The sequence below is a fragment of the Leptodactylus fuscus genome, chromosome 7, assembly GCF_031893055.1.
Source record: "Leptodactylus fuscus isolate aLepFus1 chromosome 7, aLepFus1.hap2, whole genome shotgun sequence".
Lineage (NCBI taxonomy): Eukaryota > Metazoa > Chordata > Amphibia > Anura > Leptodactylidae > Leptodactylus > Leptodactylus fuscus.
In genome coordinates this window covers 143,533,733-143,591,383 of record NC_134271.1, presented here as the reverse complement: position 1 = coordinate 143,591,383, position 57,651 = coordinate 143,533,733, and the positions used below count along the sequence as shown (strand labels likewise).

The window sequence follows — 57,651 nt, the reverse complement described above, 5'->3', positions numbered from 1 at the left end:
GTCATTATACTGTATGGAGACCAGTAAAGGGGGCATTATACTGTATGGAGACCAGTAAAGGGGCATTATACTGTATGGAGACCAGTAAAGGGGGCATTATACTGTATGGAGACCAGTAAAGGGGGCATTATACTGTATGGAGACCAGTAAAGGGGGCAATATATTGTGTAGGGGGCATTATACTGTATGGAGACCAGTAAAGGGGGCAATATATTGTGTAGGGGGCATTATACTGTATGGAGACCAGTAAAGGGGGCAATATATTGTGTGTGGGGCATTATACTGTATGGAGACCAGTAAAGGGGCAATATATTGTGTAGGGGGCATTATACTGTATGGAGACCAGTAAAGGGGGCAATATATTGTGTGTGGGGCATTATACTGTATGGAGACCAGTAAAGGGGGCAATATATCGTGTGGGGTCCATTAAAGGGGGCATTATACTGTATGGAGACTAGTAAAGGGGGCAATATATTGTGTAGGGGGCATTATACTGTATGGAGACCAGTGAAGGGGGCAATATATTGTGTAGGGGGCATTATACTGTATGGAGACCAGTAAAGGGGGCAATATATTGTGTGTGGGGCATTATACTGTATGGAGACCAGTAAAGGGGCAATATATTGTGTAGGGGGCATTGTACTGTATGGAGACCAGTAAAGGGGGCAATATATTGTGTGTGGGGCATTATACTGTATGGAGACCAGTAAAGGGGGCAATATATTGTGTGGGGTCCAGTAAAGGGGTCATTATACTGTATGGAGACCAGTAAAGGGGCATTATACTGTATGGAGACCAGTAAAGGGGGCATTATACTGTATGGAGACCAGTAAAGGGGGCATTATACTGTATGGAGACCAGTAAAGGGGGCAATATATTGTGTAGGGGGCATTATACTGTATGGAGACCAGTAAAGGGGGCAATATATTGTGTGTGGGGCATTATACTGTATGGAGACCAGTAAAGGGGCAATATATTGTGTAGGGGGCATTATACTGTATGGAGACCAGTAAAGGGGGCAATATATTGTGTGTGGGGCATTATACTGTATGGAGACCAGTAAAGGGGGCAATATATTGTGTGGGGGGGCATTATACTGTATGGAGACCAGTGAAGGGGGCAATATATTGTGTAGGGGGCATTATACTGTATGGAGACCAGTAAAGGGGGCAATATATTGTGTGTGGGGCATTATACTGTATGGAGACCAGTAAAGGGGGCAATATATTGTGTGGGGGGGCATTATACTGTATGGAGACCAGTGAAGGGGGCAATATATTGTGTGTGGGGCATTATACTGTATGGAGACCAGTAAAGGGGGCAATATATTGTGTGGGGTCCATTAAAGGGGGCATTATACTGTATGGAGACCAGTAAAGGGGGGCAATATATTGTGTGGGGGGCATTATACTGTATGGAGACCAGTAAAGGGGGCAATTTATTGTGTGTGGGGGGTATTATACTGTATGGAGACCAGTGAAGGGGGCAATATATTGTGTAGGGGGCATTATACTGTATGGAGACCAGTAAAGGGGGCAATATACTGTGTGGGGTCCATTAAAGGGGGCATTATACTGTATGGAGACCAGTAAAGGGGGCAATATACTGTGTGGGGTCCATTAAAGGGGGAATTATACTGTATGGAGACCAGTAAAGGGGGCAATATACTGATATAGGTTGCCGGTATTGTTGGTGGGGGTCTGACACCCGACCCCTTTGCTGATCAGCTGTATGAAGTAGCAACGGTTCCGCTCATGATGTGTGATGAATATTTGACAACTCCCGAATTTGCCGGGACTGTCCCTTATTTACAGAGACAGTCCTGACAAATATTAGTACCGGGTACGGTTTTAGTAATTTAGAAGGGCTAAGAGCAATTCCTTTACTGTGTCAGAGGCGCTCCTTACAAAGGCCCGGTACTCGCGGCTTCTTCTCCGCAACACATCAAATAGCGGCGCCCAATGCAGAGAACTGGGGAGTAGAGCTAGGAGTAAGGAACCAATTCCACAGGAGTGTTGGGGCTCTGAGGGGAACATTATCTTGTATGGGGACCCTGAGGGGGACATTATCCTGTGTGGGGCCACTGAGGGGGACATTATCCTGTGTCATGTGAATGAGTGGGGCATTGTCTTGTGTGGTGACACTGACGGGAACAATGTCCTGTGTGAGGGCACTAAGGTGGACATTATTTTGTGTGGGGGTAACTGAGGGGTCATTATCCTGTGTGAGGGCACTGAGGAGGTAATTATTTTGTGTGAAGGCACTGACGGGGGACATTATCCTGTGTGTGCACAAATATGAGAACATTATCCTGTGTCGGGGCAAAGGGGAGAACATTATCCTGTGTGGGGGCAAAGGGGAGGACATTATCATGTGTGGGGGCACTGAGGAGGTAATTATCTTGTGTGGAGTCACTGAGGGGCGCATTATCCTGTGTGGGGATACTGACGGCAACAATGTCCTGTGTGAGGGCACTAAGGTGGACATTACCCTGTGTGCGGGACACTGAGGGGGACATTATTTTGTGTGGGAGCACCGAGGGGGGAACATTAGCCTTTGTGGGAGCACTGAGGGAACATTATCTTGTGTGGATCACTGAGAGGGGCGGTATGGGAACAATGTCCTCTGTGGACATTATTCTGAGTAGGAGACACTATTTTGTGTGGAGACAGTGAGGGGGCATTATCCTGTGTGGCAGCCCTGAGGAGGGCATTATACTGTGTGGGTTCACTGAGGGGGGCATTATCCTGTGTGGGTTCACTGAGGAGGACATTATTCTGTGAGGGGGCACTGAGGGGAGGTCATTATCCTCTGTGGGGATTTTTAGGGGGACGTTATCCTGTGTGGGGCACTAAGAAGGACATTATTGTGTGTCAGGACACTAAGAGGGGCGTTGTCCTGTGTGGGGATACTGAGGGGACATTATCCAGTGTGGGGCACTGAAGAGTCTTAGATACACAGCACAGCAGACTGTATCATGTGTGGTACTGCCTGCTTAGATACACCAGCCAAGCAGGCAGTACTGTGTCATGTGTGGTACTGCCTGCTTAGATACACCAGCCAAGCAGGCAATACCACACACGATAGGCTTAGATACACCAGCTCAGCGGACAGTACCACACATGATAGGCTTAGATATACCAGCTCAGAAGACAAGATCACACCTGATAGACTTAGATACACCAGGTCAGCAGACAGTATCACACCTGATAGGCTTAGATACACAGCACAGAAGGCAGTATCACACCTGATAGGCTTAGATACACAGCACAGCAGGCAGTATCACATCTGATAGGCTTAGATACGCAGCACACTGATAATGTTACATCAGATGTACAGACAATAGCTGCTGTCTTCTTTCATCCATTTTCGTACATACGGCCGTCATTGCGGCAGGGTTTTCGCCGTCTCCCCTTTGTAATGAATGAAGCGTCTCTATTATGTAAGATTGGTGAATTTGCAGATTTTCACATCACGTGTCTCATGTTCCCCACTGAATTGACGTGACAGTAAGTTGGCGGTGGGGCGGATGGAGAGGATACATTTGGGCTGTAGTATAGATGAGTCACTAGGAGATGTGCCAGGACGCCTGTGTCCTTCATGCATCAGCACTGAATGGAGTCTTCTTACCGACGACCAGATGGCTTATTAAAGAGACCTTACCCACAAATCAGCCACCTACTAATATTGTCAAATTCTGATTTCCCAGCATGCTCTGGTGTCATCTGAGAAGGATGGAGAAGCCTCGTGAGCGCAACGTCAACATCACATCTGAAGATGATGTCAACTCCCCGACCGACTTGCTGATGCCATACCTATATTAATGTCATAGTGCTGCCAAGTGTGCCAGTAATATCTTGTGGGGCGCAGGCATCCTCAGGGGTAAGGGGCATTTCACAAAATACCACATTCGGGCAAACTTGTCAAAGCTGGGCATTTCGGCTTGACTTATCTGATATTTTCTTCTCTGTTCACATCTAAAGCTAAATTTAGGATTATACTGGTTATTGCTGGCAGAGAACAGAGCATTGTGGGAGATCAGTTTCCGTTCACAGAACAGTATCGGGGCTTACTTTTTGCGGGACAGATTGTACTTTGTAATGGTACCATTTAATATTCCTTACGATGTACTGGGAAACTGAAAACAAAATTAGAATGGTGTGGAATTGGAGAAAAACTTCATTTGTGCGACTTTCTTACGTGCTTTGCTTTTATGGCGTTCACTGTGCGGCCAAAGTGACATGTCACCTGTATTCTATGAGTCTGTATGATTATGGAGATAACACATTCATAATCTTTTCAAAAAATTCTAAACTTTGCACACACACACACACACACACACACACACACACACACACACACACACACACACACACACACACACACACACACAAAATTCTAGGAAATGTGATATTCTGACACCAGTAACCTTTTTTTTATATTACTGTGTACAGGGATGCATAGGGTGTATTTTTTTGCAGGACCAGATGTACTTTTTATCCCATTTTGGGGAATATCTGTTGCTTTGAGCACTTTTTATCCAAATTTGCAAATTGCCGGCACTTGTGTTACAGGCTGCATAGTGTAGGCTGTAATACAAATGTATGCCAGCCTTCAATAGACTCCCGGCTGTCATAGTAATGGATCGCCTGTCCGGATCTCATTCTGGGGGGCAGTGATCCACCTCAAAATGGCATCGCCAGAAAATGGAGCCTCGGTCAGCTTTGACTGAAGCTCGAGGAGGGTTAACGTCTGCAATTAGCTACTGCGGCCTCTCAGCTCCTGAACAGCTGTCATATTAAGTACCGGACATCCACAGTACTATCACGGCATATATCGGGAAAGGGTTAAAGCCTTTTTCCATCCGGCATCTATCACCTGTCTGTCTGCACTCTCTACCCTCATATACCTACAATTCAGCTTCTCCTCATATTCTGGTCAGACATCATCTTGGACTTCTATGTTCTACGCTTCTGTTTGCTCTGTCTATATTCCTCTATCTGTATGGGGTAACTGAGCTCTGAGCTCCTGGAACCAATATCCGAAATGGAAGAAACTAGTTCACAACAATCCATAAAACAAAGTCTGTTCTTCACAGTCTGAAATCAAACCAGAATTCACAAAAAACTTACAAGGCAGATTAAGACCAAGAGGATGAATCAGAAGAGTGAACGTTTCCAAACCAAAAGTCAATCCAAGAGGTAACGTCAGAGCCAAAATCAGGAGAAGAGCAGATTCTCAGTAACAAACCAAAGGTCAGTCTGAGAGGTCACGTCAGAGCCAAAACCAAAAGACAAGCGGATTTCCAGTAACATGCCAAAGGTCAATATAGAGCAGTCCAGTATACACAATCAGGATATAGAAGCCATGCTAAGTACAAACAAATAGCAGACACTTGGATGAGGAGGAAGAGGGTTTAAATATATATTCTCAGCTGCTAATCGACCTGAAGACTGTAGACGCTTCACAAGTCGGCAAGGAAACCTTAAAGGCAGCTAAAATGAGATTCCTGACAGCTCCTTCCTTCTCACTGTATGTCAGGAACTGGCTGTTGTTCAGTAGTTAGTGACACACGTCTTATATTTGCTCAATGGAAAATAAAGTAAATAAAAATGCCCCACAGGAGATCGATTGGATTAAGATCTGAGAATTTGGATCCAAATCACCATCTTGATGTCCTGGTGATATCACAGCAACATTCACACAATGCCAGGACACAAGGTTTCCCGGCAAAGCATTGATCAGACCGTCCCACTACCATGCCTGGTGCATGTATATATCATATCTTCCCCAGGTAACTGGATGTCCACATAATGTAAAACATAATCCATCAGACCGGGTTGTCTTCATGCCCCACGAGAGTGGCAGCGTTGGAGATGCTCTAACCCAGCAGTCGCCATCCCTTGTCCTTACCCTTGCCTATTTTTCCTGCTTCCGACAAGAACTGACTGTCCACTTGCTGCTTAATATATCCCACCCCTTTGACAGACCGCATTGTCACCAGATAATGTATATTATTCACTTCAGATCTCAGTGGTTTTATTGTTATGGCTGATCGGTGTAGTAATTAGAAGTGAGTGAACGTAGTCGTACCGAGCCGGGCTCCACACGTATATTCCAAATTGTTCAATTTTTTTACAAATCCAAACAAATGGAGATTTGTCTCGAGTGAGGTAAAATGGCTCTTCGGATCCCAGAATATAATACGTGGAGGGAGGTGGGAGGTGGAAAAAGTAAAAAAAAAAACATTAATACTCAACTTCCCTCTCCGTTTTTAGGCCTCCTTGTGGTGTCCAGTGCTCTTCTTGTGATGTCATGACGCTTGGCATGCCCGTACCCTTGGTACATGACGTCCAAGAGAATGTGGAGGTGGAGACAGAGTGCTGCAGGCCCGAAAGAGATAACAGAAGGTGAATAGGAATTTTTATTTTTTTACATCTCCCCTGGGCCTCCACCTATTATGCTCTGGGGTCTGAAGAGACTCCAGAGTACAATAATATCAATTTCACTTTGACATATCTTTGGCTGTGTTTGCCTTCGAGAACTAAAAATTGGATAGATAAGTTCTAAGAGCCCTAAGAGTATTCTACACTATGTTTTATAGATAGGTTCCTAGGAGTCCTGACAGTATTATACACTATGTTTTATAGATAGGTTCCTAGGAGCCCTGACAGTATTCTACACTATGTTTTATAGATAGGTTCCTAGGAGCCCTGACAGTGTTCTACACTATGTTTTATAGATAGGTTCCTAGGAGCCCTGACAGTGTTCTACACTATGTTTTATAGATAGGTTCCTAGGAGTCCTGACAGTGTTCTACACTATGTTTTATAGATAGGTTCCTAGGAGCCCTGACAGTATTCTACACTATGGTTTATAGATAGATTCCTATGAGCCCTAAGAGTATTCTACACTATGTTTTATAGATAGTTTCCTAGGAGCCCTGACAGTGTTCTACACTATGTTTTATAGATAGGTTCCTAGGAGCCCTGACAGTATTCTACACTATGTTTTATAGATAGGTTCCTAGGAGCCCTGACAGTGTTCTACACTATGTTTTATAGATAGGTTCCTAGGAGTCCTGACAGTGTTCTATACTATGTTTTATAGATAGGTTCCTAGGAGGCCTAAGAGTGTTCTACACTATGTTTTATAGATAGGTTCCTAGGAGCCCTGACAGTGTTCTACACTATGTTTTATAGATAGGTTCCTAGGAGGCCTAAGAGTGTTCTACACTATGTTTTATAGATAGGTTCCTAGGAGTCCTGACAGTATTATACACTATATTTTATAGATAGGTTCCTAGGAGTCCTGACAGTGTTCTACACTATGTTTTATAGATAGGTTCCTAGGAGCCCTGACAGTGTTCTACACTATGTTTTATAGATAGGTTCCTAGGATCCCTGACAGTATTCTACACTATGTATTATAGATAGGTTCCTAGGAGCTCTGACAGTATTCTACACTATGTTTTACTCCAATTTAAGGTGTTCTTTGAACTGAACTTGTTCGACCCAAAACAAATCTTGATCCCGAACCACCCAAACCCGAAACTAAAATATTCCTGAGAGGTCCGCTCGTCTCTAGTAGTAATCTGTCGATGTCCATCCGATAATCCAGACTATCTGATAATCCATCCTCTCTTCTACCATATCAGTGTATCTCCGTAACACAAGTACGCCATCTCTCGCTGATACGTATACTCTCATAGGAAATAATCCCTCAGGCAAACACATGTCCAAACACAGGAGAAACAGATGAATGAGAGGAAGCAGCCGCCCCCTCCTACCACTCCTGCCAATGACACCCACAGCTCGGGCACTTCACCCTGCCCACCTTGTCTGATGCCTACCAATGGATGGAGTGTATGCAGATCCCTGGCTGGTGCGCAGTGTCGGTTATATAATGGTGTGTGAGAGTGTGTGTATAATAGTCCCATGGCTCGTACACACACACACCGCTCGAGAGCTCATAAACTCCAGCTCAGATGTGCTGATGTGACTGCCGATAGCTCCGGACCATGACAGACAATATGAAGGTTACATAACACAGGGCATATTCCATTCCACAAGCTCATAACATTTGGAGATCCCCTATCTGTATACCTTCATACAATTAGATAATGGATACACATGTAGGGGTCGTGGCAGGAAACGGGGCAGGATTACCCGACAGGATACACTGGCACATTGCGGATACACTGTAGCCCTGGGCATAGTAGACACATTGGCCACCATGGCTCTAAACTCATATAGACTCCAGTCTAGACCCCAATAATGAATCAAACTCCTGACCAGACCCCAATCTAAACCCCTAAAATTAATAAGAGCAGACCCTTAATATTTATCAGAGAATATATCAGACCCATAAAATTATACAGACCCCAAACCCAATCTCTGTAAGATGCCAAGACCAGGCCCATTAAATGAATCGGACCCCAGATCAGGCCGCTAAAATTCATTCCGACCCCTGTTAATATGGTGTGCTAACCATCGCTCCCGCTGCTATAGGACTGGTACTATTAACCCCTTCACCATATCATTATGGACTGTTATACCATCTCAGATCTCCAGGGATAGTCAATATTAACCAACAGAAGCCAGAAATTAAAACCCAGTACCTACCTACTCTGTCCTACATAATATCAGGCCCATTGACCTCCTCCCACTAGACACCAGGGCTATGTAACCTTCCATCTAAAACTCCAACACCTGCTTACTGCCCCCTACAGGGTATCAGAGCCACCTACTCTAGCCTATATAATATCACTCAGACTCAGATACCTTCTCCAACTGTACACCAGGGGTAACTAACCTTTCATGTGGAACCCCCGGTACCTGCCTAACCTCCTGCCCACTGGGTACTAGCGGTAACATTACAATAAATACAATGCAGTAATATTATGTGCAGTAATACTCACAGGAGACGTCTTCTCATATTTCCCATCTCTTCCCTTTGGACCGCCATGACCACTTCTTGTAGGTGTGACTTGACTCTGTAAAGTTTGAAACACAGACATTTTTGACTCCTCACTTCTCAACGCACCCAACCCTATATATGTATATATATATATATATATATATATATATATATATATACAGTATATAGTATAATAATCGAAGCCCCAGTGGAGGTGAGGGAACATAATAAACGCTGTTACTCACCTGTCCGGGATACGATGTTAATCCTAGCAGGCTTCAGGCCTATATAATGTCCCAGATGTCACCTGGTCTGGAATATTACCATATAGGCCCAAAGCCTGTGCTAGCAGTAACAGCCTGTTGCCATGCAGGCCCAAAGCCTGTGCTAGCAGTTACAGGCTGTTACTACTAGCACAGGTTTCGGGCCTATATGGTACTGCTAGCCTAGGCTTTGGGCCTATATGATAATATCCCAGATCACGTGACGTCTGGGACATTATCATATAGCATACCTCCCAACCGTCCCGATTTCCGCGGGACAGTCCCGATTTGGGTGACAGGTCCCGCGGTCCCGGTTGGAGGGAGGTATGTCCCGATTTCCAGAGGACGCAGATCTGAGTTGAACACATATGCGGCTGAAGCAAGGAGCTGACACAGGTCAGCTCCTCGCTTCGCCGCTGCCTGCCTCTCTCCCTGACACATGCGGCTGAAGCTGCTCGCGTGCTCGCTTCGCCGCTGCGTCTCTCTCTCGCTGACACATGCGGCTGAAGCGAGGAGCTGACCTGTGTCAGCTCCTCGCTTCGCTGCTGCCGCCGGTTCCTGGCTTGTAGACACGATGTACAAATGCGCGCCGCACATTTTGTCCCTCTTTCAGTTCTTCAAAAGTTGGGAGGTATGTCATATAGGCCCGAAGCCTGCTAGGATTAACATTGTATCCCGGAGAGGTGAGTAGCAGTGTTTATTATGTTCCCTCACCTCACCTGGGGCTCCGATTAGTATACTCAGGGGTCGGGGGCATCCTGGCCCGGGCCTATTCACTACCGCCCGCCGTGGCCTATAGTACAAGGGGAAGCGGGGGTGGAGATACTCCAGCAGGTAGCGGCCTATTATAAAACATAACAAAAATTATTATACATACCGACATGAGTGCTACTCCTGCTGCCGCCTCCTCCTCTCCCAGCAGTACACTGCGTCTCAGCGTAGGGGGTGTGATGACGCCGCCTACGCTGATACGTAGATGTCTGAACGTCTGGTTCAGAGAAAAAAAAGTAAATATATATATATATATATATATATATATATATATATTTCGCCTGGGCTGCCGCCCCCCTCCGGTCCGCCACCCAAGGCGGGCATCTCACCTCGCCACATTAGAGGTGCGGCGCTGAATACCTGTTACCTACTTATTCTCCCCTATAGGACATCAAGGCCTGGTTACCTCCTCCCACTGGACAGCAGGACTAATTTCATAGGATGGCACAGTGGAGTTTCTCTCCAGCACACCCTAAAATCTGCACTGAACATATTTCACTATGTGTAGACTGGGTTTTAATTCACTTACAACCACTAGGTGACTCTGATGAATTATTTCCTAAATGTAAAGCACCATGGAATTAATGGTGCTATATAAATAAATAAATAAATAAAATAATAATAATAATAATAATAATAATAATAATAATAATAATAATTTCTTACTACCACTAGGTGGCTCTGCTGTGTTATTACTTCCTATCACTAGATGGCGTTGTTGCATTATCACCTGCTGCTAGTAGGTAGCTTTGCTGTAGCATCACTTGCTACCACTAGGTGGCTCTAAAGTGTTACCACTTACTGCCACTGTGTGGCTTTGCTGCATTATCATGTACTACCACAAAGTGGCACTGCTGCATTACCACTTACTGCCAATAGATGGCTCGATTTTTATTACTGCTCCTAGATGGCTGTGCTCTTTATTTCTTACTACCACTAGGGGGCACTATTGCATTATAACTTACTGCCAGTAGGTGGCTCTGCTGTATAATCACATACTACCACTGGGTGGCTCTGCTGTATTGTTTTTACTTCTATGCTGTGCTGTATAGACTGCATGGGACTAATTCATCTGTATATAGGGAATCTGATGGCGCGCGCCACAATTTACTTCTGTGGGATACGTCTTGGAGATGCATAATAATGACACTGACACTTGGGGTACAGGATAATGACACTGACACTTAGAGTACAGGACAATAACAGGCGGGCACTTGGGGTACAGGACAATCCTGTATATACATTTTCCAGCATAATACGGTCACTGGATTTTTCCTCAGGTTACTGGGATGTGCTGACTGTCGGTGCTGACGTTACGAGCTCATCTAATTTTAGGGCATTGACCTCTATGTAATTTGCTCTTTTAAACTCATTGCTTGAATAGAATAAAGTTGTCACCTCATCAGTCCTGACACTTGTGATATATACATTGTACCCGACCATAGGAAACGTCAGTTTAGGTTACTCTCCATGGGATTATTTCTCGAACCATGTAATATATACTGTAGTCACTCACATTATGTACAGTATATTACAACTACCTGAAACCCATCAACAAGTAGGTTTTTGCTTGTCACTGTGTACATACATTACATTACTTATCCTGTATTATACTCCAGAGCTGCCCTCACTATTCTACTGGTACAGTCACTGTGTACATACATTACATTACTTATCCTGTATTATACTCCAGAGCTGCGCTCACTATACTGCTGGTCCAGTCACTGTGTACATACATTACATTACTTATCCTGTATTATACTGCAGAGCTGCGCTCACTATTCTGCTGCTGCAGTCACTATGTACATACATTACATTACTTATCCTGTACTATACTCCAGAGCTGCGCTCACTATTCTGCTGGTGCAGTCACTGTGTACATACATTACATTACTTATCCTGTATTATACTCCAGAGCTGCGCTCACTATTCTGCTGGTACAGTCACTGTGCACATACATTACATTACTTATCCTGTATTATACTCCAGAGCTGCACTCACTATTCTGCTGGTGCAGTCACTGTGTCCACACATTACATTACTTATCCTGTACTGATCCTGAGTTACATCCTGTATTATACTCCAGAGCTGCGCTCACTATTCTGCTGGTACAGTCACTGTGTACATACATTACATTACTTATCCTATATTATACTCCAGAGCTGCACTCACTATTCTGCTGGTACAGTCACTGTGTACATACATTACATTACTTATCCTATATTATACTCCAGAGCTGCGCTCACTATTCTGCTGGTACAGTCACTGTGCACATACATTACATTACTTATCCTATATTATACTCCAGAGCTGCGCTCACTATTCTGCTGGTGCAGTCACTGTGTACATACATTACATTACTTATCCTGTACTGATCCTGAGTTACATCCTGTATTATACTCCAGAGCTGCGCTCACTATTCTGCTGGTACAGTCACTGTGTACATACATTACATTACTTATCCTGTATTATACTCCAGAGCTGCACTCACTATTCTGCTGGTGCAGTCACTGTGTACATACATTACATTACTTATCCTGTATTATACTCCAGAGCTGCGCTCACTATTCTGCTGGTGCAGTCACTGTGTACATACATTACATTACTTATCCTGTATTATACTCCAGAGCTGCGCTCACTATTCTGCTGGTACAGTCACTGTGTACATACATTACATTACTTATCCTGTATTATACTCCAGAGCTGCGCTCACTATTCTGCTGGTGCAGTCACTGTGTACATACATTACATTACTTATCCTGTATTATACTCCAGAGCTGCGCTCACTATTCTGCTGGTGCAGTCACTGTGTACATACATTACTTATCCTGTATTATACTCCAGAGCTGCGCTCACTATTCTGCTGGTGCAGTCACTGTGTACATACATTACATTACTTATCCTGTATTATACTCCAGAGCTGCGCTCACTATTCTGCTGGTGCAGTCACTGTGTACATACATTACATTACTTATCCTGTATTATACTCCAGAGCAGCGCTCACTATTCTGCTGGTGCAGTCACTGTGTACATACATTTAATTACTTATCCTGTATTATACTCCAGAGCTGCGCTCACTATTCTGCTGGTGCAGTCACTGTGTACATACATTACATTACTTATCCTGTATTATACTCCAGAGCTGCGCTCACTATTCTGCTGGTGCAGTCACTGTGTACATACATTTCATTACTTATCCTGTATTATACTCCAGAGCTGCACTCACTATTCTGCTGGTACAGTCACTGTGTACATACATTACATTACTTATCCTGTATTATACTCCAGAGCTGCGCTCACTATTCTGCTGGTGCAGTCACTGTGTACATACATTTCATTACTTATCCTGTATTATACTCCAGAGCTGCACTCACTATTCTGCTGGTACAGTCACTGTGTACATACATTACATTACTTATCCTGTATTATACTCCAGAGCTGCGCTCACTATTCTGCTGGTACAGTCACTGTGTACATATATTACATTACTTATCCTGTATTATACTCCAGAGCTGCGCTCACTATTCTGCTGGTACAATCACTGTGTACATACATTACATTACTTATCCTGTATTATACTCCAGAGCTGCGCTCACTATTCTGCTGGTACAATCACTGTGTACATACATTACATTACTTATCCTGTATTATACTCCTGAGCTGCGCTCACTATTCTGCTGGTGCAGTCACTGTATACATACATTACATTACTTATCCTGTATTATACTCCAGAGCTGCGCTCACTATTCTGCTGGTACAGTCACTGTATACATACATTACATTACTTATCCTGTATTATACTCCAGAGCTGCGTTCACTATTCTGCTGGTACAGTCACTGTATACATACATTACTTATCCTGTATTATACTCCAGAGCTGCACTCACTATTCTGCTGGTGCAGTCACTGTGTACATACATTACATTACTTATCCTGTATTATACTACAGAGCTGCGCTCACTATTCTGCTGGTGCAGTCACTGTGTACATACATTACATTACTTATCCTGTATTATACTCCAGAGCTGCGCTCACTATTCTGCTGGTGCAGTCACTGTGTACATACATTACTTATCCTGTATTATACTCCAGAGCTGCGCTCACTATTCTGCTGGTACAGTCACTGTGTACATACATTACATTACTTATCCTGTATTATACTCCAGAGCTGCGCTCACTATTCTACAAGCTTAGTGCTGAAGTCTTACCACCTCCCCAGTGCTCAGTGTCTCCCAGTGACTGTCTGTGAATTACTGTATATTCTGGTGTCATCCTTACACTGCCCAGTAATCTGATGCAGGGACTATCTGTTCCCTTCTATCTGAGGTCTATACTATTAGGGGGATGTCTGTCCACAGGACTGTTGTCTTTTTCCATGACAACCAATTTTAAGTGTATGAATGATGATGGAGACCTGTGTGTTGTCCAGTGCACATTCTGTTACTCCTGGTACAAGGACTCAGTTACAATACAGGTCTGCACAACTGCCATAGTTACCCCGGGAGGTTCTGTGCTTTATAAATGCCCCAGTGAACTATAATTGCACCTCCATCGGGTAGAAGTTAAAAACTTCACTTCGAGAACTTCACCTAATACGAGTTCTATCCATGTCGTCAGTTCTATTATATCGCTCCAAATCTTCTGCGTGTTCCTATCCTGTAATGTAAATACTGTCACATTTCGTCTGCTGAGGGTGAGTGTCAGGATCACGGCTGAGCGGGCAGACATGTTTACATGTCCTATCTGTAACAGAAGTCAGTGTAAGCAGCTCTGTCCTTACAATGTACACAGCCCGGGCCTACTCCTCTGCCGCCATCCTGACAACCACCCTCCGCTGCCAAATCCTGACAGTGTTTATGTTACAAGAGTATTCGGAGCGGCCGACTAAACGTGGCGAATCCCTTTAAAGGAGATCGACCAAAAGGGACTTACAATAGACCAAGTGGTGAACGTTAAACATATGAAATCCGTTTTTTAATATCTTACTCTTATGCTAAGATATGATCATTGGAAGTTGCAGGCCCAAAGCCTGAGGCTGCACTATGGAGAGATTCTGATATTAACACGTCCCTTTTGTTATCTATCAGGTGCACCATACCTCCCAACCGTCCCGATTTCCGCGGGACATTCACGATTTCGGTGACGTGTCCCGCGGTCCCGATTGGAGGGAGGTATGTCCCGATTTCAACTCAGATCTGCATCCGGAGGCAGAGATGGTGGGGACATGAATCTGCGGGAAGAGATGGAGGGGACATGAATCTGGGGGCGGAGATGGGGGGGACATGAATCTGGGGGCAGAGATGGAGGGACATGAATCTGGGGGCAGAGATGGAGGGGACATGAATATGGGGGCAGAGATGGAGGGGACATGAATCTGGGGGCAGAGATGGAGGGGACATGAAGCTGGGGGTGGAGTTGGGGGGACATGAATCTGGGGGCAGAGATGGAGGGGACATGAATCTGGGGGCAGAGATGGAGGGGACATGAATCTGGGGGCAGAGATGGAGGGGACATGAAGCTGGGGGCAGAGATGGAGGGACATGAATCTGGGGGTAGAGATGTGGGGACATGAATCTGGGGGCAGAGATGTGGGGACATGAATCTGGGGGCAGAGATGGGGGAGCATTAATCTGGGGGCAGAGATGGGGGGACATGATTCTGGGGGCAGAGATGGGGGAGCATTAATCTGGGGGTAGAGATGGAGGGGACATGAAACTGGGGGCAGATGAAGGGTGTATATGAAGCTCGGGGAGAGATAGAGGGGGGACATATAATTTACGGGTGACTGTAGGAGGATTATACTGTGTGCGGGCACATGAAAAATTAATGGGAATGGGCGGAGTCAACACAAAAGTGGGTGGGGCTAACTTTGCGCGTGCCGCACATTTTGTCCCTCTTTCAGTTTTTCAAAAGTTGGGAGGTATGCATATACAGATGTGATGGTGAATGGCAATTTGCCTGTGTTGTTGAGTGATTTAGTAAAAATACTCTGCTATACGTGCAGTCGGGGTCTATGTTTTTGTGAGGTTACCAAAACGTAGGGGACGGATGGACAGTAATGTGATTGCAGGATCAGACTACATAGGGTATATATCCTTGTCGAAAATTTGAAGTCAGCTCACCTTCTTGTTCCAATATCCAACACTGGGTGTATAAATTCTTACGTGTATTGAAGAACTTCACCTGAAAGCTTGAGTTGGATGCACGGAGATTTTGTTGCCCTTCAGCCCAGGGTGTGGTTCAACTAGTAGAAGTAAACATCCAGCACGCATCTCCTTAGTTTGAATAAAACTTAGCTTTTATTTATCCATATTCAAAAATTGGAAAACATTCAATTTTAGATATAAAAAACGCTCAGTGTGGCCAGCATGGAGGGAAAGCGGGCAGCGTCCGGCTGACGCGTTTCGGAGCCTCTAGGTCAGCTCCTTACTCATAGCTATGAGTAAGGAGCTGACCTAGAGGCTCCGAAACGCGTCAGCCGGACGCTGCCCGCTTTCCCTCCATGCTGGCCACACTGAGCGTTTTTTATATCTAAAATTGAATGTTTTCCAATTTTTGAATATGGATAAATAAAAGCTAAGTTTTATTCAAACTAAGGAGATGCGTGCTACATAGGGTATGTTTGTAGTCTGTTACCATGAAGACACATCGGTTTACAGAGGAGCTGCAGATTTTATATTCAGATTTTTTGCAAAGTTTCTTCCTTTTTAATTGTAGATGTTATGAAGCAATGATATAATATTCAGGCAATATTTATATCCTCATATATCCTCGTCTACTTGGTAATAGATCTCAGATGTCCGTGCGATACACATTACACAAGTCTGGAATGGTGGCCGCCCCAAAAAAGCATTGAATTCAATATCGTTATAAGAAGCGTCGGCTCGAGTTTGCAAAAAAGTGGTCAGTAGAAGATTGGAAGTGGGTGACTTGGAGCGATGAGATGAAGGACAATAGACTGGACGGGTGCAAATGAGTCTTGGAGAAACAAGGGACAAAGGAGATAACGGATTGAAAAATTGATGGATTTGTCATGTTTGGTGATATGGGGATGTATCACAGCTAGGGTTGAGCCGATCTTGAAATTTTTTAAAATCCGATTTCCGATCATTTTCCATTCGAACCCGATCCCGATCCAAATTCCGATCCCAATGCAAGTCAATGGGATTTTTTTAATAATCGAAGATCGAGTTTTAAAAATGATCCTATTCACTACACAGCATGTAGTCCAAAAATTGTTTCAATTTTTGGACTTCATGCTGTGTAGTGATTAAAAAAAAATCCCCCCTGGTGTCCGCTTACCTGCACAGATCCGCTGCCGCTCCCAGTTCTTCTTGGTCCGGTCTGGTCTTGGTCTCTCCTTTACAGGCCTTCAGAGCGCCGCCACCTCCCTAGACTAGTGTTAGAGATGATGGGAGTAGGCGGGGCTTATTGTGGCTTAGGAGAGTGTGGGCGGAGAGACGTGAGTGCATCACTCACGTCTCCCTTCCCAGTTCCTGCCCACACTCTCCTAAGCCACAAGCCCTGCCTTCTCCCAGCATCTTATAATACTAGTCTAGGGAGGCGGGGGCGCGCAGGGAACTTCTTTGCAGGTAAGTTGAGCAAAGTTCACGAGTAGATAGATATTACTGTACATTGACTGATAGGAATTCCGATCGCGATCGTGAAAGTTACTCGATCGCCGATCGGAATCCGAACATTTCCGATCCCGATCGCTCAACCCTAATCACAGCCAAAGGTAATGGATACATGACCAGGAATGAGTATAAGATGAGTTACTTTGTACACTCAAGTACTATGGGAATGAAAAGGACGACATAGTGTTCCAGCAGGACAATGACCCAAAGCATACATCGAGATTGGCGAAGAAATGGGTCAATGACAATAACGTAGAGGTGCTGGATTGTCCTCCACAGTCCCCAGACCTCAACCCAATCCAACACTTGTGGGCAGAGCTGTACTCGTACCAAAGTCAGTCAACCAACATGGAAAACGTGTAGAAGAGACCTAGGATCAGATTTCAGTGGAGACTTGCGATAAAGGGGCTCAATCATCAAAATTGAGCCCTATGAGCACCATATATGCCTGAATAGCCTTTAAAAAGTCTACTCAGGCACCGCTAATGGTATTTTAAAAGCCCCCCCCCCCCCGTTTTAAACTAAGACCGTATAAACATATATGCAAATCATACTTACCGTGCATGGTGGGCGGTTCGTGCACTGGTGGACGACATCTTCGGTCCCGCCTTCCTCTGGTGTCTTCTTCACCAGACTCCAGAATCTGGTTATATACTCCCATGCCTCAAACAGCCATATATCTAGCCAGGTATGCCATTCAGAAGCATGAGAAAGTAGGATGACTTATAATAAGGCGGGTTTTACTACTACTACACCATAATAACCACATAACTCGGCAGATTTACCATTCAGGAGGCAGGAAAAGCTGGATGACTACTAACATAGCCGCTACTACTTCTACACTGGTTATCTTATTGTGTTCCCACAGTCCATAATGGCGTGATTAGGCAGATTTACCATTCAGGAGTCTGGGAAAGTTAGATGACTACTAATATGGCCACTACTTTCTTTCACATTGGTTATCGTATTACGTTGCCACAGCCCATAATGAAGTGATTACCACATAACTAAGCAGATTTACCATTCAGGAGTCTGGGAAAGCTGTATGGCTGGTGATATGGCCACTACTACGTCTATACTAGTTAGCATATGGCATTTCCACAGTCCATCTTGGGGCGATCACCACATAACTTGGATGACTTACCTTTCAGAAGCCTGGGAAAGCTGGATGATGCACCCCTATAATAGCAGCCATACGGTTGTCACTCAGCTTTCCCACCAAATGACATACTGAAGATTCAGCCGAGTAGACTATTGTACAACCTAACAGAAAAAGACAACATATTTATTGGCAGGCGTGCCATTCAGGAGCCCGGGAAAGCAGTGTGACGATTCACACGGTGGCTATTTCTATTCTTACACCAGTTATCACAAAGCTTTCCCAGAATCTGAAATTTCGGAAGTGCATCCCTCTGCCTCGTAGTACTACATCGCTAGGCAGATGTGCCTTTCAGGGGTGCGTGAAAGCAGGATCTTTACAGGGATTATGGATTTTAGGTGGAAATGTTCTGTAAGAAATCTTACAATCCTCCATGGAGGTGTAGCCTTCAGCCCTGTAGTGTAGTGCGAGTCTGACAATGTCACAAGCAATGGCACGCTGCGTGCGGGGCTCCTACAGCTGATTGGCCCCTAGCCCTGCCCCTCAGACTCTGCCCATCCAGGACCACCTTAAAAAGAGCCGTGTGGTGCTGAAAAGGCTACTTCCAGTCTCAATGAGGTTGGAGTCTACAAGCTGCTGGACCAGAAAACTCAGTGCATTGTCACAGTGTCAGCAGCAGAGGAGCAGCCCCGTCCCCTACCAGCCCGGAGCCCCGCCGCCGACATGCGTACCCACAGCACCTATGGGATCTACGGGATGCTGACGTACTATGTATTCCTCCTGAGGATTGCCCAGTCAGCGGTAGCAGGTAGGCATGGAGAGCGTGCCAATGTCAGATTGACTCTTGTCCTTCAAGACGATTTCTCCTTCAAGGCCAAGAAATGCAGCTGTAGCAGAGCTGAGTTTGTCATGTGGCGCCATACGCCGCCGCTATATCAGGTAGGTGAACCTACAAACGTGACAAATCCAGCTCTGCTGCATCTGGATCTATTCACCCCCCCATTCTCTAAAAGTGGCATTCGCACGATGCCATATTTACAAGGGTGGCTTTCATAGTCCTCATATAGGGGGACACATTTTCGAAAAACAAAGTTGACTCTGATCTGAATTTAAAATAAAAAAAAAAATTCATTAGAATTTTTTAAAAATTGTATCTGCTTCTGGGAAAGCTGGGTGGCGATCAAGCCTACACTGTGTGCTGTGTACACCCGACCTTATATTATCATGGGTGTATATATGTGTGTGTGTGTGTGTGGGGGGGGGGGATGGGGTATGAGAAGCAAAATTAAGGAGGGTCCTATTCCTGTCCGAGCTCATTAATGGGATATATGGGCACGGATAACGTCGTATATCATGGCGCCATACCATGCACACTCCAGAGTCTCGTGACGTGTCCCCCTACCTTATATATATGCCATTCAGTAGTCTAGGAAAGTGGGATTATTATAGATCTGCTCTCATCCAGCTTTCCCAGATACTGATATTGCCATGTTTAGACCCTGATTGTATAGGTTATTGAGGTCATATACTATGGGCGCCCTGCTCATGGTGTGTCCTTCGCCCGTCACCGTTTAATCTTCCAGGAGTCTTAATTAACGTCGTCAGGGAGATTAAACTTCCAGGGGGGAGACGGATTAAACTTTGAAACTTCTCGGCGCTCGCTTAAAGGGGCTCTCCGAGGCCAAGGAGTTTATTCAGCGAACATAATACGGCTCAATTATAATAGTCACCTTTACCCATGAACAAAAAATGGCGCAGTTATTACCGTAAATATTCGCACAAACGGGGCATCTGCTGAATAATGGAGACATCGTATAGTACCCTGCTGTCAGCTCACTGTAGTAATACTAGTCCTGGAGTTCTCCTTTAAGGGTTAAGATTATATATATATCTGCGTTCGCATGTTGCAGTATTGTGCTGCACCCTACCTATTGTGCCGTATCGCCAAGTTTTTACAGATGGAACACGTTACCCTATAGGCATTACCTGGATCACGAAACCATAGCGGTAAAGTTAGCGGCGTTTGGCTGAGCGGTAACGTGTGAAACGAGGACAGAAAGTCCATCTAAAACTGATTATATTAATCCGAAGTGGCTGATAACAGGGAACAATAGGTTGTATTGTCCTCTGTATATGCCTCCGTTCACATGTTGTATTAGTTTGCTGTGCCAAACCGGACACGTTTTACTGTATATTGCGCCATTTTCTAATGTTGGCATATATGTATTTACCTCTAAAAATCACGTGGCAAAATAACCGTAATACAAAACCCATACCAATGGGCGGTAAAATTTGCGCTATTTGGCCGAGCGTCACGCTGCCGCAAAGTATAAACTAAGGAGAGACTGTTATAGTGATCAAAAGTGGCTGATGACAGGGAACAATAGATTCCACACCTCCCAACCGTCCCGATTTCCGCGGGACACTCACGATTTCGTTGTCCTGTCCCGCGGTCCCGGTCGGCAGAAGGTATGCCTCCAATAGGTAAAGTAAAGCAGATGAAGGGGGGAGGAGAACAGCATGACACTGGGGCAGATGGAGGGGGGGGGAGGGGGGAGAACGGCATGACACTGGGGCAGATGTAGGGGGGGGGGAGAACGGCACGACACTGGGGCAGATGAAGGGGGGGGAGAACAGCATGACACTGGGGCAGATGAAGGGGGGAGAACAGCATGACACTGGGGCAGATGAAGGGGGGGAAGGGCATGACACTGGGGCAGAAGGAGGGGGGGAGGGGGGAGAACGGCATGACACTAGGGCAGATGAAAGGGGGGGAGAACAGCACGACACTGGGGAAGATGAAGGGGGGGGAGAACAGCATGACACTGGGGCAGATGAAGGGGGGGAGGGGGAGAACAGCATGACACTGGGGCAGATGAAGGGGGGGAGAACAGCATGACATTGGGGCAGACACGGGGGAAATGAAACTGGGCAGATAAAGGGGGAGACCGGCATGAAACTGGGCAGAGACGGGGGGGGGACGGGACATGAAACTGGGGAGATATGAAACTGGGGACAGAGATGGAGGGGGGGACATGAAACTGGGGACAGAGATGGGGGGGCATGAAACTAGGGGCAGATGAAGGGTGTGTATGAAACTGGGGGAGAGATAGAGGGGAGGACATAATTTATGGGTGACTGTAGGAGGATTATACTGTGTGGGAGCACGTGAAAAATGAATGAGAATGGGCGGAGTCAACATAAAAGTGGGCTAAGCCAAATTTGCCGCGGCGCGCACATTTTGTCCCTCTTTCTACTTTTCAAAAGTTGGGAGGTATGAGATTCCTCTATACTGGTAACAGAGGTGAGACGGATACATTGTGGCGAACACATTAGCTGCGTAAGACGAATTTCACATCTGATAGCGGCAGACGAAAAAGTCCTACGCGCACAGCTGTTTCGTCTCAGGCTCAGTATATATCCGCTATTTTAGCGGTCTGCCTTTCCGTTGTTCTGGTCCTCCGATAGAACAGAACAATGGACACCCCAGTGCAGGTGTGAACGTAGCCTAAGAACAGTCAGTTCGTCGGTTTGTGGGTGTAAACAAGAGTCTGTCCAGTCACTGACAGCAAGCAGAGGCTTTGAAGCACAGTAGGCCTCAGTTATCAATCAACCAATCAAAGCGCAGCTTTCATTTTTCCAGAGCACTATTTGAATTGTAAGCTGAGCTCTGATTGGTTGCTTTGGGCAACAGTTGCGATAAATGAGGCCTGTATAGAAAACTGTAGTTTTATGGGGTTTAACCGTTTCCTGGCAAGGCCTACCTTCATAAGAAGGAGGGTTAATGAGCTGTAGAGTATCCCCTTAGGGGGTACACTTGAGTTTTTAGGAAAATAACGGTGACCCTTCTCAGGTTATAGGGGATGAGGAGGGATCTGCCACCGCCAGCGCTCCTGGTGCCCGGCCAAATGGTCTCTGTCCATTCATAATGATGCCACCTCTTTGTTTTGTGTGGGAAAGTGCGCAGTGTGCCAGGGAGGCACATAGGGTGAGGGTGGGGGGGATCCTGAAATTCTCCGATAGGTCTCTCTTTGCTGTATGAGGAGAGACTGAGACCCCCAAAACTACGAAAATATTCATTACTATCCTGACATTGTCATTGTACTGCGTCGGTCTCTATGTACAGATGTAGCAGAGCTGTACAGGTATTATCGTGCGCTATAACACGCAGGTATATACTGGCAGGACGACCAATGATAAGGTGCCAAATGACAAATCCAGCTCCTTTGTGTTACTGTTTCCGGTATCTAATCCTATGATGGGTGATACAGTCAGTTGATCAAATGTACCTAAGGCTAAGTCGACTCTGCCGCAGAAACCGCCAGAAATTGGCGAAGAGAAAAGTCCTGCACGGAGAGTGAATTATCCACTGAGACATCTATCACTTATAATATATATATATATATATATATATCGATCGGATTAGCCGCTGTATCTAAGCCTATCATGTGTAATACCGTCGGCTGAGCTGGTGTATCTAAGCATATCGTATGTAAATTATACATTGAGTCACTGTATCTAAGTTTGTCATGTGTGACTTATCCATTGAGCCAGATGGCTAACATTAGGTTCGGATACTCCATCGGCAGTAAAATCGGCAGACAGGAAAGTCCTGCTTGCAGGATAAAATCATTGAAAATCCGCCGCACTCCATTATAGTCTATGGGGTCTGCGGGTTTCTGCGTGTAACGCTTTTTAAGCGGGTAGGATTTCCATCTTTCAGGTCCCCATGTGTACCCGCAGGACGGAAACCTGAACACTAGTGTGAACCTATCATGTGTACTACTAACTACTTGGCCAGTATATCTAAGCCAGGGGTCCTCTAACTACGGCCCGCGGGTCACATGCGGCCCGCTGAGGACATTTATCCGGCCCGCCGCATGTGGCCCGTTCATCGTCAAGGAATCCTATTCCTTGTTAGTGAGTGGATCGCTGCTTTCAGTTGTATGTGCCCCCGACCTCTAACCCCGACACAGGTGCGATGACGTCATCGTTCCTGCAGTCTGAAGGAGGAGAAAGCGCCGCGGCGACTCTTCATGGGTAAGTATGATAGAGTGTGTGTGATTGTACTGAGGAGTATATAATACAGTGTGTGTGTGTGTGTGGGGGGGGTTCTGATGAGTATATAATACAGTGTGGGGGGGGGGTACTGATGAGTATATAATACAGCAGGGGGGGGTACTGAGGAGTATATAATACAGTGTGTGTGTGTGTGTGGGGGGGTTCTGATGAGTATATAATACAGTGTGGGGGGGGGTACTGATGAGTATATAATACAGCAGGGGGGGGTACTGAGGAGTATATAATACAGTGTGTGTGTGTGTGTGTGGGGGGGTTCTGATGAGTATATAATACAGTGTGGGGGGGGGGGGTACTGATGAGTATATAATACAGCAGGGGGGGGTACTGAGGAGTATATAATACAGTGTGTGTGTGTGTGTGTGGGGGGGTTCTGATGAGTATATAATACAGCAGGGGGGGTACTGAGGAGTATATAATACAGTGGGGGAGGTGCTGAGGAGCATATACTACTGTGGGGTTGGGGGGGGCATACTGAGGAGCATATAATACAGTGGGCTGGGGGGTATACTGAAGAGCATATGATACAGTGGGGTGGGGGGTGTACTGAGGAGTATATAATACAGTGGGGGAGGTACTGAGGAGCATATACTACTGTGGGGTTGGGGGGGGCATACTGAGGAGCATATAATACAGTGGGCTGGGGGGTATACTGAAGAGCATATGATACAGTGGGGTGGGGGGTGTACTGAGGAGTATATAATACAGTGGGGGGTACTGAGGAGCATATAATACTGTGGGGTGGGGGGGTACTGAGGAGCATATAATACTGTGTGTGTGTGGGCATACTGAGGAGCATATAATACAGTGGGGTGGGGGGTGTACTGAGGAGTATATAATACAGTGGGGGGGGGGTTACTGAGGAGCATATGATACAGTGGGGGGGGGGTTACTGAGGAGCATATGATACAGTGGGGGGGGGGGTACTGAGGCACAGATAATACTGTGTGTGTGTGGGCGTACTGAGGAGCATATAATACTGGTAGGGGGGCGCTACTGTGGAGCATATAATCTTAATTTTTTTTTATACTATATTTCGGCCCTCCAGTGTTTTGAGGGACAGTGAACTAGCCCCTTGTTTGAAAAGTTTGAGGACCCCTGATCTCAGCCCATCATGTGTAACACTGTCTGCTGAGCTGGTATATATATGGCGACGTTCACATCTGCACCGAGTCCATGTTTGCCCCATTATAGTAAATAGGGACCCTTCGACTCCATTTGTATCTGTCATAGATTGGTTTTAGTAACATTGCCACCCTAGAGTAGTTTACAAACAATGGTATTTGGGTTTGGCACGGTATTACAATCCCGCACTGGCACCTTACCTAATAGGCGTCATGGCGGACTCTCTTACATATACTACCTGCTCTGGGTTGGTCAGTAACTTCCCTGGTTATCCTTTGTCCAGTCATTAGTGCCTGTTAGCTGAGCGTCCCCTTACAAAGATGGGGGAGGAGGCGAAAACAACATGACCTCTTCTTGTATGCAGATTACCGAGTGGAATATTTTCAGGTCGCCCGTACCCTGGATGTTTTTGGCAAAGCCCAGTAAATCATTAGATGCGATCACTACCTTAGAAGGAAGATTTGGTCGGTTTCCCCTCGTGAATCGGAGCCCCCATTACTGTTTTTGTCAATGTACAAAGGAACTTTTTGGAGCAACGATGGAGTTCTCATTGCTCCGAGTAGCTTGTGCGCATTTTGACAAAAATGACAATCTCCGGATTATAATTGGAGTGTCCAAGTACACGCGCACAATAGCTGACTTATTCTAGGTAATGTGTGACCTGAATGATTATTTACTAGACAGGATGACCAAGCGGGAAACCTTTTGTTCTCCAAAAAGTTAAAAATTTCTTAGGGCAATTTACGTTTCAAGAGACGTATAGGGATTTTATGGCGGGGGAGGTCTATGAGTGTGTTAGGATGGGGCAGGATGTCGAAATAGACGTTTTCCGTTCGGTTATTGGAGCAACACAGTGATGGCGTGCTGGATCCATCACATGGGATCTATTGTAGCGATCCATGCTGCACGATGAGGTGACCCCGGCTTCATCCACTATAGTGGAAGGGCCATACAATAAAAGAGGATCTCCATGCTAAGTGTCTAAAAGGACACTGTGTTGGGGGCAAGGAAGCCTCTTGTTGTGGCCTCCCAGCTCAGGGTCCCTCATATAGCCAAACTATTGTCACTGATGTAGGGACGTAGCGTTCGAGATTTCTCACAAGGACCGCCCCTGCTTAAATCGGAAGTCTCCAGATGATGAGCTACTTCATCCCAACTGGTTCATCCCTCATGAATGGGGTAGTATACAGCTCACATTGACATCAATGGGAATCTACTGGCTTCAGTGGGTACCAGCACTCCTCAAATGTGGGGGCTGAGCTTGGTGCCCACTCCCAAATTTTTCCCTCCATAAGAATTGGGTTACATACACTAGATAACGTCCTTAAAGGGAGTAGGTCAGAACCCAACATTTCAACCCAGCCCTGCAGATAGATAGGTTAGGGTCACCTGGATCATACAGTGTTATGGTATCAATATGCAAATGAGCTCCTTGGAACAATGGTGACGCCCTCATTGCTCCAAAGAGCCCAATACATATTGATTAAAAAGGTGATAACTCGGAAATGGAGGTAGCGATTCACAAGGGGTGACCCTAATCTATCTATCTGCGGGGCTGATGTGCTGGGTTCTGGTGACCCTTTAACAGCATATATAGGGTAGTTCTTTCGGTTTCTCTGGACTTCGTGGTATCATCTGTGGTGACACCAAGACATTTATTATATGAGAAGATATTTACCACCTGAAGCTAACCATAATTTTTTATTGTTTTTCCCCACAGGTGGAGCCTCGTGGACATACACAGGTAAGAAGTGATATCTTATACACCACATCTACCATCATATCCTATCCTACTAATATTATAAATGTGAAAGTTTGTGTATTTGGATATTTGTTTCTCAATCACGCAAAAATGGCTGCAGGGATTTGGCTCAAATTTGGAACATGCATACCTTGGAACCTGGAAAGATACATAGGCTACATATTAAGCTGGCCTGTTGCTGAATTCATTCCTCGCTCTGTGCCCGTGATTGTTACGGCATCTCAGCAGCTCGCTGGTACGCCATATAATGAGCGTGTTGTTGGCGTTGATGATCCACATGCTCCAGCGTTTTGGCAACTCTCAAGCTGGCCTGTCACTGAATTCATTCCTCGCGCTGTGCCCGTGATTGTTACGGCATCTCAGCAGCTCGCTGCGACGCCATATAATGATCATGTTGTTGGTGTCGATGATCCCGCTCAGCTCCGATTGAGGAGAACTCTGTTAACTTCTGGCTACCTTCATAGCTCTCATTGTTTGCGACAAATTAGATTCTCTTTTTCCAGGCATGTTTAAAATTGACAAACTTCCAATTTGGATTAAAGGTGTTTGCCCATGTCAGTTTGTGTGCACTGCCTGGAGCAGATCAGATAGTATACAAAGGTGTCTACACACTGAGGGTTAGTGTGTGTTTACATAGAGAGATAACAGCCCTGGGTGAGATAAGTCTGCTGCAGGAGCAGTGTAATATAGTACGTGAACATAAATTCATAACAGTCGCGAAGCCATGTCATTTACCAGCCTATGTGTTAATCGAGGTTACAATGCCGAATTACATCCAAATCCGTACAGCCATTTTTGCGTGATTGGGGAACAAACATCCAAACGCACACATTTTTAGACATTTTCCTAATAAAAGATTGTTCCTAATAAAAATCATTAAAAATTGAAAAAGTTTGTTAAACAGGCAGCAAATAAGGAGTTAAATTACTGTGAAGGGTCCCGTATTGTGCGCTATCTATATACACAGGAGGGTACGTTCAGTATATACGTGACAATTACTGGACCGTTTCCCCGCTTTCCATCTGATAGGGGGTTAAAGGTGAAACCCGGCTAAAAATGATCTTGTGAAATGTCATAGATACACGTTAGAAGGTCACGGAGCTGCAGGCCATCAGCTTGGACCACCACCAGTTCCCAGAATGATCCCTCTGGGCTACAAGCCCCTTTGGCACGACACGGAAACCTCTGGGAAAACCTTCTAAACAATATAGAAGCCTCGTCAAAGGGACTAGCTTTATAGAGGAGGTCCACGATCCTGAAACAACATGGCTTCCTGTTCCTTCTCTATGTGTGCATAGATGTGTTCCCCGAGGCTTGCTGGAACATGTAGTCCCACAAGGTGTAGAGCCACAAGCCCGGGCCCGGAGCCTAAACACTTCCTTTGTTATCCCTGCAGTCTAGACCAGGATGCTACTGAGTATCTGCCCTAAGATGTGATAAGCCCCGGGCGCTATTTTTGGGTGCTGTCTATATTTAGGCCACCCTTGTGAAGGTGAATGGGCTAATGATATAATGGGTGTGGGGGCTGCTGTGCAGGGTCAGGAGGGGAGAGGCCACATTTCGGGGGCTTTACAACTCAGGGATTGTTTCCGGAATGCAGATGAGAGCCGAGATAAAGGGGCCGATTGAGATGTAAATGGACCACCCTCCCTAAAACACAAGCCCCCTCCTCCATCAGTGAGATAGCAGGGCCCCATCAAACCTTGGATGGGGACACGGAGAGGGGCAAGGGACCCCTTTTGGTGTTAGATTTTCCCAGGATAATCCCATTGTGTGTATTTAGGGTGGGATTCACACAGAGGGACAAGGCGGTTTTGGCTTTGAGGTCGGAGACAATTATGTGTGTGAACAGGTTTCTATTGTGAAGGGGTTTATGTGGTGTCAATTAGGTATAACATCCCCCTCCTCACATCGTACACCGTCCTCGCTGACCTCACACATTCACAACACTCTTCTCCTGAAATACTCTGTGCTGCCATCTGACTACAAATCACCCACATGTCCCTGACCTACGTTTCACATCATGGCACTGCCCGGTCACATGCAGCCATTGTCTTGCATTGTCTTGTGGGTGGACAGGTCACTACCGGCTTGAGATCGTCCTCCTGAAATTCTCTGTGCTGCTGGGAAGCCTTGTTCTTCCTCAACACATCTCTGTTGTCCTCCATGACATGATGACACAGCCCCAGCCTTACAAATATCATCACATCAGTGGACAGCGGTCCCAAGCCCCTCAAGAGCTTCTCCTGAAATACTCCTTGCTGCTGGTCAAAGACTCCTACCTTCTACTATCTATCTATAATCTCCCATGTCTCCATTCTGCTCCTCCAATGTCCACACCAACCCTGTGATGTGTAGCGGCATCCTTACAGAGAGAATCTCCTGAAGTTCTCTGTGCTGCTGTGCCCCCTGTCCTTTTACTATATATATATATATATATATATATATATATATATATATATATATATGTAATCTCCCATGTCTCCATTGCTGTCCTCCCATCATAACACTGTTACATGCAGCCCTCTCCTACGACCTCAAGATGCTCTCCTGAAGTCCTCTGCGCTGCTGTTGGACCTCTGTTCACGAACTATGTCTTTGTCATTTCCCTTGTCTCCATTGCCCTCCTCTCCATCACGGCACTGCCCTTGTTTCATGAAGCCCTATCATAAGTGAACATGTCATTACCCCCTCAAAATCCTCTCCTGAAATACTCTGTGCTGAGGGAAGCCATGCTATATCCCCTATATATCTGTGACCCCCATGCCCTGTCTTATGTAGCCCTGTCCTTACTGACATCATCACATGATCACAAGATCAGGACAGTCATCTCCTGAAATACTCTGTGCTGCTGAGTAGCCTGCTCTTTCCTCTATAAATTTGTGACCCCCTACTCATTTGCATTCTCCATGTCTCCTCATCCTCACAGCTGGAGCTTCGTGTCTCGGTCACATTCTAGTGAATAGACTAAATGATGGCCCTATGGGCCTGACGTGTGTGGGGGTGGCCGACATCTACAAGGAGGTTCCTGTCCTATCTGAGCCCCTAATTTTATGTTCCTTTTCTACGAAATTGTAGATTTGCCTGACTAGTTTCTGTGATGTCTTTGCAGCCGCCTGATCCACTTAATAATAGTCTTGTCTGTATATAAGAGCAGTACAAGGAGTCGTGCCGAGGGGACTTATCTCCTACTGAAATAGGAGGATATATCTACCTCCCTCTGAACCTATATAGCTAGTGAGCGGGGGTGGTCAGGGACGTGGACACTGCCCCCTCTAGGGCAGGAAATACAGATGGATGACAGAGCTAATGGCAGTATACCTGGTGGTCTAGAGCAGTGAGGGGGCTAATGTCATTAATCCTAATGGTTTAAGGTAGTGATGGGGTTAATGTCAAATTCTGTGAAGGTCAGTGGGTAATGGCTGTCCTATTGGCATTCATGGCCAGTGACGAGATTAATGTCAGTATACCTGGTGGTGTAGGACAGTGATGGGGTAATGTCAGTATACCTGGTGGTGTAGGACAGTGATGGGGTAATGTCAGTATACCTGGTGGTGTAGGGCAATGATGGGGTAATGTCAGTATACCTGGTGGTGTAGGACAGTGATGGGGTAATGTCAGTATACCTGGTGGTGTAGAGCAGTGATGGGGTAATGTCAGTATACCTGGTGGTGTAGGACAGTGATGGGGTAATGTCAGTATACCTGGTGGTGTAGGGCAGTGATGGGGTAATGTCAGTATACCTGGTGGTGTAGAGCAGTGATGGGGTAATGTCAGTATACCTGGTGGTGTAGAGCAGTGATGGAGTAATGTCAGTATATCTAGTGGTGTAGGACAGTGATGGGGTAATGTCAGTATACCTGGTGGTGTAGGGCAGTGATGGGGTAATGTCAGTATACCTGGTGGTGTAGGGCAGTGATGGGGTAATGTCAGTATACCTGGTGGTGTAGAGCAGTGATGGGGGTAATGTCAGTATACCTGGTGGTGTAGGGCAGTGATGGAGTAATGTCAGTGTACCTGGTGGTGTAGAGCAGTGATGGGGTAATGTCAGTATAGCTGGTGGTGTGGGGGCAGTGATGGGGTAATGTCAGTATACCTGGTGGTGTAGAGCAGTGATGGGGTAATGTCAGTATACCTGGTGGTGTAGAGCAGTGATGGAGTAATGTCAGTGTACCTGATGGTGTAGAGCAGTGATGGGGTAATGTCAGTATAGCTGGTGGTGTAGAGCAGTGATGGGGTAATGTCAGTATACCTGGTAGTGTAGAGCAGTGATGGAGTAATGTCAGTGTACCTGGTGGTGTAGAGCAGTGATGGGGTAATGTCAGTGTACCTGATGGTGTAGGGCAGTGATGGGGTAATGTCAGTATACCTGGTGGTGTAGAGCAGTGATGGGGTAATGTCAGTATACCTGGTGGTGTAGAGCAGTGATGGGGTAATGTCAGTATACCTGGTGGTGTAGAGCAGTGATGGGGGTAATGTCAGTATACCTGGTGGTGTAGGGCAGTGATGGAGTAATGTCAGTGTACCTGGTGGTGTAGAGCAGTGATGGGGTAATGTCAGTATACCTGGTGGTGTAGAGCAGTGATGGAGTAATGTCAGTGTACCTGATGGTGTAGAGCAGTGATGGGGTAATGTCAGTATAGCTGGTGGTGTAGAGCAGTGATGGGGTAATGTCAGTATACCTGGTAGTGTAGAGCAGTGATGGAGTAATGTCAGTGTACCTGATGGTGTAGGGCAGTGATGGGGTAATGTCAATATATCTAGTGGTGTAGGACAGTGATGGGGTAATGTCAGTATACCTGGTGGTGTAGGGCAGTGATGGGGTAATGTCAGTATACCTGGTGGTGTAGGGCAGTGATGGGGTAATGTCAGTATACCTGGTGGTGTAGAGCAGTGATGGGGGTAATGTCAGTATACCTGGTGGTGTAGGGCAGTGATGGAGTAATGTCAGTGTACCTGGTGGTGTAGAGCAGTGATGGGGTAATGTCAGTATAGCTGGTGGTGTAGAGCAGTGATGGGGTAATGTCAGTATACCTGGTGGTGTAGAGCAGTGATGGGGTAATGTCAGTATACCTGGTAGTGTAGAGCAGTGATGGAGTAATGTCAGTGTACCTGGTGGTGTAGAGCAGTGATGGGGTAATGTCAGTGTACCTGATGGTGTAGGGCAGTGATGGGGTAATGTCAGTATACCTGGTGGTGTAGAGCAGTGATGGAGTAATGTCAGTATATCTAGTGGTGTAGGACAGTGATGGGGTAATGTCAGTATACCTGGTGGTGTAGAGCAGTGATGGAGTAATGTCAGTATATCTAGTGGTGTAGGACAGTGATGGGGTAATGTCAGTATACCTGGTGGTGTAGGGCAGTGATGGGGTAATGTCAGTATACCTGGTGGTGTAGGGCAGTGATGGGGTAATGTCAGTGTACCTGGTGGTGTAGGACAGTGATGGGGTAATGTCAGTGTACCTGGTGGTGTAGAGCAGTGATGGGTTAATGTCAGTGTACCTGATGGTGTAGGGCAGTGATGGGGTAATGTCAGTATACCTGGTGGTGTAGGGCAGTGATGGGTTAATGTCAGTATACCTGGTGGTGTAGAGCGGTGATGGAGTAATGGCAGTATACCTTGTGGTGTAGAGCAGTGATGGGGTAATGTCAGTGTACCTGATGGTGTAGGGCAGTGATGGGGTAATGTCAGTATACCTGGTGGTGTAGAGCAGTGATGGGGTAATGTCAGTATACCTGGCGGTGTAGAGCAGTGATGGGGTAATGTCAGTATACCTGGTGGTGTAGAGCAGTGATGGGGTAATGTCAGTATACCTGGTGGTGTAGAGCAGTGATGGGGTAATGTCAGTATACCTGGTGGTGTAGAGCAGTGATGGGGTAATATCAGTGTACCTGATGGTGTGGGGGCAGTGATGGGGTAATGTCAGTATACCTGGTGGTGTAGAGCAGTGAGGGGGTAATATCAGTGTACCTGATGGTGTGGGGGCAGTGATGGGGTAATGTCAGTATACCTGGTGGTGTAGAGCAGTGAGGGGGTCAATTCCAGCATTACTGGTGGTTGGCTGGTAAACTTGCCTCAGTCTGCAGTGGTCTCTGACATAACTAGCCCTTCACATAAATCATATGTCTATAGTGACAGCTCTGCTCCCAGTCCAACTGAAAGAGGGGCAAGTGCCCACCCCAACCCCTCCCATCTATAATATCTGTTATAGGGTCATATTTACCTAAAATGTTATTTTCCAGTTTTAGGTGTAGTTGTCCTTTAAGGATATTCTGTATTCTGACTATGTGTAGTTACACTGTAGTGTGTCACCTCATGAATGGCTTTCCCTGAGTGAGCGGAATATTCTATATAGTCACTGACTCAGCGAATGTTACCTACAGATACAAATAGACCTATATATAGTACAGGGCAGAGGTATATCATAGAGGTCAGCTACCACAGCCTTGTAGAGAAGTGTGCCCTGCATGACCCCTTTCCTAAAGTGCCGTATCTATCTATCTATCTATCTATCTATCTATCTATCTATCTATCTATCTATCTATCTTTCTATCTCCTATCTATCTATCTATCTATCTATCTATCTATCTATCTATCTATCTATCTATCTATCTATCTCCTATCTATCTATCATCTATCTATCTCCTATCTACCTATCTATCTATCTATCTATCTATCTATCTATCTATCTATCTCCTATCTATCTATCTATCTATCTATCTATCTATCTATCTATCTATCTATCAATCATCTATCTATCTATCTATCTATCTATCTAATATCTTTCTTTCTTTCTTTCTTTCTTTCTTTCTATAAAGCAATATCTTGGCTGGACAATAAATACATGTTCATTATATAGATGTTTTATTTTTATTTTTTTTTATTAAGTCTTATTTTATTAAATTTTTACAATTTTTTTTACAAGTACAATTAGATTATATAGATGTTTTATGTTATAGGTGACCATGGCCAGGAGCATTGGGCCGAGACTTACCCAGACTGCGGTGGAAATGCCCAATCTCCCATCAACATTAGGACGACAGATGTGTCCTACGATGGTACCTTACCTCCTATACGTCCTGTGGGGTACAGCGCTCCCGGAGGTGCCCCATTTACTCTCAGTAACAATGGCCACACAGGTAACCAAGTCATGATATGTTTCCTCTGTATGGTGGTGTAATGTAGGAACTTCATGGCAGCATTATGTAGGACTTCTAATGTGATCTTATTATTAACTAGGATCTCTATTGCAGTATTATGCGGGATCATTATTGTGGTATTATTTAGTATCTCTATGTTGGTATAGTTTAGGATGTCTATAGTGGTAATATGCAGGATGTCTTCATCGGTATAAGAAAAAATATATATCCTTGTACCGTGTTAGCCAGTGGATATGAAATGAAAGAAATTTTCTGAGAGAAGTCCTCAGTAGTTGATACCTTTTTTAATGGCTAACTCAAAAAGTTTTTTGATGACATATTTCGAGCTTTCGGGACTACTATAAAGGTCCCTTCATCAGGATGATACCATCCTGATGAAGGGACCTTTATAGTAGTCCCGAAAGCTCGAAATATGTCATCAAAAAACTTTTTGAGTTAGCCATTAAAAAAGGTATCAACTACTGAGGACTTCATCGGTATAATAAAGGATCTCTGTGGTGGTATTATGTAGAATCTACGGTATTATGGAGAGTCTCATTCATAAGAACGTTATGGCAGTGTTATATGGAATCTTTATGGTAATATTAGGTATCTCCATTGTGGTATTTTGTAGCATCATTATGGCAGTATTGTATAAAATCTCTATGGCAGTATTATATAAGTTCTCTATGACAGTATTATGTAGGATCTTTATGACAGTATTATGTAGCATCTCTATGGCAGTAATATTTAAGATACTTATGGGGATATTATATAAAATCTGTATGGCAGTATAATGTAAGATCTCTATGGCAGTATTATGTAGGTTTTCTATGGCAGTAATATGTAGAATCCTTATGGTGGTATTATGTAGGCTATCTGGTGGAATTATGTAGGATCTCTATGGTGGTATTAGGTAAAATCTCTGGCAGTATTATGTAAGATCTCTATGGCAGTATTATGTAGTATCTCTATGGCAGTATAATGTAAGAGCTCTATGGCAGTATTATGTAGGATCTCTATCGCGGTATTATGTAGGAGCTGTATGGCAGTATTATGTAGAATCTCTGTAGCAGCATTATATAAGATGTCTAATGCAGTATTATGTAAAATCTATATGGTGGTATTATGTAGGATCTCTATGGCAGTATTATGCAAGATCTCTATGACAGTATTATGTAGGATCTCTATGGCAGTATTATGCAAGATCTCTATGACAGTATTATGTAGGATCTCTATGGCAGTGTTACATAAGATCTCTATGGCAAATGTTATATAGGATCCTTATGGCGGTATTATGTAGGATCTCTATGTCAGTATTATGTAAGATCTCTATGACAGTATTATATAGGATCTCTATGGCAGTATTACGTATGATCTCTATGGCAGTATTATGTCATATCTCTTCGGCAGTATTATGTAGGATCTGTATGGCAGTATAATGTAAGAGCTCTATGGTAGTATTATGTAGTATCTCTATCGCGGTATTATGTAGGAACTCTATGGCAGTATTATGTAGAATCTCTGTAGCAGTACTATGTAAGATCTCTAATGCAGTATTATGTAGGATCTCTATGGCAGTATTACGTAAGATCTCTATGGCAATGTTATATAGGATCCTTATGGAGGTATTACGTGGGATCTCTGGTGAAATTTTGTCGGATTTCTATGGTTGGTATTATGTAGGATCTTGATGGCAGTAATATGTAAGATCTCTATGGAGGCATTATGTAGGATCCTTATTGCAGCCTTATGTAAGATCTCTTTGGTAGTATTACGTGGAATCCCTGTGGCAGCATTATGTAAAGTCTCTATTGGCGGCATTATACAGGATCTCTATGGCAGTATTATATATAATTTATATAGTCAGTAATATTCCATGTTCTTATCAGTATTGTACGTGTTCTGGCTAGCGCTGGATAATATTACATAACATTCGGATGGCTGCCGCAGTCAGATATCTGGCCAATTGTTATAATTTCAGTTGTTTTTCCCAAAATTCAGATTAATATCTCTTTTTCCATAGGAAACTGAAAGATACATTATTTTTTTCCAGATAAAGATGCTTTGTCATCTCTCAGATTTTGCACTCCTGTGAAGCCACGGAGACTTTAGTAATACGTTACACCCACAGCAGGGCTCCCATCCAGCTCTCTAATGGATATGACTTACTTCTGAACTGTGAAAACGGAATTTATTTTGATTTATTTGACACAAACTTGGCTGCCTTCTTTTTGACACAGCGCCACACCTGTGCACAGGTTATGCCTGGTACTGTAGCTCCGTGTCATTAAATGAATGGGACTGAGCTGCAATGCCCTTCCCAGCCTTTGAACTGGCATGGCACTGTTTTTGAAAGAAATTCCTATTTTTCCTAATCCAGTACTTTGCCCTACCATTGGTGTGAAATGAGCGACTCTGAGCTGGGAGTTGTAGTCCCACAACACTTTGGGCAGCCGCCATTTCGGCATGCATGAAGCTCTGAAGGCTTGTGTCAGCTGCCATCTCCACGTTCCAGCTGTGTCTCACAAGCAGTAATTACTCCTTCCATGTCTCAAGAGAGGAAACTAAAGGTCAACTTGGTGGCTCCTCAGGTTACAGGTCATGTTTTGAGGTGCCCCATGACAGCTGATCATTTAGGCTGACCCCTTACATCTGTTCATAGTTATTCTTGTCAGGAATAAATAATGGCCATAGATCAGTATGGCTCAGAGTAGATGCCATCTGGAGATCAGATAGGACCCATAGGCGGTCATTTTGAAAATCATCTGTGCCTGGCTAGAAAGACCAGCCACTGCATGGTGGCCATTAAGATAAAGAGTGGCTCACAGACGTGAGGTCCCAAGGTGAGGACTCCACTTTTCCTTAAAAAAATAAAAAAATAGGATAAAGAGGGCATTCCACCAACTCTAACTGCCTGCATCCTTTAATCGGCGCCGCTCCGCTGATTGCGGCGCAGTTGGAATTTTTTCTCTAGTCCCCACCATTCCCGAGCAATCACTGTTGTTAGTTTCAGCATCCAATATGCTAATTAGGCTCTCTACTGTCAGGTGGGCGGTTCTGAGTCGAAACAGGAATAATTCCTCAGGAATGGTAGGGGCTAGAAAAAAAATTCCAACTTTGTTGGACTCAGTGGAGCAGCGCCTTTTAAAAGAGGTAAAGAGGTTGAGGTGGTGAAAGTGCCCTTTAAATTTAAATAGACAACTACCTTAAGTGTTAGAAATAAGAACTTTTTTTTTTAAATATCTTGTCTTCAGTTTGAGGAATGAGGTTACAGGCCCAAAGCTTGAGGCTGCACTACTGAGGGAGTCTAATGACAACATGGCATCTTCTTACGTCCATCATGTAGATGCAAGCTCACCATCAATGTTTACATCGAAATAGCTCTAATATTGGTAGATGAATGAGCAGTGATGCGGATGGTTAATAAGAAAAAATATAAAATAATAAAATTACATCATATTATATTTTTTTTCTGCCCCTAAAATTTATACCATTGAATTTAAAGGTTTCCTCTGTTATAGTTCACAAAGATCAGGACGTACCATCTGTTTAGAGCGGGTTCCTTTATAGATGAGGTAACCTAGCCATGTGAAGTGTTTGATTACCCTGCAGCACCCCCGCAGGGGAAATGAAGCATTACACCGTCTAATGAATAGATTTCCTGTGTAATGCAGGACAGATGGGGCCTATGACAATGGGTTTCTATACTTTACACCCTGGACACAGGTAAATACCCTTGTCTTTAACTATCCTGTACTAATTGTCTATTGTGATTGTTTGCCAATTTATTGCAAATGTCTATACACAATACACACTATGCAGTATTGTAACCATCCTCCTAAAGTAGAGTCATTGCGGTCTATTTGTCCAGTCTGCTGTCTAGAGTGGCTCCATTTTTTATGGCTGTTTCCTTCCCTTTTAAAAGTTTATACGGTGTACCTACCTAATTAAAGGGATCCTGTCTCATCATATATCTGGCGACAGCATGTTATAGAGCAGGAGGAGCTGAGCAGATTGATATATAGGTTTGTAGGAAAAGATTCAGTATATCCTGTCATTTATTCATATATACCACTGCTCATTAAGGGTCCAGTGGGCGGTCCTATAGACTGTGTATACAGACAGCAGCCAATCACTGATTAGGACCGCCCACTGGATTCCAGAATAAGCAGATAAATGGATAAATGACAGGTTATAGTGAGTCTTCTCCCATAAAACTATATATCAATCCGCTCAGCTCCTCCTGCTCTATAACATGCCACCTGCCGGTCACTATCCCTCTCCTGCCCTCTCAGGTCACGCTTACGGGAAGCTTAGATGGGTGCTGCTGTATACAACATGTACCTATGCAGGTAGTCACAAGGAAAGTGTCACCAGAAAATGACCAAATTTTTATGTTAAACATATTTTTAACTGCAATCTAAAGAGACATACTATATTCTGCAATTTTCACTCTACCACTAAGCCTAATAATAGAGTGACACTTCCTAATTCTATAGAGGTTTTTCTTGCAGCAGCCACCTCATTTATATTACAGACAGTATTGCTATAGAGGATAACACCTCTATAGATAACACCACTAGTAAAATTGGTGAAGCCTTCCCTTTAAGCAGCCCATTGTTGGCTGAAACACTGATTACGGAAACCACCTAATGTGTATGGGGCATATATTGGAGCAGATAAGGAGCGGGAAGATGGATTTCAAGTGCCTGATCCTTTTGTTCTGAGGATGACAACAGAGCGTGAGGGCAGCTTCCTCCCGTGTCTCATGTAGACTGGGCCGAGCATGCATGTGCATGGTATTATCAGGTGATATAGCCGTCTGTTAGTCTTAGTGAGTCACTGGTTACAATGTATTTCCATTACATCCATGAGAACTGACGATTTGCAGTCCTGCTGATTCTCCCAGCAAGGATGAGCCGAGGAATGTCAGCCATCTGCAAGGTCACGTTCCTGTATGGTCAGCAAAGAAGGATACAGACGGCCTTAAAGGGGTATTCCCATCCCAAAAAGTGATACTACATCACTCGGATATGCTTTATGATCGGTAACCTCTGGCACTCTACCGATCCTGGATATGCAGTGAACTGTAGTCAACCCCATTCACGTGAATGAGACCAGCTGCAGTTCCCTGCTGGGTGGATGGGAGCGCCACTGAGCATGAGGGGTGAAAGGGCCCACCGATCACAAAATGGAGGCCTGTCTTAGTGATATAGCATCTCATATAAAATGGGAAATCCTCCTTAAAGGAGACATTTTCCTTTGGACGGGTCATCAATATCAGATTTCTGGGAGTCTAACTCCCTGCACCCTCACCGATCAGCCTCTGCAGTCTGTGATGTCACCTTAATGGGTCACATGCAGTTCAGGAAGGAGGACCAGATCCCAAACCATATGGTTAGGCCAAAGTAAAGGAACCTCGCTTCCCCCAGATGAGTAGTATCCAGTGATTTTTATTAAACTCAAAGAACACAACGCGTTTCAGGGATAAGTTCTCCTTTTCCAAGTCCAGTAAGGAATAGAAGTGTCACATGGACTATTTTGCAGGTCAGTAGTTGCAATACCAAGTACAGCCACTATATAATGTACGGCGCTGTGCTTGGTAGCCAATGAAGAGCTGGTGGGTGAGGGTCTTGGGAGTCAGACCCCACCAATTTGATGACCGATCCTAAGGATAAGATGTACTTTAGGGTTGCTGTCCCTTTATTTCTATGTTATCAGCACAGTCCATTGGGACTTCTCTAACCCTTGACGCCACTAAAGTATCTAGTGAGACTTGTAGTCCATCACCCCAGGAATGCGTCCGGCTGCCCATAGCCTAATGCCTGGTATTGTCTCCAGCCCCGATACTGCTTTATAAATAGCACCTTGTTTGGACAGACGAGGGATATGGAGGCGCTGACGGACGCCTGTGTCAGGTGCGGGGGTCAGGCGCAGTGCATGAGGTGGACCCTGTTGTCCATCGCTCTGATGACAGGATAGGGCGGGTGAAGGTCACCCTTAAAGTCACCAGAAATATGTGCGGATGAGCCGCAGCGGTGACATATAGCTCGCTGGTTGATCTTGGCACAGGCGGGTGAGCACAAAGGCATTGCTGGCCTAGATCCTGGAGGAGGGAGCCCAGGCGGGGGGCTCTGTCAGGAGATGCCGCTACGGGGACAATCGTCACTTTGTAAGAAGACAGAATAGTGTGTGGCAGGGGAACTGGAAGAAGTGCGGGCGATAAAAAGGGGCATTGAAAGTGGGTGTAAAGGGTGAGAATAAAGCGAGGGGGAGAAGCTTTCATACGGGGGTGGGGGATGGGTAAATATACGGTAAAGAGCAATGACAACATAGACGGGTCAAACAAACAGGAGCCAAAGTCTATGGGAGGCATAATAAACCATATATATATATATATATATATATATATATATATATATATATATATATATATATATATCTCCATCCCTAGGGGGCATATGTATATATGGTGAGATATAGAGGACAGAAATAAAGACAACACACATTGGTATAGCTGGCCTGAAGACAGTGAGACTCTCCTCATAGACAATAGTCAGAATGTATAGTCAGCTTAATGTAATGAATTAATGAACTCCTTTATTCTTATTTCCTGCAGTGAAGCTCTCCCTGCCCCCATCCATGCACCTCCATGGGCTCCCAAATAACTTCACAGCCGTCCAGCTGCATCTACATTGGGGAAGTGTAATCAAACCAGAAGGCTCTGAGCACAAAATAGATGGAAAGATTTCTCCTGCAGAGGTAAATACTGCCCCCTGTGGACACTGTTATAACTACTATAATGTTCACCACAGATATAATTCTGCCTCCCATGAATATAATAAATATTACAGCACCTCCAATGTATAAGAATAGACCAATCATACTATCACTTGTGTAAAGGAATGTACAAGAATATAACTACTATAATACTGCCCGCTATGTACAAGAATATAACTACTATAATACTACTCCTATGTACAAGAATATAACTACTATAATACTGCTCCTATGTACAAGAATATAACTACTATAATACTGCCCCCTATGTACAAGAATATAACTACTATAATACTACCCTATGTACAAGAATATAACTACTATAATACTGCTCCTATGTACAAGATTATAACTACTATAATACTGCCCCCTATGTACAAAAATATAACTACTATAATACTGCTCCTATGTACAAGAATATAACTACTATAATACTACTCCTATGTACAAGAATATAACTACTATAATACTGCCCCTATGTACAAGAATATAACTACTATAATACTGCCCGCTATGTACAAGAAAAAAACTACTATAATACTGCTATTATGTACAAGAATATAACTACTATAATACTGCTCCTATGTACAAGAATATAACTACTATAATACTGCTCCTATGTACAAGAATATAACTACTATAATACTACTCCTATGTACAAGAATATAACTACTATAATACTGCTCCTATGTACAAGAATATAACTACTATAATACTGCCCGCTATGTACAAGAAAAAAACTACTATAATACTGCTCCTATGTACAAGAATATAACTACTATAATACTGCTCCTATGTACAAGAATATAACTACTATAATACTACCTCCTATGTACAAGAATATAACTACTATAATACTACTCCTGTGTACAAGAATATAACTACTATAATACTGCTCCTATGTACAAGAATATAACTACTATAATACTACCTCCTATGTACAAGAATATAACTACTATAATACTACTCCTATGTACAAGAATATAACTACTATAATACTGCTCCTATGTACAAGAATATAACTACTATAATACTACTCCTATGTACAAGAATATAACTACTATAATACTACCTCCTATGTACAAGAATATAACTACTATAATACTGCCCGCTATGTACAAGAAAAAAACTACTATAATACTGCTATTATGTACAAGAATATAACTACTATAATACTGCTCCTATGTACAAGAATATAACTACTATAATACTGCCCGCTATGTACAAGAAAAAAACTACTATAATACTGCTATTATGTACAAGAATATAACTACTATAATACTACCTCCTATGTACAAGAATATAACTACTATAATACTGCTCCTATGTACAAGAATATAACTACTATAATACTACCTCCTATGTACAAGAATATAACTACTATAATACTGCTCCTATGTACAAGAATATAACTACTATAATACTACTCCTATGTACAAGAATATAACTACTATAATACTGCTCCTATGTACAAGAATATAACTACTATAATACTACTCCTATGTACAAGAATATAACTACTATAATACTACCTCCTATGTACAAGAATATAACTACTATAATACTGCCTGCTATGTACAAGAAAAAAACTACTATAATACTGCTATTATGTACAAGAATATAACTACTGTAATACTGCCTCCTATGTACAAGAATATAACTACTATAATACTACCTCCTACTGTATGTACAAGAATATAACTACTATAATACTGATCCTATGTACAAGAATATAACTACTATAATACTACCTCCTATGTACAAGAATATAACTACTATAATACTGCTCATACAGTCCTATGAAAAAGTTTGGGCACCCCTATTAATCTTAATCATTTTTAGTTCTAAATATTTTGGTGTTTGCAGCAGCCATTTCAGTTTGATATATCTAATAACTGATGGACACAGTAATATTTCAGGATTGAAATGAGGTTTATTGTACTAACAGAAAATGCGCAATATGCATTAAACCAAAATTTGACCGGTGCAAAAGTATGGACACCCTTATCATTTTATTGATTTGAATACTCCTAACTACTTTTTACTGACTTACTGAAGCACAAAATTGGTTTTGTAAGCTCACTGAGCTTTGAACTTCATAACCAGGAGTATCCAATCATGAGAAAAGATATTTAAGGTGGCCAATTGCAAGTTGTTCTCCTATTTGAATCTCCTCTGAAGAGTGGCATCATGGGCTACTCAAAACAACTCTCAAATGATCTGAAAACAAAGATTGTTCAACATAGTTGTTCAGGGGAAGGATACAAAACGTTGTCTCAGAGATTTAACCTGTCAGTTTCCACTGTGAGGAACATAGTAAGGAAATGGAAGACCACAGGGACAGTTCTTGTTAAGCCCAGAAGTGGCAGGCCAAGAAAAATATCAGAAAGGCAGAGAAGAAGAATGGTGAGAACAGTCAAGGACAATCCACAGACCACCTCCAAAGAGCTGCAGCATCATCTTGCTGCAGATGGTGTCACTGTGCATCGGTCAACAATAGAGCGCACTTTGCACAATCAGAAGCTGTATTAGAGAGTGATGAGAAAGAAGCTGTTTCTGCAAGCACGCCACAAATAGAGTCACCTGAGGTATGCAGAAGCACATTTTGACAAGGCAGCTTCATTTTGGAAGAAGGTCCTGTGGACTGATGAAACAAAGATTGAGTTTTTTGGTCATACAAAAAGGCGTTATGCATGGCATCCAAAAAAAAACAGCATTACACGAAAAACACTTGCTACCCACTGTAAAATTTGGTGGAGGTTCCATCATGCTTTGGGGCTGTGTGGCCAATGCCGGCACCGGGAATCTTGTTAAAGTTGAGAGTCGCATGGATTCCACTCAGTATCAGCAGATTCTTGAGAATAATGTTCAAGAATCAGTGACGAAGTTGAAGTTACGCCGGGGATGGATATTTCAGCAAGACAATGATCCAAAACACCGCTCCAAATCGACTCTGCATTCATGCAGAGGAACAAATACAATGTTCTGGAATGGCCATCCCAGTCCCCAGACCTGAATATCATTGAACACCTGTGGGATGATTTGAAGCGGGCTGTCCATGCTCAGCCACCATCTAACTTAACTGAACTTGAATTGTTTTGTAAAGAGGAATGGTCCAAAATCCCTTCATCCAGGATCCAGGAACTGATTAAAAGCTACAGGAAGCGACTAGAGACTGTTATCTTTGCAAAAGGAGGATCTACTAAATATTAATGTCACTTTTCTGTTGAGGTGCCCATACTTTTGCACCAGTCAAATTTTGGTTTAATGCATATTGCACATTTTCTGTTAGTACAATAAACCTCATTTCAATCCTGAAATATTACTGTGTCCATCAGTTATTAGATATATCAAACTGAAATGGCTGCTGCAAATACCAAAATATTTAGAACTAAAAATGATTAAGATTAATAGGGGGGCACAAACTTTTTCATAGGACTGTATGTACAAGAATATAACTACTATAATACTACTCCTATGTACAAGAATATAACTACTATAATACTGCTCCTATGTACAAGAATATAACTACTATAATACTACCTCCTATTTACAAGAATATAACTACTATAATACTACTCCTATGTACAAGAATATAACTACTATAATACTACTCCTATGTACAAGAATATAACTACTATAATACTGCTCATATGTACAAGAATATAACTTCTATAATACTGCCCCTATGTACAAGAATATAACTACTATAATACTACCTCCTATTTACAAGAATATAACTACTATAATACTGCTCCTATGTACAAGAATATAACTACTATAATACTGCTCCTATGTACAAGAATATAACTACTATAATACTACTCCTATGTACAAGTATATAACTACTATAATACTACTCCTATGTACAAGAATATAACTACTATAATACTACTCCTATGTACAAGAATATAACTACTATAATACTGCTCCTATGTACAAGAATATAACTACTATAATACTGCTCCTATGTACAAGAATATAACTACTATAATACTGCTCCTATGTACAAGAATATAACTACTATAATACTACTCCTATGTACAAGAATATAACTACTATAATACTGCTCCTATATACAAGAATATAACTACTATAATACTACTCCTATGTACAAGTATATAACTACTATAATACTGCTCCTATGTACAAGAATATAACTACTATAATACTGCTCCTATGTACAAGAATATAACTACTATAATACTACTCCTATGTACAAGAATATAACTACTATAATACTGCTCCTATGTACAAGAATATAACTACTATAATACTACCTCCTATGTACAAGAATATGACTACTATAATACTACCTCCTATGTATAAGAATATAACTACTATAATACTACTCCTATGTACAAGAATATAACTACTATAATACTGCTCCTATGTACAAGAATATAACTACTATAATACTGCTCCTATGTACAAGAATATAACTACTATAATACTGCCCGCTATGTACAAGAAAAAAACTACTATAATACTGCTATTATGTACAAGAATATAACTACTATAATACTACCTCCTATGTACAAGAATATAACTACTATAATACTGCTCCTATGTACAAGAATATAACTACTATAATACTACCTCCTATGTACAAGAATATAACTACTATAATACTACTCCTATGTACAAGAATATAACTACTATAATACTACTCATATGTACAAGAATATAACTACTATAATACTGCCTTCTATGTACAAGAATATAACTACTATAATACTGCCCCCTATGTACAAGAATATAACTACTATAATACTGCTCCTATGTACAAGAATATAACTACTATAATACTACCTCCTATGTACAAGAATATAACTACTATAATACTACCTCCTATGTACAAGAATATAACTACTATAATACTGCCCCCTATGTACAAGAATATAACTACTATAATACTGCTCCTATGTACAAGAATATAACTACTATAATACTACCTCCTATGTACAAGAATATAACTACTATAATACTACCTCCTATGTACAAGAATATAACTACTATAATACTGCTCCTATGTACAAGAATATAACTACTATAATACTACTCCTATGTACAAGAATATAACTACTATAATACTGCTCCTATGTACAAGAATATAACTACTATAATACTACTCCTATGTACAAGAATATAACTACTATAATACTACCTCCTATGTACAAGAATATAACTACTATAATACTGCCCGCTATGTACAAGAAAAAAACTACTATAATACTGCTATTATGTACAAGAATATAACTACTGTAATACTGCCTCCTGTGTACAAGAATATAACTACTATAATAATGATCCTATATACAAGAATATAACTACTATAATACTACCTCTTATGTACAAGAATATAACTACTATAATACTGCTCATATGTACAAGAATATAACTACTATAATACTACTCCTATGTACAAGAATATAACTACTATAATACTGCTCCTATGTACAAGAATATCACTACTATAACACTGTCCCTATGTACTGGAATATAACTACTATAATACTACTCCTATGTACAAGAATATAACTGCTATAATACTACTCCTATGTACAAGAAAAAAACTACTATAATACTGCTATTATGTACAAGAATATAACTACTATAATACTACCTCCTATGTACAAGAATATAACTACTATAATACTGCCCACTATGTACAAGAAAAAAACTACTATAATACTGTTCCTATGTACATGAATATAACTACTATAATACTGCTCCTATGTACAAGAATATAACTACTATAATACTACCTCCTATGTACAAGAATATAACTACTATAATACTACTCCTATGTACAAGAATATAACTACTATAATACTACCTCCTATGTACAAGAATATAACTACTATAATACTGCTCCTATGTACAAGAATATAACTACTATAATACTACTCCTATGTACAAGAATATAACTACTATAATACTACTCCTATGTACAAGAATATAACTACTATAATACTACTCCTATGTACAAGAATATAACTACTATAATACTACTCCTATGTACAAGAATATAACTACTATAATACTGCTCCTATGTACAAGAATATAACTACTATAATACTACCTCCTATGTACAAGAATATAACTACTATAATACTACTCCTATGTACAAGAATATAACTACTATAATACTGCTCCTATGTACAAGAATATAACTACTATAATACTACCTCCTATGTACAAGAATATAACTACTATAATACTGCCCCCTATGAGTCTCTGCCGGTTTAATAGTGTTATTTGCCTCTCCTAGCTTTGTACATAGGTGAGGGATGAATCTTCCCATGAGCATTCTGGGTAGAGATATGTAAATGTCAGGATGACCAGGGCTGTGCTGAAGCTGATAATTTTATCTCACAGTTTGAATCATAACATTTGGCTCAGCTCAGTCTCCGTGGGAAATGTTTGTCCCTTCATCAATGCTAGAAGCTCCTTTCAGCCAGGATTCAGGATATGTAATATTGACATGAAGTATAATAGTATCAACATTGCTTAGAGGACATCAGAAAAATGTTTCCATCATAAATTAGATGGAAGAAAGCTGCCTTTCGAGCACCACCTATAGGTAGCTGCCCAATAAATCTACTAAGCCAGTGTCTAATAAGCCGGACTTACTGTGTTACTGAGAGGGATCAGCAGCTTTGGCTAGCTGAAACAGGGAGTGCAGCTCTGGAGTATAATACAGGATGTAACTCAGGATCAGTACAGGGTAAGTAATGTAATGTATATACACAGTGACTGCACCAGCAGAATAGTGAGCGCAGCTCTGGAGTATAATACAGGATAAGTAATGTAATGTATGTACACAGTGATTGTACCAGCAGAATAGTGAGCACAGCTTTGGAGTATAATACAGGATAAGTAATTTAATGTATGTACACAGTGATTGTACCAGCAGAATAGTGAGTGCAGCTCTGGAGTATAATAATGTAATGTATGTACACAGTGACTGGACCAGCAGTATAGTGAGCGCAGCTCTGGAGTATAATACAGGATAAGTAATGTAATGTATGTACACAGTGATTGTACCAGCAGAATAGTGAGCGCAGCTCTGGAGTATAATACAGGATAAGTAATGTAATGTATGTACACAGTGACTGTACCAGCAGAATAGTGAGCGCAGCTCTGGAGTATAATACAGGATAAGTAATTTAATGTATGTACACAGTGATTGTACCAGCAGAATAGTGAGCGCAGCTCTGGAGTATAATACAGGATAAGTAATGTAATGTATGTACACAGTGACTGTACCAGCAGAATAGTGAGCGCAGCTCTGGAGTATAATACAGGATAAGTAATGTATGTACACAGTGACTGCACCAGCAGAATAGTGAGTGCAGCTCTGGAGTATAATACAGGATAAGTAATGTAATGTATGTACACAGTGACTGTACCAGCAGAATAGTGAGTGCAGCTCTGGAGTATAATAATGTAATGTATGTACACAGTGTCTGGACCAGCAGTATAGTGAGCGCAGCACTGGAGTATAATACAGGATGTAACTCAGGGTCATTATTATATGTATTTATGACTGTGCCCTTCTATGTTATTATAGGGTACAGGATATAATGTCCTGTCTGACTCATATGGAAAAGGTTAACCTACTATAGTTCACAGTCGGTCAATTTTCTAGTTCAGTAACCCTATGAGGATTATGGAGCTGCAGGGTCTCTGGTTCCAGGAATGTGCTCAGTGCCTGCGGCCAAACACCGCTCCGAGCTCTCACAGCAAACAATACCTAGCCACTCAGACAGTGGAGTCAGCAACGCCTCACGTCCACATCCCGTAATCCAGGATTATGCTATCGTATCAATATGACGTATGGAAATATCCGCCATTTATCTCAACCTCCTTCTTTCTGCGCCCAACGCTTCCAGGACTAATTAGTCGTTAACCCTTAGATTGCAAGCTCCCTGCTCCTGATCTGTATGCAGTGAGCTCCCTCTAGTGGCAGCGACAGGTAATTTAACTTATATTCCTTATCTCTAGCTATAGCAGGGATGAGAACCCCTATAGGATATTGTAATATTATTAGGGTTTGTGTGCCATTGTATTACAGGAGAGGGGCTTGTCCTGCTGACGTGTGTAGCTCACTGACACATTGCAACAAATGCTCAGATCGCCTGGATCTAGAAACTTCAATCATGATATCCCATAACCATTATCTGTTCTTCTTCACCCTCCAGCTACACATCGTCCATTACAACTCGGACAAGTACTCAGATATCAATGAAGCCAAAGACAAACCGAGCGGACTGGCGGTGCTGGGGATCCTAATAGAGGTGAGAGCGGCGCAATGATCTGCAGGTATAGGCTAGAAACCAGTGCATTGTGGGAGCTCGGTCATAGCTCAGCTACGGGGCCACATGTCCGACAACGGAATGGATGTCAATTGTTACCAGCAGAATTTTGAAACAACTTTGGATGTGAAAAGAAAAAATAATATATAATATAATAATATATAAATACATGTAATAATATAATAAAAAATGAATAATAAAATAATATTTTCAGTAAATTTTAACGTTTTAATATCTTTTTTAATTTCACTTTTTAAAACAAGTACTATATCCTGTAATTTTCACTCTGACCACTAAACCTAATCATAGACTTGCACTTTCCGCAGGGGTTTTCTTTGCAGCAGTTGTCTCATTTACATCACTTACAGGATTACAATAGAAGATAACACCTGAACCATCATTACACCACTACTGACATTAGATGATGTCAGAGCTTATCTCCTCCCCACCCCGAAACAGCCCATAGACCTCTATGGTCATCTCCAGACTGTTGGCCATGACGGTGCTGTAAAGCAGATCACTTAATGCTGTTACGAGAGGGGAATCTCAGGCAAGATGGCCGCCATCATAATCATAATACATAAAATAGATTAAAAAAATCTACAATCAGAAAATAAAACCAGATTAGGAAAAAAAGTGACAGATTTACTAAATAAATAAAATACATTAAAATAATTTAAAAAAAAAACTAATTATCTTCATGTTATTTTATATCACTTTGATCAATTATTATTTTCTATTATTAATTAAAAATTAATTATTACTTTTTGTGTCCCCCCTCCCCATATAACAGACAGGAAGTGAAGAGAATGGAGCCTATGGGAATATCATTAACCAGCTGGATAAGGTCACCTACGCAGGTAAGAGGGTACTGCTGCCAAAAATGTCACGTAGCTCCACCCATTCTACTGAAGCCCCACCCACCCATTACGTTGCTGCTACGTATGGTAGGACAATGGACGTCCCACCAGATCCCTCACCATCAGCTAGTATCCGCCATGTTGTGTGGTCCTGTAGGGACTTCTCTATACCTGATACATGCACTCTATGGACTTCAGGGACCATTGGGACATAGTAGGGGTGGACAATACTGCCGGCGTAGAATGGTCCTCTACCAAGGAACCCACCATCCTGGAAGTGGATTAGACATTACTAAGTATAGGAGAAGCAATGTCTACTAAGCATGCCCACTACATCCTCGTCCCCATCATAAGTGACACATCATGGTTGTTCGATGAAGATGGCCCTGTGCCAACTGCAAGGTCGTCGTTTGCTGCCGATGACCTCTGCTACATATAGGGGGTGCAGTGAATGTATAGTCCTCTCTATTACGGCCATACCTAGTGGGCACGGGTCCTAGTGATAGAAGGTGGTGGGTTCTAGTACAGACACTCTTTGCTGAACAGCATGGTTAGGGGCCCCATATAGTTCTCTCCCCAGACCCCTGCTGTATCTTCCATTTTGACTACCTCACCGTAACCTCGCCACCTACAGATCAGAGTGTGTCCATTCCACCTTTCAATATTGAAGACCTGCTTCCTGATGGGTTGGACCAATATTTCCGATATGGAGGTTCCTTGACGACTCCCCCATGCTTCCAGAGTGTGGTATGGACCGTCTTCTACAACAAAGTCCGGATCTCCGTGTCTCAGGTACGTGGACTCCATACAACCCTCTACTTGTCCTGACAGCCATTTTTTCTGGCGTGTCTAGTTGACATACACCATCTCTTATATGTTGTAGATGGAGAAGCTTCAGACGATGCTTTATTCCACCAAAGCCAGTTCACCCTCAGCGGTCCTGGAGAGTAACGTCCGGGATCCTCAGCCGCTGAACCAGAGGACTGTATACGCCTCCTTCATAATACGTGAGTGACAGTATACTTTTCAGGACCTGCTCTTATTACCACAAGGTCCTGCACTTCAATCTCTCAGGAAGTGACATCACGTCCATTGGTCATAGCATGGCAATGCTACAGTTCTATCTCATTGATTTTAATGGGACTGAGCTTTCGCATGGGCCTGTGACCAATAGGTGTGATGTCACTTCCTGAGAAAGAAGCAGCCATGTTTTCTAATCCTACACAACCCCTTTAAAGGGATTCTACCATTAAAACCTCTTTTTTTGTGGATAAGACGTCGGAGTAGTCTTTAGAAAGGCTATTCGTCTCTTACCTTTAGATGTGATCTCCGCCGTGCCGTTCCTTAGAAATACTGGTATGTAAATTAGTTCTCTTGCAGCGATGGGGGCGGGCCCCAGCACTGAAAATGCAATGGGGGCGTTCCCACTGCTGCTCGAGAACACGATCCTGCGACGCCTCTATCTTCGGCTGGATCCTCCCCTTCTCTGTCGTCTTCCTCCTGCGTCACCTCCTGAGACACAAGTAGAGCTGACTGCGCATGCCGGCTGGCGGCCATTTTTGGGAAGCTACTCTTGCTCTTGTAGTTCAATGCAGGAGCGGCCTCCCAAAAATGGCTGCCGTCTACCTTCTGGAGGTGACGCAGGAGGAAGACGACAGAGAAGGGGAGGATCCAGCCGAAGATAGAGGTGTCGCAGGATCGTGTTCTCAAGCTGCAGTGGAGATGCCCCCATCGCATTTCCTGCGCTGGGGCCCGCCCCCATCGCTGTGAGAGAACTAATTTGCATGCTGGTAAAAAATGGTATTTCTAAGGAACGGTGCTGTGGAGATCACATCTAAAGGTAAGAGACGAATAGCCTTTCTAAAGACTATTCCAACGTCTTATCCACAAAAAAATTCATTTCAATGGTAGACTCCCTTTAAGTTCATATCCCACATCCTGACACGTCTACCCTTGAACCATTTATCACGATCATGGCAACCATCTAGCCCCAATAGGATCCAACCTCCCATATCCCTAGAGGATAAGGTATGAGACTATCCAAGATACCCACAAACCCAGGTATGGAAGGGATAAGACTGGAGTACCTATAAAAGAGTCTTAGTGACTAGTCTCTCACCCCCCTACATATCTATGTGCAGAATGGTATGGTCCAGCATCTCAGTAGATCCCTCTATAGGAGAGTCCACCACCCTTACAAGTGTAGATCCAGCATGTCCCCATTTCCTACGTAATCACATGTTTGGATCTAGTAGGTTCCGGGAACTCTATGGTTTTTAACTTTATTTTTTCTTTTCTTTTTCAGACCCAGCCCTGTCTACAGGTAACGTCCCTTTATGATCGTACCACCTCATGTCCACCAGCTCCCTGTGACCAGAAGGCTTTATGTTACACATCATACTAGTATAGCAATATCCAGTCTTCATCCTGTGTGGCTTTCCGTATCTCCCATAGATTTGGCGCCCCCTATTGGCTTGAATAGTGTATCACAGAGATAACCATTTAACTACATGTATGGAAATAGTAGTCACCTAGACAGGAAGTTGGTGTTTACTAGGCAACCTAAACTAGAACGACCTACAGAACACAGCAGATACTTAAGGAGGACCCATCATCTCTCCTGACCTGTCCATTGTAATAAATACCTCTATAATATATTGTTTTTTTGTTCCTTTAAGGTAAAGTTCTGGCCATTGTTTTTGGAGTGTTCCTGGGGCTGTTGGGCCTCTCCATGGTGCTGTACTTTATCATCAAACAATTCAGGTAAGGAATCTTGCCATATCAGACGCTGCCTAACACATATGCACATATACAGATGTAGCAGAGCTAACCTGAACTTCTGCCGTTGGTTACACCGCCACTAAGACACCTAAACATTTTCTCACTTCACTCACCATGTGGGGCCTTAACCTTAAGACTCCTCACCCCGCTAACCCGTACCCTGCTTCACACTGATGAGGGGCCATAACCTTGCGGATGGGTCGGTTTTGCTTTTGGGAGGAATATTCTGGTTTGGCTTTGATCCCAGGTCATGTCATGAGTAGGGTTGAGCGATCGTGTTTGGAAAAGATCGGATTCCGATCGGCGATCGAGAAAATTTCATGATCGCGATCGGAATTCTGAACACGATCTTTTTAGGTGGGATCGAGATCGGTGATTATTTCCCACAATGCTTTGCTACTGGCCAAGCATTGTGGGAAAAGCTAACAATGTTAGCCTTCACACTGAGTATACGCTCCCCTCATTCTGAACAGAGTGTATACTCAGTGTGAAGGCTCCGCAGCAGTTCCATAGGAATGAATGGAAGCAGCTGGCACACAGCCTTAACCCCCTGCGCACCGGCTGCGTCTATTCATTCTAATGGGAGACTAGCTTACATCTCTAGTAGCTACTTACCTGCAGAGATGGCTGGTCCGGTGCCCGGTGTTCTCGTTCTTCTTTGCCTTCCTGGCCCCGCCTCCCAGGTTAGTGTTAAAGAGCTAGGAAGAAGGCGGAGCTTGTGGCTTAGGAGCGTGTGGGCGGGGAGACGTGACTCTCCTAACCCGCCCACACTCTCCTAAACTGGGAGGCGGGGGCAGTGAGGTGAAGAAGAACGAGAACACTGGGCACCGGACCAGCCATCTCTGCAGGTAAGTGGACACCAGGGGGGACTAAGTAGCCAGAGGATTAAAAAAAAAATCCTCTGGCTACTTAGTGATTAAAAAAAATCACTACACAGCGTGGATTCTAACAATTAACTTAGCGTTCAATTGTTAGATTCCATGCTGTATAGTGAATAGGATTGTTTTTAAAATCCGATCTCCGATTAATAAAAAAATCCGATTGACTTGCATTGGGATTGGAATTGGGATCGAGATCGGGTTCGAATGAAAAATGATCGGAAATCGGATTTCAAAATCGATCCTGAAAAGTCAAGATCGGCTCAACCCTAGTCATGAGGTTTCTTTTTAAAGCCAGGCATTGAGCTATACTGTATAGCACTAACTTCCAAAAGGTGGCGCTAGAGCAACAGTTTTGGGATGCAGGGAGCAATAATATCGCAGCATGGAGGATCTGCTATGTAAGCGATTGCCCATTATCTGGTTCTGGGGATAATATCGCTCCTTACGGAGAGATCACGTTCACAGACGTACGGAGTCTTACAAAAAGCCTTTTTCGCTCCACTGGGGGGATTATGGGAAAAATATGCTAATCTGTTTTCCAAGATGTAAATAGGAAACCAGTGCCTCTGCTTGCTGCCCTCTAGGGGTTGCCCCCTTAAACGTCATGCCCGACTTTTTCAACATGCCTTTAATGCTATGATGCGGGGATCCCAGCTGTGGACAGCGCTGTTTCGATCTGTTTGGATCTCTTCAGCACAGCCCATTATCTGTGTTATAAATCAGATATCACTGGTTTACTGCAGATATGGAGGGCAGAGGGGGTGGTCTAGTAAATATAGACCCCTGTAATGTGTATATACAGTCATCACGCAGTATATTTGATTCCATTCTCAGGCCATTACATGGCATCGATTAAGTTTCCATTGTCATGATCTCACTTGCTGCGCCCCGGCCTGCAGTCAGCTCTGTGGTTATGCCAATGTCACATGGATACGGTTTCATCAGTAAACTAATGATATGGCACCACCCGCAGGCCGTTCTAGGTATTGCAGTCACATTAACTTTTTTTTATAACCAACTAGCTTCTGCCCGTGACTTTGTCTGCGGGTTGTTGTTGGTGATGAGCTGCTTATAATTAGCCAAATGTGGTTAGCGGTGATCCGCCTGCTTCCGCGTGTCGGCTCTGCTACATCTGTGCATATGCGCAGCAGCCCCAGCTGTATGCATATCCGTATGCTACCTTGCTGCGCTAGCTCTGCCACATTGGGCAATTTGGATCACAGGGGTTGTCATTTCTAAGTGTCCTAGCAGCGTCTGTGTTAGACACGGCTGAACGGCTGCTGCTGAAATTTGACACAATTCGCCCTTTCCACCCCACCCCCCCAGCACAGTCCAAAGACCACATACCCCCGTGTTATGCACACAAACTGCTATCACACTGCCTCAGCTCTGCTACATGTGTTAATTTCGATTACAGGGCTTGTGTTGTGTGAGAGCGTCTGAGCAGCTTGTGCGTTAGATATGGCTGAACGGATGTTGCTGAAATGTGCAACAGTTCTCCCCCTCTGAGGTAGAACAACACATTCCCCGTCCTACTAACTGAAACTCTACAGCCGATATGCTCCTCTTGGCCAGATACAGCCTGTATGTTCTGTACTCTCCTGATCTTCCATGAGACTCCATTTTCTTCAGCTTTCACACTGTCCGGCTCCCTCCTGTTTAGCCCTGTCCACCACATAGTGTGATCCTATGGGACGGCTGAAGAGCCTGTGATGATGTCATCAAAGGTCCTCAAAGTAGTGTGTGTCTAAATTCGGCTCCCTCCTATTTACGTCCGCCCCCAAATTAGCATGTAGCCCCACCCACCACATAGCGTGATCCTATGGGACGGCTGAAGAGCCTGTGATGATGTCATCAAAGGTCCTCAAATGTAGTGTGTGTCTAAATTCGTGCTTAACGGTTGTGTAGTGATGTCATTTACTGGGATAAAAAGTAGCCTATGTTTTAATCGGGGTTCCTATCTATGTATGTGGCAAATTTCAGCCAAATCTGTACAGCCGTTTTTGCGTGATTGAGTAACAAACACATTTACAATATTAGTAGGAAGGATTAATTTTTTATTGTATTTGTAGAAAACACCGAGCAGAGCTGCCGGGCGCACATACAGGAGCTGCCAAGGCTTAACCTGGATATATGAAGGCTTTAAGACACCGTTCTCATGTTGGAGTCAGTATCAAGACTGTGAATCTTATGTTTTCTGAAGATGCTGCCTTTACCAAGTGAACTAATGGCATTCAGTACAAGGAACATGGCATGGATGGCCGCCGGATTATAACAAGACATCGGTGTCCTGCAGAATCCAGGGGCACCGCCATGACCTGGCCCCCGCCTGACTTATGTCTTGTATACACTGTCCTTCTGTAACGCCAGATATCAGCGGTATATACCCCAAGTGTCTTATCTCTTCGCGCCTTGTTCACACATGGACATATCGATGTATTTGGACCTATGTTGTATATTGAGTCCCAATCTATGTGTTATATATATATATTTTGGGGTGGATTTGATCTTACGCCTTGCACAGGGTAAATTCTACAGTAAAAATCTACCAAAACCCGCAGCACTCCCTCAGGTGTGCACAATCACCAATATATAGTACTGCTGTCATTAGCACTGAATTTATCAAACATTGACCGCAAAACCACACATGGCAGGTAGGGCGGCGCTATATCGCCATCTAGTTGCAGAATACAATAGACCCCAAATGTGATGTAGATAGTACAGAATACCTGTAGCATACCCCATAAGTACAGACCTTCCAATACCAAGTGCCTTCAGCTTCTTCCTTGCAGTGATCTCGTCTCCCTGCAGGGGGCAGTTTATTCCACAATGTGAGACTTAACTCCTAATTTGCCAGCAGACTCTGCAATACGTAGGAAATCCAATGCTGGGAAAACAGTATTTTTGACTTTTATGTGTTACGTGGCCTTGCAGCCTGCATGCGGTGGAGTAATCCAGCAGTAACCCACTAGTATGTGTCTATGTAGGAGGAGGCTTTTGTGTCGTCTCTCCAGGCAGGATTCTGCCATCTACTGAAATACATAATGGCCGCCAGCACTGGGTATAAGTGCAGGTCCAGTTATGTGTTAGGACTGTGTAGTCACAGCACACGTGTGTCTGTCTGTCCATGACTTGTATGTTATCTGTGTCTGATTATTTGTAATAAATAGCAAAATTCTACAATGTTATTTATATTGTCATTCACATGATCAGGATGAACAAGCATATTAAAGGGGCGACCCACATCTATTATAGATTGTACATTACATTACTGATCCTGTACTGATCCTGAGTTACATCCTGTATTATACTCCAGAGCTGCACTCACTATTCTGCTGGTACAGTCACTGTGTACATACATTGCTGATCCTGTATTATACTCCAGAGCTGCGCTCACTATTCTGCTGGTACAGTCACTGTGTACATACATTACATTACTTATCCTGTATTATACTCCAGAGCTGCGCTCACTATTCTGCTGGTACAGTCACTGTGTACATACATTACATTACTTATCCTGTATTATACTCCAGAGCTGCGCTCACTATTCTGCTGGTACAGTCACTGTGTACATACATTACATTACTTATCCTGTATTATACTCCAGAGCTGCGCTCACTATTCTGCTGGTACAGTCACTGTGTACATACATTACATTACTTATTCTGTATTATACTCCAGAGCTGCGCTCACTATTCTGCTGGTACAGTCACTGTGTACATACATTACATTACTTATCCTGTATTATACTCCAGAGCTGCGCTCACTATTCTGCTGGTACAGTCACTGTGTACATACATTACATTACTTATTCTGTATTATACTCCAGAGCTGCGCTCACTATTCTGCTGGTACAGTCACTGTGTACATACATTACATTACTTATCCTGTATTATACTCCAGAGCTGCGCTCACTATTCTGCTGGTACAGTCACTGTGTACATACATTACTTATCCTGTATTATACTCCAGAGCTGCGCTCACTTTTCTGCTGGTACAGTCACTGTGTACATACATTACATTACTTATCCTGTATTATACTCCAGAGCTGCGCTCACTATTCTGCTGGTACAGTCACTGTGTACATACATTACATTACTTATCCTGTATTATACTCCAGAGCTGCACTCACTATGTACATATATTACATTACTTATCCTGTATTATACTCCAGAGCTGCACTCACTATTCTGCTGGTGCAGTCACTGTGTACACACATTACATTACTTA

General features: G+C 43.3%; 1 protein-coding gene across 1 annotated transcript; it reads left to right on the top strand.

Moving 5' to 3' along the window:
* The first annotated feature begins 19,285 nt into the window (after positions 1-19,285).
* On the top strand, positions 19,286-56,652 carry CA14 (carbonic anhydrase 14). Its single transcript, XM_075283229.1, has 11 exons — positions 19,286-19,497; positions 26,614-26,637; positions 33,616-33,795; positions 40,418-40,560; positions 48,786-48,881; positions 49,693-49,759; positions 50,394-50,551; positions 50,643-50,766; positions 52,065-52,082; positions 52,438-52,522; positions 55,494-56,652. The coding sequence occupies exons 1-11, from the start codon at positions 19,413-19,415 to the stop codon at positions 55,543-55,545; spliced, it is 1,032 nt and encodes a 343-aa protein (XP_075139330.1). The 5' UTR covers positions 19,286-19,412; the 3' UTR covers positions 55,546-56,652.
* The last annotated feature ends 999 nt before the right edge of the window (positions 56,653-57,651 follow it).

Bases quoted from the DNA above. Each gene is read 5' to 3' on its own strand.
- CA14 (XM_075283229.1), top strand. From the start codon at position 19,413: ATGCGTACCCACAGCACCTATGGGATCTACGGGATGCTGACGTACTAT. The intron at 40,561-48,785 runs GTAAATACTGCC...TTCACCCTCCAG, and splicing joins GAAAGATTTCTCCTGCAGAG to CTACACATCGTCCATTACAA. The intron at 52,523-55,493 runs GTAAGGAATCTT...TTGTATTTGTAG, and splicing joins TTTATCATCAAACAATTCAG to AAAACACCGAGCAGAGCTGC.